This window comes from Siniperca chuatsi, linkage group LG14, assembly GCF_020085105.1.
Source record: "Siniperca chuatsi isolate FFG_IHB_CAS linkage group LG14, ASM2008510v1, whole genome shotgun sequence".
Classification (NCBI taxonomy): domain Eukaryota; kingdom Metazoa; phylum Chordata; class Actinopteri; order Centrarchiformes; family Sinipercidae; genus Siniperca; species Siniperca chuatsi.
Genome location: NC_058055.1, coordinates 18,674,663 through 18,746,751, shown reverse-complemented (window position 1 = coordinate 18,746,751; position 72,089 = coordinate 18,674,663). Strand labels below are relative to the sequence as shown.

At 39.6% G+C, this 72,089-nt stretch overlaps 1 long non-coding RNA gene across 1 annotated transcript; it reads right to left on the bottom strand.

The window, feature by feature from the left end:
- Nucleotides 1-54,705: 54,705 nt before the first annotated feature.
- LOC122888070 lies at nt 54,706-67,652 on the bottom strand. The gene is made up of 3 exons (XR_006380649.1): nt 67,579-67,652; nt 67,232-67,332; nt 54,706-54,832 (listed from the first exon to the last, which is right to left on the bottom strand). It is a non-coding gene; the product is annotated as an uncharacterized LOC122888070 (long non-coding RNA).
- Nucleotides 67,653-72,089: the final 4,437 nt, after the last annotated feature.

Below are 72,089 nucleotides of genomic sequence, written 5' to 3'. Positions count from 1 at the left end.
CTCATGTTTTATTTTGTAGTGTTCTCCTCTCCTCGTGTGTCTTGTCGATTTACTTCCTGTCTTTGTTTGCTTTCCCTCAAATTTAGAGTGTTGGCCCCACCTTGATTGTTTGCACCTGTGTCTCGTTGTCTCCCTTACCTCAGTATATTTAGTCCGGGGTTTTTCCTTTGTTCATTGTTGGGTTGTTGTCCTTGTCATGTATATTTTGGTTGTCCGTTGTTCCTGTGTCACACATCCTGGCAGTTGGTTACGTGTAAATTCTGTTGGACTGATTCTTTGTTTCCTTGGACCTTGCCTGTACTGTGGACTTTTGTAGTTTTTGCCTGCTCCCTGTTGGATTTGTTTGCTTGTTGAACTTGTTCTCTGTTTTGGACTGCTGCCTGCCTGAGGCCTGTGGTCGTTCCCTGCCGGTGGTCGCGGCCTCCGTGTTCTCTCCCATGTCTGCAAAGCTGCCTTCCCCGCTACACATGCTAGCTGCCTCTCCTGTTCTGCCTGCCACGCTACACAAGCCAAGCTAGAACCTACACCCACCGTCTCTGTCCTGAGTCTAGTCAGCTCTCCACAGACTGTGACTACAAGCGGCGCTACTGGTTACCACAAACTATACCGGACTCGCCCACTCTGGAAGAGCGCTTATCAACCTGTCATTTTAGCAGTGTTATAATAAAGAACTGTCACAACTACTATCCAGTTTCCCCCTTCTGTGTTCTGCATTTGGGTCCTTTTAAACTGTGCACTATTTACAAAATTAAATTTGCAAGTAAGATTTGCAGCTGTTTAATGTGGTTCAGCTGACTAGTTAATTAGCTATTAAGCATGCAAACTGACCAGTAACTCACCAGTGGCTGTTTTTCTGGTTACTGTTCAACAAGTGAGGTATCAGATGTAGATATCAACTTATTTTAAATATCTAGAATGAACACTACAGAAACAGTATAGGCATAGCTGACAGAAAACGCTAGGCTTCTGTTCAGTTCACACACCATACATTTAAGTGATATCTTCAGGTTCATCTAGCATGTAACATGATTGGTTTAAAGAATGACCAAAGCTAATATGAAGGATGGTGAGAGATAACAGAGGCGTGGAACAAGCTGTTGTGCACTGTAGAGAGACAAGGGTACACTGACACAATCTTGTCTTCTCCATACATCTACCGCACCTGCTCTTTTTTTTTTCTCCCCCCATGAGCTATATTTGTATCTCCACCAAAGTGTTTGTGCAGAATTTATTCCTAGCTAGATTGAATTTTGCTAAATCAAGAAGTAGTGGGATGCTACGTTCTAACATTTTAGGATTGCTTCTTTAACATAAGAAATCCTGCATTTTCAAACAGAACAGCAACCAGGACTGTTCTGTACTGAAGTAAGCAATGCTGAAAATGTAGGCCTGTTCAATAAACATAGTGGAATAAAAAAATGTTGTTTTTTTTAGTCTTTTAAAGCTCATTGTAACTAATGCAAAGGTTTTTTTTGTGTGTCAAGCAATAGACAAAGACCATTTTCATTTAAAAAAATAAAATTTATAATGGCTGAAATCCCTTTAGCTGCTTCAGTTTCAGGGTCCTGTTATTGCGCATGCTGGCTCACTGTCACACTATCATGGCTTACTGGGACACTTGAAAAGAACAGAGTGATTATTAATGTTATTCAGCTGTGCTTTTCCTGTATAGTCAAAATGTCTGCTGTGAAAACATGTATCTTTACTTGACTTCTCTGGGTGCTCATGGGCAGGAAGTCATTCTTAACTACTGATTGATGTTGATTATTTGTGCAATATGTGCAAAAACTGTGGACAATGTGGACTCAACCAGGTCAGTTTTTTGCCACTGGTTTGGGTTGTCACTACGAGCGCCACCTTACAGTACATATAGCCATTTCATACATTATTAATATAAAGATATTGATTGGAGCAACTTTTAGCTCTCAGCCATATCAGAGCTGTACTGTTTTACTTTTAATACAAACCAAATATTTCCTGCTGTTGCTGTTTCTCATTAAAAACAATTAATTCTCAACCCACTTGTCATTAGTTGCATACTGTAGGTGCTCACTTTGAGTAATACCAACAATAATAATAATAAACATGGACGATTTCCATGTTTATTTTCCCTCCATGTAATTGGTCAGATAACCAGCAGACAGAACAGAAACATTTACTTTCCATCACAGAGGAAACCTCACCTGATCTCTGCTGTTAACAACTGTAAACTGGAAAAAGCAGTGCTCACACACACACACAGAGATGGACATGCACTCTCTGCATGTAAAGGAAAACACATGCTCATGCACATGCATATTTTCTCACAAACAAACACAGAGGACTGCATTCAAATGTCCACCTAATGGGTCAGTGAGTTTTGATGGAGAGTCAGGTCATGGTGACCTGGAGGGGGGGCCACAGATTAAGGAATGAGGTGGCATCTCACTGTGGGTGGCTCGGAAGCAGCCTCCAGTTATTTTATTAGCCAGACAGAAACACTACGGGATGCTCTCTAATGCCACTGGTGATTTACACGTACAGGGACACACAGAAACAGCCTCCTTCTCTCAAGCAGACACAGACCAGTGAGAACACACACACACACACACAACGCAGACTGAGCCTTCCTGACAGCCCTCCCTGGGTGTGTTTCTTGCAGGGCTACACAGAGATTAGCCATTATTTCACATCAGCAAGGCTGGCAAAGTTTAAAGAGAGTTGTTGCTGTTATCTTGACACGTAGAAAACTAACTCCCCCCTGCCCTGCACTGTGAATGAGTGTGTGTGCTTCTTTTATTATGTATGTTGTTTACTTTGTCTGCATGCGTGTGGTTGTCTGTATATGTGTGTGTGTGTGTGTGTGTGTGTGTGTGTGTGTATAGCTTCAGACAGGAGAGTCAGTAAAACAATGTCCTGTGGGCAAAATTAATCACAATTAGTGCCATCCTGTCACCTGCAAGGGTTGATTGTTGACTTGACTCGACTGTTCAACCTTAACAGTTATGTAACAATAAAGAGCGTATGCATTTGGTAAAAATTCAATCTTGATTGTTTATTTTAGAATATGTTCTGCAAGCACGTTACATTTGTATTTTGACCAACAGGGGAACAGTAGTGCACAGAATTTGTGAACTGCAACATTTTCATTTACATAAATCAATGTTCATTTTGCTACTTTAAATAAGAATAATAAGCTTTATTTTGGTGCTAAATTATAATCAACTAATCGAAAAACATATTGATGGCTAAAATGATCATGAAAATGACTGGCACCTTTCCTACAAGAAAGGCAGTTTAATGTGTCTTTGAAAGTGAGAGGATATAACTACTCTACAACAAAAGCGCAGACATTTTATTAATCGCCAAACACAACAGTTGTCCAACCTATACGCAGTTTATGATATGAGTTTAAAATTTCTTGTCCTCAACCCTTGAGGGACGTTTTTTACAAGGAAATATTCACAGTGCCATTTTCATTTCAGAGAGGAACTTGGTGGCTCAAACAAGGGAAAGCCAGGGAAAATAACACTGTATACACAAACTCTGAAATTATTATTGCATCTATTACAAAGAATGAACTTTAGGATTTACTAAAAACAGACCACTAAACAGCAGTTTGAAAGATGGACTATTTTGAATGATCTGTAGTGTTGAAATGGGCTTAGTCAACTTCTTCTTCTTCTATCATCACTTTTTAATGGTCCACATTAATCTTTCAAGTCTACCTAAGCGGATCCAACAGGAGTTATCATAAGCCCAGAGATTTCAAAATACTTCTTCTGAGCAGAGTGACTTATCTGATGCCAGAGGCTGGGAGACGTGTCAAATGTAGTGAGACGCACCAGCCTTTCCTTCGCACCTCTTATCCTCACATGCAGACACTTTCTAAAAGAACCTCACACCCCACCCAGATTTATCTCTGTTTTATTTTCGTCTGTATATTTATTGCCTTGCTGTGACCCAGTTGCAAAGGTTATCTCAGTGAAAGATCCTCTCCCTGCTCAACTCTCTGTCCCACATATCAAGTCTGCCAGTTTCAAAACATTTCAACCATGATATCTTATGCTACAGTGAAAATATAGAGCTGTTGATATATAGTCAGGCTTCATTCACATGTCATGACTGGATGGTTTAATCCTTATCTCACTCAATTACTATTAGCACCAAGCACCAAGAGCCAGTAAATTGACCCTGTAATGGAACCCTTAAAATGAATTTCTCATGCATGAGTCTTATTCCATATCAATTCCATTCAATATCGATAACTCATTAAAAGCTCATTGTCTTCAATAAATGATTGAATAATTTGAACGAGCTCACTTTCTTCCAATTGTTCATGCATGACACACAGGTTCAATACAATCAATAACTCATTCTCCTGAAATCTTCAACAGACTTTCACCACTTGAAAATGACCTTCAAAACATCTCTACATTCCTGATTGGGTGTTTGATTGTTTCCATCATCCGACTTATTTCTGATGCCAATAGAAGTGACGTGGGTCGCTTCCTGTGATTAGTGTCAACCTCTCATTGGAAGAGTATAGACTTTTCAAAAATTTGAGAGTGAATAACATGTAAAATGTAGTGGGGGGGAAAGGAGCTTCCAGACTGGCAAAGGGAGAAATGACAAAGAGCCTATTAAAAGCTCCTTGATTGCTATAAGTGAAATTATTCATTAACACTTTCTGATGGGCAGTAATGGGCACTTTCTTACTGCACTGTAATACAGTGACCAGGGTCACTGTTGTTTGCTGTTAATGCAGACTTAACACTTTCTCCATATTTATCTGTTGTGTTAAATTCAGGAAAAAGTCCTCCAAATTAAATGACAAAATACATAGTTTGTCCATGCCCTCCAGAACGACACATAGGCATGTTTTCTGATCCGATGTCCCTATCGGTAGGACGACATCAATTGTTAGTGCCTTCCAAAACTGTTAGAAATCACTGTTGTAAAATAAACATGTTTTATAATGTGACAGTGATATGGTTAAGGTTTGGTCATGTTCAGGCAAAAAAACAACTTGGTTAGGTTTAGGGAAATATCATGGTTTGGGGTCTGTGGCTGAAGTGACTAATGCTGTCTCCTTCCTGTAGACTTTTCACATTAAAAGCCTACCAGGAAAGGGAACCACTGGATTATGCTGAATTTACAGGTACAGGTAAGTCCACCTCCCATCAACAGCCGTAAGTAAGGACGAGCCTTTTTTTGGTTTGTTCTGAACACATGAAGACAGGCTTTTATTTGAGAATTTACAGTACATAAACTAAACCACAAATACAGCAAAAGCCAGACATCAGAGTGGCCATACCAAACATGCAGCTAGGTGGGCAATGCTTTTTGAGCTCTTCCTATCCACTGAGAGAAGTCTGATGTTTGTCTTTTGCTGCATGTACACTTATGTTTATGTATGAGCATCAGAAAATGTCCGTAAATTTCACTTTTTTGCAAGGAAGGAGCTTCTGATTGTCTTTTTGGTGAGGCAGAATAGCAGAAAGAAAAACAGACACAGGGAAAGCCACTACCCCAGACGAAAATTTTAACCTGTATGGTTTGAGACATACCAAACAGGAAGCCAGAATGGGTGTATTTAAAGTGTGGCCCCAGTGCAGATGTCTAAATCTGCCTCTGTTACAGTGGAAGGCCATGTTATCCAGAGCCTCTATAATATACAGCCAGAAAGCTTTAGTGACTAAGTGCACCTCCACCCAAGGGAATTAGGGAGGGAAGAAGGCCTCTAAGAAAAAACTTGGCAGGTTCTGAATTATTGTCTTTTCCCAGCTGGCTCCCTTTGCTTTTCTCTCTCCTCCCCCTGTGGCAGTGAATACAGCCAAATCCCCCTTGCTTTGCCTGACTGGCTGGTATATTTTGACCATGTAGAAAAGCCCCATAGAGGTTTAACGATTTGGTTTTGACTGACTCAGAGAAACTAAGCATAAGGCTAGTGCCAGGCAAAGAGGATGTGATAGTAATAACAGTAATAAGAAAAGTCGCCGCCAGATAAACATCAATCTTAGTACCTGCTGGTTTGTGTTCCACTTTATCATATGGGGGGATGCTGTGTTCTAAATTAAAGTTTACAGAGAGAGAGAAACAGACAGACAAACCAGCAGAGAAAAAGAGGGGGAGGTTTGCTTTCTACATCTCCAATCAGCATGATCTGTAATTTCCAGCAACATTTTGAAGCTTCAGCACCGCTTCCATCAGTTCCCACCAGAGGAAACAAACCTGCATTGGCTCTCACAATCAAAATCTTTACATAAAGTGTATGGATTCTACTGTACCTGAAAAAAATATTTCATCTCACCTCAGGCCTCTAAGTATCTGCTTTACAGGAGGCACTCTCCAAGATAAACTTTTTAATTTGCACTCTAGCACAGGCACTAAGGATAGCCTATATCTGGAAAAGCTCCTTTAATGTTTTATTCCTTCTCCGTTGCAAATGATACAGAGATTTCATATTCCAATAGCCTTGGAGGTGAACAGAAATTGGTTAAGGAGACTTTTCAGGGATGTGCATGCATGTGTGTCTCTGTGTATTGTATGTGCGTCCCCGCTTGCATGCATGAAAGTGTGCAAATGCAAGAACATGCATGTAGTCTGAGTACCGTCTCAGCTCACCTCCTCCTTATTCATGCATTCTCTCCCTTTTTATATGCAGTGCGGTGCCTCAACATGAAAAGAGCTATCCTAATTGGAGACTGCTTTCTATGCAGGTTCTGTTCTGCATTGCTACATCGAGAATTTGCAGAAAAATAATAATAATAGCGCTGAACAGTAAAGGGAGAAGGGCGTGTGTGTTTGCGTGCATACCGCAGAGTGGGGGAAAGAAAATGAGAGGCTGAGATAGAGGGAGGCAGACAGAGAGAAAAACTAAGACAGAAGACGTGATTATGTCCTCTTCCATTTTCGATCTGAATGATTCCATTATCTTGACATAATCCATTTGAGATCTGCTTATTCTCCATTCCAGCTCTGAAAATTTCACAGTGAAAGAACCAGTTTCTGTCACTGCATCTCAATCAGGTCATTGTCTTTCTTTTCAAGGGCGAGCGTGCTCAGCTGACACTCGATAAAAGCCAACTACAGGGCCCTGAACAGCTTGACTTTAGGTCATTGATTATACAACTAATTTGTACACATACATGTAGGCCTACATGTATTCTTTTCTTCCTTCTCTCTGCACAAACACATACCACCATCCCCACCCTCCTTTCCCTTCCATCTTGCACACCTTTAGGAAGTTGGCTGTCAGTGGGATTGCTTGGAGCTGTGGTCATACTGAGCCTCTGAATAGGAATTGAGCTTAAGGACCAGCTAAGGTAATGGATTGGTCCCTACAGCTTAGCATGGGCCAGGTGCTTGGTCAGATATTGGAAGAGATTTTAATGTGGTTTGTATGCATGAGAACAGCAACCCATCCACCCAGAAGATGACTTTGGCTGGCGTGGAGAAAAGGGCAGAAAAACAAGAATGGGTTGAGGGGAAGAAAGGGTGAATAGTGGGTGAAGAAGGAAGCATACAAAAACAGAAAAGGGAATTTGCAAATGACTGGAGAGAAATAAGAAAAAAATGGAGACCCTGGCAATGTTTTAAAATAAAACAGAGAGACAGGGAAGAGGGGCAAAAGAGGGAGAGGGCCTGGAATGAAGCATAGAAGAAAAGGAGAAGAATGTGAATAAGGCAGCGGAAAAGGAAGAAAGCATAAGAAGAGGAAGATTGGAAGAGTGTCTGGTTTAAAAATGAAACACAATGAAAGAATTTCACCAGAGGCATGGATTGTCTATCCAGAACATTTTCTTTTCAGCACCATCAAAGACGGCAAAACTTGCCGATGCTGCGCTTTTTATCTGTCCATTCTCTAATGCTCTCTCTCCACTTCTGTTTTGTTTCTCTCCAAAAGACCTATGAAATGACTGACATTCAAGGGCGACCTCATTGTTGCTTTCTTATTCTATTATTTTTCCTTCTATAAAGCGAGCTTTGCTGTCTCACGCCAGCAATTTCCAGCAAGCTCTGTTGTGAAATTGCACTGATCTGGGACAAAGATTAATCTCCTTATCTCTTTTAACGAACCCAGGCCTAAGGGTGTGCATATTATTAGCTTTTAGACCTCTATGGTTTAATATTGCTCCACCAGATATGACTTCTCATCACAGACAAAGACTGTGATATATCTTTGGTTCCATGTGACAAAGAGATGGTGGTCTTTTCTGTGAAGCCCATCAATCATACATGAACAATTAGGCAGCAGGAAAAAAAAGGTCAAAATTTAAAGATTATTAGATAAGGGGTTTCTTTCAAATGGCAATTTCGGCGTAAGAAGGCAGAGTTTGATGAGGTTCATTTGGTAATAATTTGTGTGCCTTCTATGTGCGTGGCTACAGACAAATCTACCAACTAATTTATGTGTTGCGCTCTCCAGCAACGGCACCATTACTGCAGTGGCATACTCAAACTGAAAGCAGTTTCACTAAGTGTGTATGAAAGCACAGATGGTTTGATTGATCACAGACAGCAATCATCCCTTCTGACAGATGAAGGTATGTGAATGTTATTCAGTCGCCAAACACAAGTCTGAAATTTTTTTAGTTCTCCACAAGATGGATGTGAAAGTGTTGTGTAGTAATTAAGCCAACATCACTTTTTAGATTTCAGCTTTGTTGTGATTTTAAATCAACAAACTTGCAAGTTATCATTTCTTGCATTGCAATCAGGTGAAACAAGTATTTTCATTATCAACAAATCGGTTAAAAATCTATTGTTTGGTCTATAAAATATCAGGAAATAGTCAAACATGCACACAACAGCCCAAGGTGATGTCTTCAGATCGCTTGTTTTGTCCGACCAGCAGTTCAAAACCCAGAAGTAGGAAGTGTGCTTTCATAGTAGACAAGGGAAATCAGCAAATTTTTACATTTGAGAAACTGGCAATAGGAAATGACTGAAAAGATCAATAGATTACCAATATTGTTGCAGATTAATTATCTGTTGATCAACTCATCTGCTGATCTGCAAATTCTTTCAGTTACATAATAAAATATAAAACTGCAACATATGAAACTGTGTATGGTTGTGTTTCCTAGTGACAAAGAAGAGGAATCTCCTCAGAGTGCACAGTTTTAAACAGAGCATGAGGATTCTGAGATGAATTAAAATCAAAGTGACTTCATGGAGCAGAGACTTATGCATTTTACATTAAGGTTTGTTTATAACAGCTCAGCCCCGTAAGCTGGTCTTGGTGATTTGCAGGTGAAAAGCCATCCACAAATGTGGTTAAACTGGGCACATTTTTACACATCTAGATTAACTGTTGTTGCAAAGGAATTTCAATGGGTATATTCTAACATTGGTCAGGTTCTACAGTATACTCTAGACATATTTCTTGGCAAACGCTGTGCAAAAGCAGTTTAATACCACAGCTTTAATGTGGTTCACAAGTGAGATTTCACTGTTTCTTTCCACCTACAGCCTGAAGTATACTTGGAATACAGCAGGTGAAGGATCTGAAACTTGGGATGCAGACAGCATGTTAATCCCTACCATACAATCCCTTTACAACTTTTACCACATTTTACCTTTTACTGTGAAATGTATTGTCAGTTGTACCTTCATAATCTCAAATTCATATAGTTCTTCCAACCCAAGACCTGTCAAACAGCTTGATGTGCTGTCTACCATGAAAAGGCATCTAACCTGCAGCTGAGGTAAGAAACATCCATAAAGCCACCAAAGTTGTTGCAGATGGTGAACAGAAGCAATCGGCAATAAAAACAGGAATGTAAAAGTTGACTAGTGTTATTTTAACTTTCAGTGTAGCTGCATCTATATAATACACACCTACCCAGCAACTTGTATACACCCAGAAATGTTCTAAACATTAGAGAAAAGAGGTAATTTTGGTCTGAGGAGTACAGCACAGACATGCATCGTGTGGTGCACTCATCTGGTATAATGTGAAAAACGTACACAATTCAAATGGTAGAAGTTCTCCTGCACAAGCCATAAAAATAAATCATTAGGCACCAAACTGCAGTACCAGAAGACTTAATCTAATGACTCTATACTGTGTTTACACGTAATTGTATTTTCCAGCGAGATTAATGGAGCAACGATATCATTTTTGCATCTCAGAATTTTTCTTGTCCTTCTCTCTTTCTTCTAATAATGTTCTCACAGCGCCTCTGTAGTCACAGAGGCAGAGAACTCTATAGGCTCACAGATAGCAAACCACCATCTCTGTTCAAAAGAAAGTGTTCCTTCATTACTCAGAAAACCCTCAAAACCCAGAGGCACCTGCGAACATTTTCTTTTCAAAAAATTAAACCGACTGCACAGAGAATATAAGCCATCTTTCACTCGTTCTCCATTTCTCTCTCCTCCTATTTTCTTTACTCTTCCAATTCTAAACTCTCATATTTATATATAATGTGTGTTCCTGTAAGATTTACACTGTAAACCAGAGTTAAATAGATCTTTTCCCCCTTTTTTTCAAATCAGAGAATGAAATTAAAACCGGTAACAACACATATAGTACATTTTAAAGTCCTCAAAACTGTGTTTTGCTTATTGTTATCTCACTTGCATGTTTGACCTTCAATGTGCACAATTATGTATGTGCAGAGTTTGACACTAGAAGGCTTTCATCTGCTGAAGGGGGAACGTTTTCCTGTGCTCACTTCAAAACTGAGTTTAAGATGTGTAAGTACAGGAATCATTTTGTGACGTCACAGCTGGTTTGGAAGCCAGTCATGGTCCAATATGCAACTTACACAAGTGTGATGTGGAGACTTGAAGCCTACAGTAGACACTGAGAATGGACTTCTCAGTGAAGAAAAAGATCTTGTGTACAGTAGTTAAACTTTGGAAATGAAAAATATTTGCATATTCATAGATTCTGGATTTTTCAAGGAGGAAGTAGAGAATATATGTCATTTTAAGAGTTTAAGTCTTTGTTGGGGAAAAAAGTCACACATTATTATTCAAAGCAGAGTATTTTTGTATATCTTAAAATATGTCTGGAGGGGATCTTTAAAGGATAAATTAAAAAGAGAAAATAGAATAAAGGGCAGGCCTATGAGTAGTCACCTACAGTAAAGTCTGAAGAAGTGCTAATTTTTCCAGTGGCAGATTCAAACAGTTAACAGTGTACAATAGTTCACCTCAGGGAAGAAACTAGTACTGTAAACAAAATATAATGCTGCTTTTGTAAAGCTGCTTATGTGGCACAACCGACTTGATTGTTATTGTGATATCAGGTGGATGTCTGGAAAGTTGTGAAATAAAGGAATTGTACACTCAAAACCGTCTATTAAAATGTTCTGTATATGAGATTCTGAACATTAGATTCTGAACATTAATTATAGCAGCAAACAACTATTTGCTATGTAAAGATATAGTGGAGTAATGGTGTACTGAGCAGAGAATGACTTCACACTCCCTCTGCCTGTGTTGTTATCAGAGCTTCTCTGTGCTTTGTTTATACAGCCGGTCTGGCTGGGTGTGCATGTTAGTGCATGTGAGATTTACGATGTAAAATTATTGTTTTTCTCAATGGATTCTGGTGCACTGTAGCGCCCATTTGTTTTGGTTTGAGATGCTGGTGCTCTAGTGAGACATTTAGTGGCAGTGAATGTCGTTTACAGCTCCTTTAAGATCATTTTCATTAATCATTTCCAACATTAGGTTCTTTTTACAATAAGAGACAAAACTAGGGTTAACTTTTTTTTCCATTCGTACTTATAATTAAGCTGAGCTGGTGCAGTGTTAGAGGTGAAGGTAATACAGATGTGAATACTGAGAGAGAGGTGGGAACATTAAAAAAGAAGACTTACAAATCCCAGCCCTCACGCTCCATTCCCGCAGAGCCCTGGAATAAAACTTGATTTGTCAACCCAAATTACATTGGCTTCTTACAAGAGACTTTTCCCTACTGACAGAGGAGGAAGCACATTTGCGATAATGGGCAAAGGAAATAGATTGACATTTAAATAATCCTAATCGCTTTCTCAGGGAGCCCAGTGGTGAGCATCTCAGGGGCAAGGCAGTATGAAGATAACCCAGCCTGCCATCACTGTTAAAAGTGTGGGGAACATTCCTACTGTATTGCCCATCAAATATGTGCCAGCTGTAACCCCACTGAGCCCTCTCAATTTGATGCAAATGAGAGAAGAGATTTGAAGGCGCAGGCATGAGAAAGAGAGGAATAAAATAGTGAGAGATGGGAAATAAATATCCAAAGAGACAAAGGAAGAGAAATAGGGTAAAATGAATAAGGTTGCCTCAATGAATTCTTTGTGTGCCACAGACAGGGTGAAAAGTTTGGCAAGATTTGTTTTGGAAGTTATAATAATCACTCCCTCAAAAAGCTTTTAGGGATAATGCTATTGCAGCTTTAAAATGCATGCAACTTGTCAAAGTATATCAGTGTAGTCAAAGTGGCTCAATGTCCGCTGCTTACTGTGAATACATGCATTTTAGAGTAGGCACACCAAATTGTTTCCATTACACCATGATTGCTTATGGGTATTGCCATTCAAAAAGCAAGCAAGAACACACTCACTGGTATATGGTGTCAAACTGTGGCTACCAGGAAAGTAAATGAGTAGACAGTCTGACAGAAGCAACTGCAGAGGCAGTTGTTGTGACAGGAAATGCACTTCCACTCTATTCTCCCACATCACACAGTGCCACAACAGACATCTAAGACTTCAGAGATTCATCAGATTACTCAAATTAAAATTCTCTACGAGACTGCTGTCCTAGCCAAATGTTCAAGGTCAAGAAAAGCCTATAATGGAGGCCAGCTCGCAGTTTTTTCTTTAAGTTGAAGGAGGAGCATGGTTGGTGCAGAGGACTCACTGAGGTGTCACAGCGGTGGCTCTTGTCAATTACCAGCCAAATCAAAGAATCAGATAGGTTGCCTACATTAGGGCTGCAACTAATGATTATTTTCATTATCAATTTGTCTGCTGATTATTATCTCAATCGATTAGTCTATAAACCGTTGCTCATTATAATTTCCCAGAGCCCAATTTCTTGTTTTATCCCACCAACAGTACAAAACCCAAATATAATCACTTTAATACCATACATGACCAGAGAATGTTTTTCTTTTTTGCTTGAAAAATGACTGAACTGATTAAATCGATAAGCAAAGTAGTTACTGATTCATTTTCTTATGCACAACTAATTGACTAAATGTTTCAGCTCTAGCCTACATACAGTATTTGCCTACATTATAGCCTTCATTATCTTTACGTACACTTCTTAGCTTTGTGACTTTTAAACCAAATGAACAGTCAAACAATCTCTGCTGGTGTTATTTCATGACTGATCTTGCCGCCACCCAAGTGTGTCCCAAATGTGTCTGAAAACATGCTTTGGAAATCCCTGGAAATCATTGTTTTGGATAAAGCTGTTATGCTCAGCTGTGTCACTTTTTCATCCAATGTGGTATACTGATGCTGAAGCTCAATTAAGGAACAGTAAAGAGAAAAAATTTACTCTTTTATTTTTTTGGTACCCCTAGCTAAAATGAATGCAGTCTAATACAACAGTCCTCCAATAACTCCTGCTTTTATGAAGGTTAAACATTTCTGTTTTTGTTGAAACTGTTTTAGAGAGGGGTTAATTCAACTCTTTGGTCATGTAGAGGCTGCAGTTTGTGGTGCTGTTGAATTGTATTGCATTATACTGAGAGGTGTTTCTAAATATAAAGTTTCAACAAAAACTGAAAACTATAACCTTCATGAAGGTAGGATTTATTGTAGGACTCTTGTATTAGATCGCATTAGTTTTAGCTCAGTGAACATATTAAACTGGTAAAGGAGAATATTATCTTCCATATAGGCAAGAATGACACTCAAACACAAGTCATACCTTGTGGAAATTTTTCCCTCTAGAATTACAAACTTGACCTTCTATGTTTCAATTCAGCAACAAAGTAGGAAATGTCATGATATTATTAAATGAAGAGTAAAGAAAGTGAAAAGCAAGCATGGAGGACAGGCTGGCAGATGTATGTAACTTTGTTGAAGTCCTGGCACCTATAGGCTAACAGTAAATGTTTTCTTATAAACGGCGGCTGCAGTCTTTCCTTAACGCTAACCAAGTAGTGTTAGTTGACTTAACCATACCTAACCACTGGGGTAGCATAGTTTATGTGTAATTTCCAATGGCCTATTTTGTCATTCAGGTATGAGGACTTGGTTTGGTGAGAAAATTGTGATGTGTGATTCTGTTTCTAAAGCCTGAGACTTTAAGAGCTCAGTAATGAGCTCCATCTCTAGCAACATGACTCTTGACCTTCTCTTCTACTGAGAAGAAAAACCATAGATGTCGTGTAATAAGATTCATTACTTTTCACTCTCTTTCACTTTCACTCTTTTTCTCTCTTCCTGTCTCGACGACAATGTTTCCTTATCCCACCCAGCCACCCAGTGTCCATCCCTCCTCCCTCCCTCCATGTGGAGCCAGAGGTCCCTGTCTCTCTTCCTCTCAGGAGTACCATCCTCATGCACCTCGCCATTCCTCTTTTCACTATCAGAAGCTGAATCCACTGACAGCTCCCCATAAAAGAGAAATCCTATCAGTCTACCCACCTGCACAATGGGAGATATGAACCTGGCCTTTTACAAAGAGATATACAGACACAGTGAGAAAGACAGACGGAGGTCTTGGAATATATTTTTATATTTCAATGGCTACACAAAAAAGAGAAAAGGGTAAAGTGAGCTTAAAGTTATAATGATTTTCATTATATCAAACCGACAAACTATCAACTACAATATAAAGATGGTTTGATGGATTATTATTTGAGTCCACCTTTTCCACGCATTCAACCTGCTCTCTCTCTCTCACACACACACACACAGTTCAGTAAATACACATATTCACTTTGTTCAGAAAGTTACGTGAGAGATATCACTCTCATGTCAGTGTGCTGAGCTGGGAGTGCATTAGCTCAGCATAAAGACTGGAAGCAGGGGAAAACAGCTAGCCTGGCCCTCTCTGAAAGTTAAAAAATATTACAAGTTACAGCATCATAGAAAAGGTTTCAATCGTAGTCATCTGGACACTGTCTTCAGATTCAAGACGTTTCAGCTCCCATCCGGAAGTCATTCTCAATTGTGAAAAATGGTCTGAGAACTCAGAAATTCTGCTGTTTACCCTGCCTAGTTCCACCTGAAACTGATCTTCTTTTGTTTCCATGATGGCCCAGTAATCAGTAATCAGGCCTATTGTTTTCTGGCTGCACCTCCCTCATCACTGTTAAGTACCTGATTAGCATATGATTGGCTTGACCATGGTGATAAAACAGCATGTAACTACTCGTAAAACTTGTTATTTCTACATTTTCGTTTGTGTACAGATTTAAGAAACAAGATAAAATCTTTTAATTAGTGAGCTTTCGAGGTGCTTGTAGGTATATTTTTTAACTTTGGACAGGGCCAAGCTAGCGGTTTCCCCTTGCTACAAGTCTTGCTAATGCTAAGCTAAGCTAATCAACTCCTGGCTCTAGCTCCATACTCAATACAATACTTACTCTTGGAAAAAAAGCAAATAACCTTGTTTCCCAAAATGTCAAACTATTCTTTTAAGTGTTATTGTTCATATTATCTAATTGATAGAAGCCTCTCTGTTTGCTGATTGCTCTCTACAGCCATATCAAAGATGCTTCACAAAAGCATTTGACCTGGGGCTTTTTCTTGTGAAGCAGCAACTGGAAATGCAGCGTTACTTTTACCAGTGGTGCAGCTGCTCACTAAAAATGGGTCTTCACAACAAGATATCGACATCTGTGCTTTTTGTCAGTGGATACGTTTTACATATTGCAGTGAGGACTAGAAGAAGAAGAAACAGCCACAGTGAGCTGCAGATGAAGACCTGCAGGCGACAGGCTCTTACTGCGGTTTGTGCAATCCAGCATAACATAAAGATGGAGAAATACTGTAAGCGCAAACATCCTCTTTGCAACAGGAAGCAGTGGGGTTTTTGAAATGATCTTAATTTTGCGAAACACAAAATACATCAGGCGTTCAGTATTTAACTCAACCCATGGGTGTCAACTAACTAGTTGGCTGACATCTTTCAGTTAGATTTTGGTCTTTCCTTACAATAAGTCTGCCTGATACGTTTAGAGACAGATGAGAGAAAGGAATGGGTGCTCTCAGATATTGGAAGGGAGCCGAACTGATTTCTCCGGGACCAAAATGAAATGAGACCAGGATGAGAGTAATTTTCTTCAAGAGGCAACGCAACTGATTCTGCAGGACAAATCTAGAAATGTTCTTGAAACAAGGAAAGAAGCACCTCTGTGCCTTTCAAAAATGATAATAAATGGTTAGGGGGTTGATTAGATTAAGGATAAAGATCAGGCAAGATTTTGATGTAGTTAAGGATCGGGTAAGAATCAATCAATTCTTTCTCTTTTCTTGTTTCTGTTAATGAACGGAGGAACAAAAGATACACAGACTCAAACTCTACTCCACTGAATCAGGACAATTTTAAGGACCTTATCCAGCCATTCTCTATGAACCTCCAGCTGTATGAGGCATAATGACTGCCACCACTCATTACTCATTCCACTCTGACTTGCCTATTTTTGATTATTATTCTCCAATAGTCTCATCCTAATTTGAACCACTTGCTTGGCTCTCGAGCTAATTAAACCGAGTACCACAGTTCTTGCTTAATGCTTACAAAGGGCTTTGGCACACTGTACTGTACAACTCTCCCTCCCACCTCCCACCTGTTTGTATTCAAATCTGTACTTGTCTTGGTTTCAGTGCTCACAAGTCAGCACTTTGCCTCATCTTTTAAAAGTTTTAGACCTCGTTTTCTGTCCTCTCATCCTCTTATTTTTTTTCACCCCCCACACAGATGAATAATAAATGGAGCATCATGGGGATTGCTCTTTCAGATGAGCAGCTGCGTTTTGTGAGTCAAATGCCCTAAATTTCACTAGACATGTATAGAGTCAGTGGCAAAAGTTTTGAGGAAGATTAGTTCTGGATGGTTTGTTAAAATCCTCAGCATTTCGGGCCTGGAAGAATATCTCTAGGGAAAAGATATTCATCAAGAATTGAGGAATGCAAAGTAACATGCAGCTGTATTAACTGCAGCTACAACATGATTTTAAATTACTTTACTTAAATATTTAGTTATATATGTTCACCAAGCTGTTTAAACCAGTCAGATTTAAGTGCAGTGACAGTAACCCTTAATCCTCTGATCTCAAACATAAATTTAATCAGCAAATTTATATAATCATTGTATCCAACACATTTAACAAATATACAGGTATGTGGCATCATTACATCTATAACTCACATACTCACAACTGGCATAAACATACAAAACAACATCACCTTATATTTAGCGCAAGGGAACAGTAGATTGCACATACAGTACAAGGCTGAGTGACACTTCAGTATTATTGCCTTTCAGTGGAATTTTATTGTGACGATATGGTCATGTTGTGTCATCGTTTTATAAAATGTTTAATAAATCAAAGTAAATTGTAATTTAAATCTGAGAAAATGAGTTGTTAAATGTTTTGTTTCACATGTGTAAACTGTGGGTTTGATATGTAGTGGTTGGATCAGCAGGATGAAGACGAATATCTTTCTTTTACGGTTCCTCACACTTAATGAGATTTGCTAGCTGGTTGCCAAAAATAGTTATCACAGTTAACGTGAAATAAATAACATATACCGTCCATAACACCCACCCCTATCTCATTTAATGCAAAACAGTATAACCCAATTGAATTTTTTTATATGTGATATTGCATTCATTTGCTATATCATGATATATACTAATATTGGGGAAAAAAATCTTAATATAATGATGTTATCAGACATAATACAATATTACTTCACAGGGCACCGTGACAGCGATATTTGATCACGATCACAGCAGCAATAACAGCAAGAATAACTAATGTACAAAGCACCACTGTATCCATATTTGTGTATTACATTCCATCAAACCGCTCTCTCTGATAATGTCAATGCTCAGTTTGCTACTTACATTCGGAGGAAATTGAAAAGAGTGATGGACAATTTCACAATATACAGATAAAAAGCTTCATTATATGATATAACACTAGTCATCATCACTCTTTGACTCCTTCAACCTCTGTCTCTCTCCTCTCTCTCACTCTCGTCTTCTGAAGGAACAGATAACGCCACAATAGCTCCATCGATAAAGTGGACTCTGTTAGTGCTCGTTGCTGAGGCTGTTTGAGGAGATCTAATCGCTGAATAGATCCGGTCATTACAGCTAAGGATTACGGTGGGTCTTGTTCTCACAATAATTAGCTGAGGGAAAAGCTATACATTTCACTGAAGTCTTCAAGATGCAAATTTGTTATCCTAGTGACTGAAGTTAATTTGTATTTATTAGCAGGTGTTTTGGCTTTGTGCATTGTTGGTGTTTTAAAAAATCTGTTCATTGTTACTGCATGGCTGTGTGTGTGTGTGTGTATGTTCTACATAATGAACAATGTGGCTCCATCTGTCATACCGAGTGCTTTGTAAAATCATAACTAATAGAACCACATTTTAAGTTTAATTGAGTAAACTCAAATAAACTTAATTCAAACATTCCACATGGATTATAGAAATAGTTGCAAATAGTCCAACACAACAAGGGCAGCTGTTAAGCATTTTGCTTTCCTTGTGCAACAACTGCCTTGAAGATTCATAGAAGCTGTGGATCCTATATTTCCCATAATGCAACATACATAATGCAATGCAACCAAAAGCACTGATTACATTGCTATGGTGTTTTCTCAGACTTTAGAATGTCCCTATAGTACGATTGACGTTTGAGAGCATTTTATTGAATCTAGATCCATTCACATTCCTTATCAAATCTAATTAAGTTCAGCTTTCAATATTTGCACATGACCAAAGTTAAAAATAACAAAGTTAGTTGGCTGTAAAGGCAGAAATAGTTTTTAGTGGCAGCCTAATTAATGTTGACAAACCGTCGCTCCAACATGAGAAGGTATTAAATATGTATCTGACACTGAAAAGCAACTGTCGCGTAGTGACCTGTACACCTTATTTTTCACAAGCCACTTGCTCCAAATTCTGGATGTCCTGATTCAGAACTTTTAAAATGATAAGCTTGCAAGATTGATATGATGTTGTGCTGTTGCAGAATTAACATTAATTAGCTACAATTAGCTGCAGGTGATGTTTGTCCTTTTTACTGCCAAAAGCAACCATCAGCGCCAGCTAAAAGTTTGAAAACTGAGGCTAAATAAATGTTTTCTACATTGCTTCTTGCTAATCAAAAAACAGTGACGACAGATACAAGGTTTTGTAAGAGATTTGTTAGCATCTGAGCTTCATGAGTCCAGGTATTTTGCTATCTTGGAATCAGATCCAAAATGGAACCTGCTATCAGAAACCAACCCTATCCTCCAGAGCCAGAGACAAAGACATCATACAACTGTTTACACGGGCTGAGAAATACTCTGTATGAAAATGTATGTAAACTGGTCTTGATGTGAAAAATCGAAGGAGTTCCTCTTTAAGTGATGTTGAAACATGAAGCTCCTACTCCTCACAGCTTCACCAACTTTCTGCATCATTCGGACAAGCCTATCTGATGTCTAGGGAGTGGGCAAAGGTTGGTGAAGTTGAATGAAGCTCTGAAAACAACAAATTTTGGTGGGGGAAAAAAATCTATAATGTTTCACACACATGCAGTTGCAGTGCTTAGGAAGATATAGATATTGACCAATTTTAGTTTTAAAAATCCATGTATTGACTTGAATAGCAAGGTAGAATGGGTGTGATGCCCTGAATGAATAATTGCCTATTTAACAAACTGACCTGGTGAGATCATAGTGATTCATCTTGTATAAAATGTTAACTTTTTTCTCCATGGCTGGGGCTTTCCAACGACATGCTATTTTGATTTTGATTTTGATTCTGAAAAAAAAAGAAAGAAAGAGTTTCCCCTTGGGGATCGATAAAGTATTTCTGATTCTGATATTTCTGATATTTTCAACAAAACACACATGTAAAGTCTGTGATTCTTTTTCACACTTGTGTTCTCCAGCCAACGTACTTTGTCTCTGTTTTGGATAGGAGAAAAAAAATCCATCAATAGGAAACAGGCCAAAAAAAAAAACATGTACAATATGTGAATATGTGTTGCTCAACAATGAATGAATCATACTCCAATCTGGTGTCTGAATGGAGTGAACTACTCATACATTTTGTATGGCAATGCCGCAGTGGACGAAATGGCTTGGTACTGTGGGGCTTATATGAAGTCAGTGTGAATAATGACTAATACAAATGTCACCGTAAGGCTTGCACTAACACACACACACACACACACACACACACACACCACACCACAGATACACACAACCCTACACAAACACACCCCATTACCTGCGTTTTCAAGATGGATGTCCTTTTAATACAATTGTATATCATAAACATGTTGAAAGGACAGTAAACAAGAAACAGGATAATGCAAGAAATTGATTTCTTTAGAGCTGCAAATGATTATTTTTAATTATTGATTAATCTATCAATTATTTTCTTGATTAATCATTGGTTTATAGGATGTCTGCAAATAGTGAAAAATATCCATCACAGTTTCCCAGAGCCCAAGGTGACAGCTTAAAATGTTTTGCTTTGTCCGACCAACAGTACAAAACGCAAAGATTTTTAGTTTATTTTCATAAAAGTGTAAGAAAACAAGAAACTATTTATATTTGAGAAGCTGGGACCAGTGAATCTTAGCCATTTTTGCCCAAACAAAATTACTCAAACTATGAAGCGATTATCAAAATTGCCGATTAATCAACTAATCGTTTCAGCTCTGGATTCCTTTACAGCCTAGAAAAGGGCACCACTCCTCCAGTCGCTAAAGCCTAGAATTTCTCACAACTGGCTGATGATAGAAAGAGTAAAGATCAATGGAAAAAACACTTCCAACATTTTTATCTGTCAGTACAGCAAAACATAAAAGCTTCAACCAAGGAAAGATCCCCAAGAAGGAATAAGGTTTTATGTAACGTGGTCTTCATTTCAAAAACCTGTAGTGCAAAAATATCCCTGAAGTGAGGCAGGGCTCTGACATTTTTCTACAAGATCTCAGTTGTTACTGGTAGTTTTGCCTCATGATTTGACAATGATAACTTGAAGTTTAAAAATTTTTTGAATGGCTTAAAACGCTCTAAACTCAAAATCTGTAAAAGGCTCTACACAAAGAGAACAACAGCCAAGAAATGTGCACACTAAACGCTGCTAGTCTCATTGAAAATTCATAACATGTTCATCTCCATGTGAACTCTCTGAAACATGTATATTCTTATTTAGGTCATCACCCTTGCGTGGGTAAAGATTCTAATGCTCGCCATCGTGCACGGCAGAACAGATCATCCATGCGCAATACGGGTTGAGAAGCGTGTCTACCAGTGCATACATTCAATCTCAATGCACTGAAAATAGCTATCATTATGGATATGTTCACTGAGGTGCAAATCCATGGCCACAATAAGCCGCAGCTCCCGGATATCTTCTCAGAGTTTTCAAGGCATGAAGGGGTGAACAGAGGAGGGAGCCCTGAGTGAATCTATAACTCTCAATTTACAAAAAAAACAGGGACTCGTCACCTATCTGATGAAACAAACTCTTTGAGGTTTCTTTCCCAGTTGATCAACTCAAAAGAAGAGAAATATCTCCATACTTGTCATGTCATGTCTCATGTCACATACACACACACACACACACACACACATGCACATCTGTCCTCTGTCACTATATAACTCTCACGTTGTATTTCATTTCATGCACAGCATGAGGGGTCCTTTTCACTTTATAGTTTTTAGGTGTTTGCTTAACTTTCAAAATGTTTTCCAAGTTTCTGTCTACATTCTGTCATTGTTATTTTTCTTACTAATTAATTTATTTTATATGATGACTACTTTAGTTACTGCAATTAATTACTTACACATTTGCTTTTTTATTTACTTCCTTGAAGGCGCAATGGTTTAATAAGGGTTATCTTTATCGTTATTTTTTCTCCTGCACGCTGCATAATTATTGTTTAAAATTGTTTCTGTGTTTTATTAAGGTATACAAGGGTTAGTTCACACAAATTACAAAAAACAACACATTTTCTCACATGCAGCTAGTGCTGTCTAGCCATGTAGTTTTGGTTTTATGTGCAGAGGTTCGGAGATATTTGCCGTTGAAACTTCTGCCATCCATTAAAACGAAGGTGAATGTAATTTTAATTGTTCTGCTCAAAGCATTAAAAATTTACATTTGATGTACATGTATCAACATTAATGTGTCTTTAAAAAAGACTTTGGATAATCTACAACAACATTGGTCAACATTGTTCGTAGGGAAAATTTCTTCAGTAAAAATTCAGTAAAGTTCCAATAAAAACCTTCATTGTGTGGTGTTTGTGCAAAAACAGACCAAAGGAAAAAAATTCATTGAGTACAAATAAGCCCTTCGCAGTTTTCAGCCACTGACTTCCCCAAAACCACATTGTGGAGTGCAGTATTCTGCTTGCATCGTGTTTACAATCCCTGTTCATCTCAATGAAAGGGCAGACCAAGCTCGCATCGATCAAACACTCCTCTGGGTGTTTTGTACAGATAAACAAGAATCAAGGTGACTTCAAGCAGTAATGAAAGATTTTGTGCTTTTTGTTTCTACAAATGAAATGCAGTTGCTTAATTCCAATACCTTCCCCTCTGCATCATCTCAGGAAAATTTTTGTTGGCTATACATGCCAGTGGCTATCTATAATCATATCCGGAATCATTTGTGTGGAGAAATGATCAGATTTGGCAGAGTGGACAGGATGTGAGGAAGAGGGATGCTGATAAAGCACCTGACACTTAAGTTTGCAGCCCTGCATCACTGCAGAGACAGAGGCATGAATATTAGTATAGACAGATAAGTTATGCGTGTACAGACACACACAACAGACAGGATCGATAGAATTGAATCTGCTTGACTTTGAAGCTTTTGATTTTGCAGTGGTTCCCAAACCAGGGGTGGGGAACCGTCTAAGAGTCGTAAGAGAAATCTGAGAGGTCAAGAGATAATTAACGGGATGAGGAAGATGAAAACAACATGTTCTGCAACAGATATTTTTTGTTCCCTAATCTTTGAAATTTTTATTATAATAACTGTTATATAATCGTTTGTAATATTATTAATACAAGACAATTAAAAATTACTTAAGCTTCTGACAGGGGGTCACAATCCATTTAGGTTTAGACAACAACAACAATTTAATTTAAGAAGTAAAACTTAAAGATACATAAAGAACTAAAACTAAGGACTTGCCAAATAAATAATGTATTTATTTATTTAAATTTATATTCAAATTAATATTTTAATTATTTATTTTTTTTACAAATAATTAATTAATTAAAACAAGAGAAAGGAGATGTAAGATTCTAAAAGCTCCACTTGTGGAGTTACTTTACCAACTTGGAAGCAAATCCAAAACTTACTGTAACTGTCAGAATCCAATCTGTACTGCAGACACTGGGGCAGATTAAGACACAAAATTATGCACAGTGTCATATATAATTCTGCATACACACACATCTGCAGGCAAAAAAAAACACAACACACACTGTCCTGACACTGCAGACACATGTAGACATATGCACACACAAACACATAAACACAGTGACCCTGTGTGTCTCCCGAAGCCCAAACATACACTCATACAGATTGACTGACTTCTGTGTGACTGCAGAAGTACACACACACACAGACATTCAGGCGTACAAAGTACTCCCATGCCACTTCGGGGGGGAGACAGCACTCCAGGCCAAACTCCTCCACTAGCGGTGCTGATGGGGAGAGTTATTGGAGAAACATTTTGTACAGATCCAGGCCTCGGGGCAGCACCACGACAGATTCCACCTGACCGAGTTTCACCTTAGCTCTGCATTTTGTCTTGGATTTCCCTCCCTCCTGCCTTCTCTTCATCACAAGTAATTGAGGTTTTAGCCTTGAAGCATTGTACCAGGGGACCTGGGATACACACACACATGCACACACAAACTTTGGCTTCAGGTTATAACATTTCCACCTTTCAGCTTTTTTTTGTATTACAGTCTTAACCGTAACTTGGGTCAATTTTTTCCAGTATGCTGAGCTTTCACCAATGCGGAAAAACTTTATGTCCAACTTTTAAAAAACACTTCTCAGAAACTGGAGAGAAACTAAGTGTGCTGTGTGCCAACACATCATGTTTGTACTAGATATTGATCCTGTAATAACAAACTTCTGACTCAAAAGATCTGTAATGGCTTAAGTGTTAGTTTAAAGATGCACAGCTAATTACGGCTTCAACAACACGGTCATCATCTCTTCTATATCTGTATTTGTCTTAGAGTCTTTAGAGAAAAAGACATGTTAGAATGCAGTATGCTGCTGTAAACTATCCTTATTTTATCCCCTGTGGCCAAAGATATTTAGACATTGCTCTGATGCCAAAGTCTCTTCATAGTGCTCTGGGTACTTCTGTCAATGCCACACTCTCCAGGGAGCCCACTCTGCGTAGTGCCATTGGCTCTCAGACCCAAGTGCCCACATTAACACTGACTTGGAAGACTTCACACTTTTTGTAGCGATTCAAGACATCTTTCTACTGAACCATGAAGAAAATCATCCCCGCAAACAGGATTTTGAGGCTGCAGCAGTGATTGTATTCATTATTCTATTCCCTAGCGGGTGTGGCATTGTTGGGGGGAGTAGAGGAGGAGATGGGAGCTGACAGAGAAGGAGAATGCATGACTGTCCATATTCTGCGACACTTCCCCCTCCCCAAGGATGACTTCAAATGTCTTTATCTCATTCTCACATGCACAGACGCATGTGCATGTAAAGACAGGGAGACACAAAGCATTCAACGTGTAATTACTGTACATCCAAATATATGAAGACAAACACACTTCAGTTAAAGTGCAAATAGTGCATGTGTACAGTATGTCTGTATCCACACAATACATTTGTGTTTTTGTCTGCATGTATAGTATGAATGGGTTTTTCTGTGTGTCTGAGTACATTCGCGATTTTCATGATAAAACTGAGTAGGCGCCAGACGGCATTTGTTTGCATTCAAGTGACAAAGCCCTCTAGCAGCCGCAGTAATTATGATTCTTGTCCGTCAGGAGCAAAGGAGGAAGTAGTGTGACGTTGTGATGGAGCCACAAAGTCTGCAGAGGTACAGCAAGGTCAGGGTGGTTTAATGGGTCAGCAAAGCATCAGACTTCCTTTCCTGTTTCCTACCAAAAGTCAACGTAGGTTTCTTTTAACCATGACCGCAGCCGTTTCCTAACCTTGACCAAGTGGTTATTGTAACCATGACAACAAAGGCCCACTAACCTTAACCTTAACGAAGTAGTAATTTTGTTTTTATGTTTCCGTAACCTTAACCAAGTAGTCATTTTGACCCAAACCACGATCTTTCCCTAAACCTAACCAAGTTGTTTGTCTGCCTAAACCTAACCAAACCTACGGTGGCCGACAAGGACAAACGCACTGCAACTTAAGAAAACACATGCAAATAGACAAAACACAAGCAAATTAAGAAAACATCTTCATTAATTTGACAGCACATGCACAGCATTTAGAAAACATGCTGCAAATACACACAACACAACCAAATACTGAAACGCACTGCAAATACACAAAACGACAACAGAAGTGTTTCCAGAGGACACTAAAAAGTGCTGAACATGGCTTGTCGTTGCCACGGTTTGAGACTCATTAAGTTAGTGAAGTCGGGTCCGTGTATCATCCGTTCATGTTCATGTTGTGGGTTTCTGACTTCTGCTACTGCTCTACTCTGTGTATGTGCTGAAAGTGACTGCTGCATGTAACCTACACCGCAAGACCTACCGAAAAGGTAGAATTCTATCAGTAATTTTGATCATTTTTGAGGAGATTTAGTGTTTATGACATATATTAACCTTTACTATCATACCACCAGTGTTGACAGATGGCATGTAGCCTGCATGATAATCATATAGTCATTATTAGCCCAGAAATACACACATTAGACAGTCCATCTCTCATCACTGATGAACCCGGTTATTAGGCTGTGGGTTAACAGCAGTTTTCCAACATTTTCTTTTCAAATTCAACATAATTTTCAGTATCAAAAATGTGCACACTGCAGATCAGACTGTGCATGCGCAAAGTGGATAGAAAATAGAAAAATAATGAGGGGATGAAAAGGATCCGACTTCATGAGTCACAAATGTTTTTAGTGTCCTGTGGAAACACTTCCGTTGTCGTTTTGTGTATTTCTGTATTTTATTGTGCTGTGTGCATTTGCAGCGTGTTTTCGAAATGCTGGGAATGTGTTGTCAAATTAATGAAGATGTTTTCTTAATTTGCTTGTGTTTTGTCTGCATGTGTTTTCTTCAGTTGCAGTGCGTTTGCCCTTGGCAGCCACCGTACAAAATCCATAGCATTGTCAGATCAGAAAACATTTTTGTTTTTTTTAAACCAAAATGTCATCCTGACAATAGTGGCATCGGATCAGATAAAGCTTATATGTGTCTTTCTGGGGGGCTGGAACGATGCGAGCTATGTACTTTGTTGTTTCATTTGGAGGACTTGCTGCAAAAATGACAGCAAGAAGCAATGCCCATCTGTGACCTGGAAATACTGTCTTTTACAAAAATTGTTAAAAAGCAACCTATATCCAGTATAACCCTTGAATGAAAATCCATGTGCGTAAATATATATTGAAGAGCATTCAAGCATGTGTTGTAATCAAATTACTAAAACTCTACAAAATACAAACATGAAATGAATATGCTTTGATCCCTGTCGAGTCTGTTCACAATGTTTCCAGCTAATGATCACAATTTGAAATTGGTTATTTGAAAGATTAGAGATGTGATTAACAGTGTGTTTGCCGATTCACTTATGACAATATTAAAGGAAGGACAATCTTCAGAAGCTGCTGCAGCGAAGAATGGTGGCAAGACATGTGAAGGATGAGAGGCTCTTTTAATTAGTTACTACTGTGGACAAACACAAAGGGCAGGGGTTAAATTGGAATTACACACAGTAGAGTATAGCCCTTTCAAGCTGCATATTCCTACTGTAAGCCAACCCAGTCACTAAAAATTACATTTATATACAACTAAATAGTTTTGCCATACATGTTTTGGAGGAAAGTTTGATTTCACTGGCAATGTTTTTGTAGTCCGTGAAGTGTTCTGTTCTTGTACCACACAAAAATCCTATAGGGAGGTGGTCAGGGTGGAATGCAAAGAGCAGGACTTGCACACCAGAGACAGGGATTTAAATCCTGTGTCATGCATGTGGTAAGGTTTAGGCTGCAAAAAAACATTGGTTAAGGTTATGAAAAAAACAAGTTTGGTTAAATATTGAAAAAAGTAAAAACATGTCTTGTGCTTCAAGTCAGTTTTGTAGGTATGTTCAGTATGAGCATTTTGTGTTTTTGCAAATACATTATACAGACTTAAAAAAAACTTGGGCATGCATTACATTTCTTTCAAAACATATTTGCTGTCTGTTGCAAACTAGTAGTAAACATAATTTTTGAGAGATGTGGTTGATGAAACACCTAAATGATTCTTCTCCTTTTTATCCAAACCAGATCTCTGCTTAAACTAAAGACGTATGAATGTCTCAAATTTAAACTTTAATACTAACTAGAATCAATGTTAGCAAACTAAGTCAGAGACTGTGTTTGTGGAAAATTTAGCGCAAGTCAAAGTCCCATTGTTCAGGAGAAATCTGGATTTTGATGGTGTGATTTGTTTTTTGAATTGGTTGCCTATAATATCCATCCATCCATCCATCTTCTTCCGCTTATCCGGGGCCGGGTCGCGGGGGCAGCAGTCTAAGCAGGGACTCCCAGACTTCCTTCGCCCCAGACACTTCCTCCAGCTCCTCCGGGGGGATCCCGAGGCGTTCCCAGGCCAGCCGAGAGACATAGTCCCTCCAGCGTGTCCTGGGTCTTCCCCGGGGCCGCCTCCCGGTGGGACATGCCCAGAACACCTCCCGAGGGAGGCGTCCAGGAGGCATCCGGATCAGATGCCCTAGCCACCTCAGCTGGCTCCTCTCGACGTGGAGGAGCAGCGGCTCTACTCTGAGCTCCCCGTGTGACTGAGCTCCTCACCCTATCTCTAAGGGAGCGCCCAGCCACTCGGCGGAGGAAGCCCATTTCGGCCGCTTGTATCCGCGATCTTGTCCTTTCGGTCACTACCCAAAGCTCATGACCATAGGTGAGGGCAGGAGCGTGAGATTGACCGGTAAATCGAGAGCTTTGTCTTTCGACTCAGCTCCTTCTTTACCACAACGGTCCGATACAGCGCCCGCATCACTGCAGACGCTGCACCGATCCGCCTGTCAATCTCACGCTCCATCCGTCCCTCACTCGTGAACAAGACCCCAAGATACTTAAACTCCTCCACTTGGGGCAGGGACTCCCCACCCACGCCGAAGAGAGCAAACCACCTTTTTCCGGTCAAGAACCATGGCCTCAGATTTGGAAGAGCTGATTCTCATCCCAGCTGCTTCACACTCGGCCGCAAACCGTCCCAGTGCATGCTGCAGGTCCTGGTTTGAAGAAGCCATCAGAACGACATCATCTGCAAACAGCAGAGATGAGATCCTGTGGTTCCCAAACCGGACACCCTCCGGCCCCTGACTGCGCCTAGAAATTCTGTCCATATAAATTATGAACAGAACCGGTGACAAAGGGCAGCCCTGGCGGAGTCCAACATGTACCGGGAACAGGTCTGACTTACTGCCGGCAATGCGAACACAGCTCCTGCTCCGTTATACAGGGACCGGACAGCCCTTAGCAAAGGGCCCCGGACCCCATACTCCCAGAGCACTCCCCACAAAGCGCCCGGGGCACACGGTCGAATGCCTTCTCCAGATCCACAAAGCACATGTGGACTGGTTGGGCAAACTCCCATGAACCCTCGAGCACCCAATGGAGAGTATAGAGCTGGTCCAGTGTTCCACGACCGGGACGAAAACCACTCTGCTCCTCCTGAATCCGAGGTTCGACTATCGGACGAATTCTCTCTCTCTCCAGTACCCTGGAATAGACCTTACCGGGAGGCTGAGAAGTGTGATCCTCTCTGTGATTGGAACACACCCTCCGGTCCCCTTCTTATACAGAGGGACCACCACCCCGGTCTGCCAGTCCAGAGGCACTGTCCCAGACCGCCACGCGATGTTGCAGAGATGTGTCAGCCAAGACAGTCCCACAACATCCAGAGACTTAAGATACTCAGGACGGATCTCATCCACCCCCGAAGCCTTGCCACCAAGGAGCTTGCCAACAACCTCAGTGACTTCGGCCAGGGTGATGGATGAGTCCGCCTCCGGGTCCCCAGCCTCCGCTTCCTCTTCGGAAGACGTGACAGCGGGATTGAGGAGATCCTCAAAGTATTCCTTCCACCGTCCGACAACATCCCCAGTCGAGGTCAACAGCTCTCCACCCGCACCGTACAAGGTGTTGGTGAAGCACTGCTTCCCCCTCCTGAGCCGTCCGGACGGTTTGCCAGAATTTCTTTGAGGCCGACCGATAGTCCTCCTCCATGGCCTCTCCGAACCTCTCCCAGTCCTGAGTTTTTGCCTCTGTGACCGCACGGGCTGCAGCACGCTTAGCCTGCCGGTACCTGTCAGCTGCCTCGGGAGTCCCACGAGCCAACAAGGCCCGATAGGACTCCTTCTTCAGCCTGACGGCATCCCTTACTTCCGGCGCCCACCACCGTGTTCGGGGATTGCCGCCGCGCGACAGGCACCAGAAACCTTGCGACCACAGCTACGAGCCGCCGCGATCGACAATGGAGGTGGAAAACATGGTCCACTCGGACTCAATGTCCCCAACCTCCCGGGATCTGGGAGAAGCTCTCCCGGAGGTGTGAGTTGTAGACCCTGCTGACAGAGGGCTCCGCGAGACGTTCCCAGCAGACCCTCACGATACGCTTGGGCCTGCCAAGTCTGTCCGGCTTCCTCCCCGCCAGCGGATCCAACTCACCACCAGGTGGTGATCGGTTGACAGCTCCGCCCCTCTTTCACCCGAGTGTCCAAGACACGCGCCGGAGGTCAGATGATACGACAACAAAGTCGATCATCGACCTCCGCCTAGGTGTCCTGGTGCCACGTGCACTGATGGACACCCTTGTGCTTGAACATGGTGTTAGTTATGGACAAACTGTAACTAGCACAGAAGTCCAACAACTGAACACCGCTCGGGTTCAGATCAGGGGCCGTTCCTTCCGATTACCCCTCTCCAGGTGTCACTGTCGTTGCCCACGTGGGCGTTGAAGTCCCCCAGTAGAACAACGGAGTCCCCGGGTGGTGCACTGTCTAGTACCCCTCCCAGGGACTCCAAGAAGGCCTGGTACTCTGCACTGCTGTTCGGCCCGTAGGCCGCCACAACAGTGAGAGACCTGTCCCCCACCCGGAGGCGGAGGGGACGCGACCCTCTCGCTCACTGGGGTAAACTCCAACACGTGACGGCTGAGCTGTGGGGCTATGAGCAGGCCCACACCAGCCCGCCGCCTCTCCCCGCCGGCAACGCCAGAGAAATGGAGCGTCCAGCCCCTCTCGAGGAGACGGGTTCCAGAGCCCAGGCTGTGCGTGGAGGCGAGGCCGACTATATCTAGCCGGTAACGCTCAACCTCCCGCACAAGCTCAGGCTCCTTCCCCAGCGAAGTGACATTCCATGTCCCTAGAGCCAGTTTCTGTGTCCGGAGATCTGGTCGCCGGCCCCTGCCTTCGACTGCCGCCCAGATCTCTCTGCACCGCCCCTTACGGATCCTCCTGCGGGTGGTGGGTCCACGGGAGGACGGCCCCACGCCGCTCCTTCGGGCTGTGCCCGGCCGGGCCCCGTGGGGAAAGGCCCGCCACCAGGCGCTGCCGTCGGGCACCCACCCCAGGCCTGGCTCCAGGGTGGGGCCCGGTAGCGCCAATCCGGGCGACGTAACTGGCCTTGATTTTAAATAGTCCATAAGGGTCTTCTGAACCGCTCTTGGTCTGACCCGTCACCCTGGACCTGTTTGCCATGGGTGACCCTACCAGGGGCATACAGCCCCAGGCAACATAGCTCCCAGGGTCATTCGGGTACTCAAACCCCTCCACCACGTTAAGGTGGCGGTTCAAGGAGGGGTATATATATGCCTATAATATTTACCAACTAAAAATTAAGCCTTTTCTATTAATATTTGAAACTAACTGCCTATTATTTCACGCCTGCCCAAAGGTTTAGCAGTAGCTAAACTGTAATATATTCCCTGACTGAAGGCCAGTTCATCATTGAAGGACAGACGCAGAACTGTCCGCTGTCACAAGAAAATATACAGACTACATAACTGTAAGAATCCTACTGGTGATTCTCATTAAGATGAATGATGCTAAGTGAACATTTTGAGTCTGCAGGACAGAGAAACACACACACACACACACACACACACACGCTAGATCCAACACTGCAGCGCTAATGGGTACATAAAAGTTTGTGTAAATCAGTCATGGTGTTAGCGGGAGTGGAGCTGAATTACAAGCTCAAAATCTCAGGCTGAGACAACAACAAGCACCACATCAGTAACTAACTCTCTTTCCTTGTCTGTCAATAATGAGGCCTGACAGCAGCTGAGAGGAAGGCGTGCAGACAAAGCATACACAAATGCATGTACACATGGACTCATACATTATCATTTGGTAGATCAGTGGGATAAGCAAACACTAACACAACCTTACACATGCATTTAACATTTAATTGTGTGTGTATTCTTATGACATACACTGGGTTCATATCATTTCTTGGCAGTATAATACCAATAAATAAAACAAATTCAATGCCTGAAATTAGTTTTGGTAACTATTAACAACAAAATTGCCAAAATACATTTGAGACATGTCCAGAGTGGATCCTGCTCAGGTGTCGCTGCTTTCCCAGATGTCTTTTATTCCCGTCATGTCTTCCACTCATCTGTTTCAGCTCTCTCTCTCCTTCCCGTCTCTCTTGCGGTATCTAAATCTGTCCTCCCCGCTCCCTCTCCCTAATCGGTCTGAAATATTGTTCTTCCTCCCTGTCTCCAAGCACCCACCCTCTCTTTTCACATTGGTGTCTGTAAGCAGATTATCAGTCTAAAGTCCTCCTTGATAGGTGTAAACCTGACGCTGGTTTTAATATCCATTTGCCACAGCATGCAAACAGTCGTGGTCTTTTGATTCATGAGCAACACACAGGCACTTAGACACACAGTTAAACACATACCATACATAGAATTATTATAAAGGCACACACAATCTCAAAAAACAGGTACACTGACACAGTCACACACAATCTACCGAGCTGTTACTGCTGATTCACAAACCGGCAGGCTGAGCTCAGGCTGAGCTCTTTCAAGCTTTGCTTGAAATATATAATCAGTGTATATCATAATTGCACAGTCAATTCCAAAAACAATATGAGCAGTGGTGATATTGTTTTGTCAATTACTGTTTCCAAAGCCAAGAATTAACTTTTAATCACTTTTAACACTTTTAAGCCAACATAGATGAGAAGTCCTTTAAAATACAGAGGAAATTAGAAATTTGTTTTCAGCACATCAACTGAATGTTACATGCTTGTTTACTTTGTCTGTCTCCCATACTGGGCAGTGCAGTTGTGTTGAAAGCCGTAAGACCAAACAGATTTGGACTTAGAAATGTTCTCTTTGTTTTAGGAGTTAACCTAATATTATAAAGAGTACGGTCTAGACCTGTTCTATAGGAAAAGTGCAATGAGATAACTTCTGTTATGAATTGGTGCTACATAAATAAAATTTAATTGAACATACTGTGCTGTTCACTTTGCTAAATTGGTGCCAAATAACCAATGTTAGGCCACTGTGGTGTAAGAAATAAGGCGGTCCGTATAAATAAGAAAATCAAAGCCCTGATGTGAAGTTTTGGGACCAACAATACTTATTACTTGTTATTACCAACTTATTACGTGCCTTATGTGAGGAAATATCTAATTGCGATTTTTCTGACCATTACTGTAATTGCAATTTAAATTTTGATAATTTTCTATAAATTTGACTACAGGCCTGTATTTTATCAAGCACAATTTTAAATTGATCGGGGTTTTTTTTTCCATGAAAAGAATCAGATAAAATGCAGTTGCTTGTTGTTGAGGGCCACAAACCAGTCAGTCAGGGAAAAGTCTTCTAAGTAATCTTTTTCTAAAGAATTTGGCTAATATTACTTATTATTATTAAAATGTTACATTATTGGTTTACCTGCTAGCTACATTTCCACATGAGGTATTCATCTTGATTGTTTATGTAGAAAAATACTTGCCACTCGGTTGGTCTTTTTTGAACAGCAAAAAGATACATGCTGTCTCTTCATCAACAAAACCATATTGTGTAAATAGTACAGATATAGCACACAGATATCATATCAACAAACAGCCTCCTTTTTGTTATTTGGACAACTCACAAAATGAACGTTATCTGAGTACATTTTCTGTCCAAAACTGACATTATAGCTATCTGAAAGAGTGCACTTTTTCAAGTCACAATATCGATTTAACAATGATTAATCATTTAGCCATACATTAACAAAATATCTGACCAAAATATTGGCTACCACGGACACTTTAGAAACCACATTAGTGTGTCAGTAACATAAACAAACAACTAAAAAAAACAAATAATGTACATAATGTGTGAACATGCACAGTAATCACTATATTACTCCATTATGTCTGCAGGCCTATGTGGTAATTTGTTTGTTGTTGTGAGTAATTACATGGACCAATAATAAACAAAGGTCAATGTGTGAGCCAATATAATTGGTATTGTTACTGTCGTAAGGCGAGGTGCTATATGGAGGTATGTGGACCCAAAAGCAGATGACGAGGAAGCGGTCTCAGGGTGAAGTAGCCGGATGGCTACCGTGTTTATTGTTGGGTGGAATGCAGGCAAGAACAGGCAGAGGTGAGCAGACAGGTAATGAGCAGACAAAAGCCAAAATCCAAAAATCCAAAATCCAAGATAAACTCACAATACGCTTGGCCACAACAGCACCATGTGTACAACGATGATCCGACCCAGAACAAAGAAAAGACCCAGACTAAATACCCAAGGGGAGGTGAGACAACGAGACACAGGTGCAAACAATCAAGGGAGGACCAACAATCAAAACTGGAGGGAAAACACAGATAGGAAGTAAAAACACAAGACACACAAGGGAAGGAGACTACTACAAAATAAAACAGGAAGTGATAACATCAAAACCACCACAGTTACGGGAGTTTCATTATGTGGCACATGGCTATGTACTGGAAAGGTTTGTTTGATTCAGAGACACCTGCTGTCAGGTTTTTAACACTTATGAGGCTGAACACATGCAGTATAGTATACCTATTAGCATAATGCCTGCTGATCAGATTTTAAAGTTTGGTGTTTAGCTGGCTGGTTTACTAGAGTGTCATTTTAATGGATCATTTTTACACCTGCTACATGCTCAAGAAATATTTGCACCTACAGCAAGGATCTGGGATTTTACTGTATACTGTACAGTGCTTCAGTGGATGAATTACAGCACAAATGGTTGCACTATAAGTTCATTTAGGATATTAACCTGAGAGGCACATATGTCTTCTGGTTTGTAAGTGATAGGACTGCCATAACTGAAAAGTTCAAACATCCTGCAAGTCATTATTTTGAACTAACTTTTTTGCCTTTCCAGCAAAGCTACTGCTGAAGAAATGATGATGAAACAAATCTCTACAGTCTGTACTTGTGAATTACTGTAAGTTATTTTTGATATCCCGAGAGCAGAGGTTTTGATTGGACTCTGATTGGCTGCTTCCTGCTGCAGAATCAGGGTGACGACTGATTGCTCTCTTTCTCTCTCTTCCTTTCTCTCTCTTCCCCAAGATAATCCGCTGAAAGTTTGTCCAACACTGCTGCAAGTCTGCGACTCGCTGGGTTTCAAAGTAAATTCCACAGTCTTCTCCTGCATGTCGTAGCCTCAGAGCACAGGCCGTCCCTGAGCACCAACTCCCTGTAGATCAACAGCAGGTTGCTGTCACTGCGCTTAATGAAGACCTTGCATTCTATTTCATCAACCCTTTCTCCTTCCTCTGCTATTCCTCTACTTGCATATGGCAATTTCATTATTAATAAGTGTTCATCTCTTCACTAATGAGTACACTGATTTCAGAGTTGTTGTCATGCTCTTTTGACCAAAAAATAAAATATTTTCTAGCTTTGATAGAGCTTTGATAGTTTTTTTTACAAGTGTAAATGTAGTTTTTGTCTGATGGTTTGAGATTAAACTTGAAAATATATAAACAAATTGTATATTTTCTGTTGTTGTTCAGATAAACCTCAGAATCTGGGGAGTCAACATGCATCTTATAAAAAATGAGAAGAAAGAAAAAGATCATGAAAGAGGGAGAGATTCAAATGAGCAGGCTTATTAATGCTGCTTGCAGTCTAGAATCTGATGGTGACCTTTCAAGCTCAAACATTTATTTTTGCAAGTAACATTTCATGCCAATTACACCTAGGACGGAATAATTTCCTCTCCTCTATTTTGCTTCACACTCCTTTCTTCTAATCCAATCTTTGTTTCCCACATTTCTCTCCCTCTCTTCATTTATCTGATCTCATCTGCTCCTCTTTCCTTCCCTCCGTTCTCTCCTTTTCTGCTCTCTGCATTTCCTCTCCTCTCTTTTTGCTCATTCTACCTTTCACCATTTCACCTGTTAGTTCCGGCACAGCGTAGCCTGAGAGCTGTCAGTGCGTAGATACACTCTCTCCCCCTGTGGTCGCAGAACCAACCTAATCAGACCCCCAGCAACAGCTCTTAGCTCCTCATCCTCCTGCAAGACACTGATAGAAGTGCTGTGGTTTGTTTTCCTGCTAGTGTTAATTATGTAACCCAATTATACCATCACAGAGCTGACGCGGGGAAGCTAAATTAAAAGTGATTGGCTTCATTACAGTCGCCTGAATGCTGCACAGGGTGCTTTCAGGAAGCCCTATTTAAAGTTACTTCTCTGGTGAAAAACATGCAGATCTGTGGGATGTCATTATGTTGGATTTTTCGGAATTGTTGCAGCATAGGTGCTGCATATGTTTAGCGCAAATTAGATTTTCGTTAATTTCCACAAGGATGCATATAGACTGATGTTTAAAACCACCATGTGGTCTACAGGCCTCCTTTGCTTGCAGTCATGTTGCTTTGCTTGTTTGTATTGTTGTGCTGCCAGACGGGTCATTTGCAGCGTGATAGAGCCAAAAGGTCTTCATTCTGCTGCATTAGAACAACCTGGGAGCTTTCAAATCATAAAGGTCATGATCTGCATAAATATCTCTATCTCCATATGTAACCTGTGATCCATCCTACACTCTGACTCAGTAACTGTAGGCATACCTTCCTTTGAATATGCTCCAATATTTTTCTTATTCCTAATGGTGATATTATGGAGTTAATGTAATGTAAAATCGTGACTCATACAATATACAATATATGACCCATTCATACATTTGTAACACTGAAAATGTGCAAATCTATTGTAATAGACAGTGGTACAGACTAAGCCTGAGAGAAGATTTTTGTCTAATGTAATGCTTAATAGTGGAACACAGTTCATTGCTTAAAATCCCTGAAAACATGGTTTCAAATAATTTGCAACAACAATCAATATTCATGACTGTAAAGGTGAGGGGGAAAGGGGTATTATTTATTAAGAGTTTAACACTCAACAAGACTAGAGTCATGCTAGCAGCTCTGCGAAGCTGTACTTAGGGTACCACAGGGTGCTTTGAGCTAAATGCTAACATCAGAATGCAAACATGTTCACAATGGCAATGTTAACATGCTCATTATTGGCAGGTTATGTTTATCATGTTCATTATTTACATTACATTATACATTATTATTCATTACAGTCTGATTTAAATATTTTTAATTTTGCAGTCATTTGGTCATAGTTGTTGGACTAGAATAAGTATTCAAAAAATTTGACCTGATGATGACGCTAGATGAAAAGTCAAAGAATCACCAAAGTTATTACACTTCATCCTGTGGGGAACATGAATGTCTACCAAATTTCATGGCATATATCAAATAGTTGCTGAAATATTTTACTTACAACCACAAATGTCAACCTCATGGTGGTGCTAGAGGAGAACACAGGGGATCACCAACATCATTAGGATTCATCCTCTGGGATCAATAAAAATCTGTACAAACTTTTGTGCCAATTCATGTAGTTGATGTTGAGATTTTCCACTTAAGCAAACACTTGACCTGCTGGTGGTGCTAGATAAAAAGTCAGAGGATCACCAAACTCATTAGCATTCATCCTCTGGGCATCATGGATATCTGTACCACATTTCATGGCAATCCAACCAACAATTGTCAAGACATTTCACTAAAAACCAAAACTGTCAGGGCACCCTGGTGACGCTGACCATGTAATCGTAATGTCCCCGGTTCAAGTTCAGCTGGGGACCTTTGTTGCATTTCATTCCCCATATCCTCTCATTTGCTCTCTGTCTCTACAGTTTATTCTCGAATAAAGGCACAATCAAATGTTAGAAATCACCAATGTCTTTAGGATTCATCCTCTGGGGACCATGAATGTCTGTAGAAAAGTTCAAAGCAATTCATCTAGTAGTTGCTGAGATATTTCAGCCTGGACCAAAGTGGTAGACAGACCGACCGACCAACTGACGACATTGCCATCCCTAGTGCCACAATGCTAGCTCGGCTAAAAACTCTAATCTGCTTCTTCAAACCAGTAAGAAGAGCACAGAAAAAAATAGCAAAGACAAAAATCTCTGATGTGAAGCAACCACAACTGCTCTAACTTAGAAAATGTTCATGTTCATGTAGGACTCCATGACTCATAGTAGGAAGTTGATTGAGAAAATATGTTTTCAGGGCCTTTAATGTTATTATTATCATTAATCATATATATTATTCTAGTAATTATTTAATGACATTGTGCCTATATCTGCCATTTCATAATACATGTCGATATAGGAAAATATGCATATCGACCTTGTGATATTGATTTTAGCAATATTAGCAAAGCCTTGCATAGACTGATGCTACCATGATGCTACTGTTCATATGCAATTTTTCCCCCATTCTCTGTCATTATATTCATGCGATTACCCAGAAAAGTAGGTCAGATTATGACAAAGTGAAAATGTGAGCCAGTCCCTCCCTCCTTGGGACTCAACATCAGAAAGAGGGGTTTGGGTGTAAGGCCCCGCGACAGTCGAACATCTTGTCCAGAGGATGTATTTGAACATCAATCTGCCTCAGGCTACAAAATAGAAGATTAGCTGCAGCTCTGTGAGCTGTTTTGAAATTAGGACTTACTTACACACTGACTGTAGTTACTTGCTTTCTTCTTTGCTTGCCCACTTATTTACTTGTTTTGATCCTTTTTGATTTTTAAGTTCTGTTACGTTACAGTACTGAACTAATTCTCTACATGTAAGAGATATTGGATATTGAGTACTCGCCTCTGAATTATTTTCAATGTATCCCCCTTGACCTACTTCTGAGGACAAAGCATTTTAAGGATGCCTCTGACAGTTTGTTTGGAGTGATTTAATTTCTCTGAGTAGCTTGATTTGACATAAATGCCTCCACTTGATCAAGGACCCCATCTACCTGGAGAGACAGCAGAGAAAGAGGAAGAGGCTGTGACAAGGGAAAGAGACGAGGAGGAGAGGGGCAGGAACAAAATGAGGGCTGAGGAAGGGAGGGATTGGGGAATAGGAGGGTTGAAGGGTGCGAAGGAAATGCATTCAGCTCAGTTAAGTGTGACTGCCACATTTTGCTGTATATTTAGCCTCCGTACACAGAGATAGCTATTTTTATGTACCAAACCGAAAAGGATCCTTCGCTCAACTCTCTGCTTTTCCACTCTGCTTGTCCCGTTTAGAATCCATGGTCACTGCTCATTTCTGCTTTCCATACATGAAACAGGGATGAAATTTAAGCTTGTTTTTTATGGTGTCATGATGCTTATTTTAAATTGGAGGAGAGGAGAGGAGTCATGCTTATCAAACACATCATAATTAAACTTTCTCATTGCTGTATCACACCTTAAGTTCATCACCGTCATACTCTAATGGTGATAATTTTGCAGCCTTTGAAACTTTGCACTCCTCCTGTTCTCCGCCCACATTTTTGTTTTCATCTGCACTCATCCTGCTTCTCTCACTTCCTTTCTTCTTCCCAACATTTCTTCTTTCTCCAAACTCCTACACTTCCCTGCCTCTTCTCCTTTGGCTCAGTCAGTCCCTCCTCCATGAAGTAGTTGTAAGCACTTTCAAAAAGTCTTCAACATGAGGTATGAACCAACACTGCCACCTAAAGGCTGAAGGAATTTGGGAAGAAGACGTTCATGAACCTGGAGAGGTTTCCACCCAAACCTCATTAATAACATTTTATTGTTCTAACATTTAAAATGCTTTGAGTCCCAAATGGTTCAACTGATCACAAAATAAGCTAGACAAGATTTTCTCTTTTGAATTTATGAATCTTTTTTAAATGTATTGGCCTTGTAAGTAAAAAGCATATAACTTTGGAAATGTCAACAGCATATATACATATATATAGTATATAGTATAGTATATATGAAATTTTGTGGTGGATTTACTTGAATAAATGTGTCCTGTTTCTTCCTGTATCAGCAACGTGCTGCAGTGGCTGATTTGTTATGCTTTACATGTATACACTTGCTCAAATTCTTGCTCTGAATTTCCTCTCAGTAACAGTCAGAATATAGATTTGTAAATTAGTGGGGATACAAGACAAACCAAGTGTATAACAGAATCAAGACAGATTTATCATATGAAGCAAAGAAAACACTTGTTGGATGGTGCTGCCTTTTTACCATTTTTGAATTAAATTATGTTGAGAATCCTTAAATAACTGTCCAGGTATAAATACAATTGCAGGTGTATGTCAAAATGTGAGTCAACATTATCAATGGTAGCACAGAACATTAATGTATGTCCAATAATGAAAATACAACTGATAACTGAAAATCTTAAATTCCTCATTCAGTATTTTCAAGGATGAGTAGCCACAAAAGGACTAAAGTCTTGCCATTAGCTTAAAGTTTAGTCTTGATAAAGTCTCTTTATTTTGTCATAAAATTTGCACTACAAAGTACATCCAATTTTCTGGCATTAATATGTGTTGATTTTGCAGTGACTGTCATTTGTTTTGTTTATTTAGTCAACAAGCTGATATGGCTCTGGGATGGCTTTTCAGAACTATAATCTAAAAAGAGTTAAATTAACTCTGATGGCACAGCATTTACTTTTTACACTCTGACTTTAATTAAAAGTGACTATTTTGCTGCGTACCAATCACTTTGTAAAAGCACTTGTCACTTTTTCCTCACATGTTGGCTACATCCTTTTGTGCGCCAAAGTGTTTACATCACCCACAGTAAAACAGGATGGGTGCTGAAAAGAGAAGAAACATTGGTGTCGCAGATAATAAGGCACTGTAATAACTTTGAATATCAGAATCTGCAAAGTGGTGTCCTACCTTGTGATGTACACAATTTTCAGAATTATAATCTTTAGTTATGTTGGTAGACATGTATAAAAACATATTTTAGAAGTGTCAGACAGATGTTTCATTGAAGCTCTGAGGTGGTTAGATATTTTTTTGCAAAGTAGTGTTTTGCAGTGCTGCAGTGCAATCACAAATATCACCATTTCCATTACTACTGCATGAAAATTACCATTCGCCCCTCTGTGCGAGTATACTTTACGCAGAACCTCGATCACCTACAAGTCATTAATATTCAGTATTCAGGGTGGTTTCTGAGCTGCACACAGAGTTAGTACACTCCTTCACTCCCCACAGTAGCCATCAGCATTACCACACACTCTCAGCCATGTGATTTTAGTAGAATCTGTTGTGATGGGATGGGATGTCCCTATTCATTTTTTTCCTTTCATTTTGTCACATTTTTTAAGAATAGAAATTACAAATGATATTTTTAACAAGAGCCCCAACATTTTAGCTCCCCTAGATTTATGTAGCAGGCAGTGGCCCTGTGTTTGTGTTTGTTTAAGTAACAGTTGCTTCCTTCAATATGTGTATTTCCTCAACAATTTGCCAGTGTAACCATGAAGACATTAAGCTTTAGTTTAAATTAAGAAAAAAAACAATGTGTACAGCAACAAGAGGCTTTCAAAAAGTGCAGTGAAAGTTTGATTTTGTTTAAAAGGCAGAAGATGTTACGTACAGTTTCCTGATCTTTGTTGTACTTCACCTTACTGGCATAAGTTTTCACAGAATGTTTATTTGTCTGTTGTAAGCCTAATAGCTGTGACTGATAGTGTGAGAAAAGATGAGAATGTCAAATGACTCGTGATCATAAAGATGCAATGCTATGTGCATCATATAACAGTGAATAAGACTACCAATTAGTAATCCAAATGAATCTTGCTACTGGCAGTGGGTATTAAGTATCCCAGATCAAGTCCCATGAATTACTAATTTACATTTCTACTTGTGCTTGCTTGTAAATCACAAGAACATTTGAATTTTACAATTCAATGGGTTTGGCAGCGTTTTGTGTTCTGAGTAGGCAGTTCAAGCAAGCAGCAGATCCCTGATTGGACTTGCAAATTTAAAGGCTGGATGACATTAGTCTCTGTGTTTAAAACGACTGTGAATTAACGATTGGTTGTGAAAAACAATGAAACAAACACATGGTTGTAAATAAATATATCTTACATAATCCAGATCATCAGTCCATCAAAGACAGTAACATACCAGTGAGCAGAGACTCACTATCCAGATATTCTGGATGATAGTAGATTGATGTGCTAAATTACCCATGAACAGTGAGAGGAAACCTAGATGAGCCAGGCTATGTCTCTCTTGCTGTGAGGCAACTGTGAAAATAACTTTACTACCATGACACTTCAGCACACCACTTAACTAGCTTCAGTTAGCTTTCCCCACTCGTCCTATAGTTAGCAACCTTACCATTAGTACTAGAGCCTGACTGATACATCCCCCAATTTGAGCCTATCACAGATATATTGGTATCCATGCAAATACTGATCGATAATTCACTAGCCTATATATTTGAGGTAATTTAGAAACAGTGTTACTATTACGTAGTTTATCCACCATAAAATGTTCCACTCAGTACATATCTTGAAAGGGATCCTTACCAAAAATGTTTTGTTTGTGTTTTTTTTTTTAATCTTATGTGATTAAGTTAAAAAGCAAATAACTGACAATGTAACATTATCAGATTCTAAAACCGCAAATATCCATTTCTCAATCAATCAATCTATTTCTAACAATACAGCTGTCTAGACAGGCTGTGTAACTGTCACACGAAGCATCTTTATAGGGTGCAATAATGATTATTTTCATTGCCAATTAATGTATCATTATGAATTATTATTATTATTATTATGAATAATAATGTAAAGGAATAATATGTAATACTAAAAACCTACTGTAACAGTAGCACAAGTTGAGAAGTGTGTGAACTGACTCAGTGATGTCAACTACACAGCAATATCTTTACAGAAAGTTATTAGCTAACATTAGCTACCATAAGCTACTGGTCATACCAGACCAAATAAGGTTGTAGCCGCAAAACCTTTGAGTGTATTGTATTGAGCAACGGTGTGTTTTTACTTTTTTCATTTTTTCTCATGAATTCATTCATTTGTAAGAGGAAGAATGTGTTATTTCTTCTTTTGAAAGTTACATAGTCCCACATTTAAAAACCCAAATTATGAGACAGTGAAAAAACTGCTAGTCATCACACTGTGGGAACCTACCATTTTTATTTGATGAATTACTTAAAGTAGTTGAGTGATTATTAAAAATATTGAGTGATTCTGTTGAATTGACTTTATTAAAGCTTATTTTAGAATTATGTTGTGTTGTTTATGATGTAGCACACTTACTACCCTGTGCTTTTGTGACCAAACATGATTTCTATATGCATTCTGGTTGACTATGTCTCAACAAAATGAGTATAAACACCATATATCCAAATGTCAAGAACAGTTCAAGCGTCTGATACAGCAAATGAAGCACTAGAGGAATGTTACAGTACAAACAAATCCTGTCAGCAATGTGGCTTTACACTGTCGCCAGTGTATTTTTCACCTCTTGAATGAGTGGACTGAGAACTGAAGCCATCAATGGAGAAGTAGACTTTTTTTCTGAAAGGCTGCTAGAAATAATTTCATGTAATCTCATCTCAAAATCATCTTTTCTGTCACACCTGAGGGCAGCTACCTACTTTCCTTTCTTTCCCTGAGAATCACTGTACACCTCCAATAGTGTTACAGTGTTTGGCTGTTAAACACTGATAGTAACCCTAATTACCTTCTCTCTCTAGACAACATGAACCTGTGTGCTGTGTCATCTGTTCTCTTTGTACATCTGCATGACCCCTAGAGGATTAGGAAGTGACCCCTGCCTCAACACTGTCACTGGAACACTGCCTAATGAGACACACACACACACGCACACACACACATATACAGTACGCTGTCACACAGAAAAAGAAATGGGGAGTAATGAATATCATACCAGCTGCACTGTAGACCCAACTACCCAATTACTGTCCGTGTGGTGAAGCTCTGTGTTGTAAACAATGCAGCTCTGGTAAGACCTGAGAAATCACTCAGTGGCTTTAAATAGTTAAAAAAATCCTGTATCATCTATTGTTTTTGCAGAATGTATGTGCAACTTTTGAATTCAAAAATGAATTAACTAACATTAGTCGTTGTCCATTAAGAGTAGCTATATGAGTAGCTATTTCATGTGTGCACTGACGTGATTGAGCTGCTGTAACAAAAGAGTTTCCCCTCGGGGATCAATACAGTATTTCTGATTCTGATTTCTGATTTCTATAATAAGACCATGAACCAATGTTCAAGGTCAAATGCTATTAACTTTCTATATTATGAAACAAGTCTACAGCCATGCTAGCAGGACTTAGGAACAGGGCTGTTCTGAGCTGAGTGCTAACATCAGCATGCTAACATGTTCACAATGACCACCAGTACAGCTGATGCTGACGGGAATGTCATTAGTTTTGCAGATATTTGGTCATAAACCAAAGTATTGGACGAATAAAATTTTGATTTCTTGATGGTGCTAAAGTCAGGGCATCACCAAAGTTATTACAATTCATCCTCAGGGGAACATGAATGTGCATACCAATAGTTGTCGAGACATTTCACTCATAGTCACAAAAGTCCACCTCATGGTTGTGCCAGGGGAAAAGTCAGTTGATTACCAAAGTCAGTAGGATTCATCGTCTCGGAACCATAATGAGTGTATAAAATGTTGTGCCAATCCATCCAGTAGATGTTGAAATATTTCACATGATAAGTGAAAACTTTGACCTGCTGGCGGTATATCTGCACTACATTTCAAGGTAATCCATCCAATAGTTGTCAAGACACTGCAGTAAGAAACAAAAATGTCCGCCTGCTGGTGACGCTAGAAGAAAAGTCAGGGGACCACCAAAGTCAGCATGCCTTATCCTCTGGGGACCATGAATGTTGGTACAAAATATCATGGCAATCCATCCAAAAGTTGTTGAGATATTTCAGTCTGCACCACAGTGTGGGACCAACCGATCGACAGAGAAACCGTCATTTCCATCCCTAGAGCCAATGTATCCCAATCTTAAATTACTGAATTGCTTACTGAACTGCTCTGCATTCATATGAGTTGCACTCTAAGACCTCAATCTAAAGTCTCAACTGAAACATTTATAAAAGTGCGCCAGACAGTCATGATCTCTGGCAGCTAAAAAGTGACACGTACAGCACGGCACAATGCCAGGTCTGAAGTCCTTGATTCGGCGTCAACACGATAGAACCAATGAAACAGTCATCTAAAGGACAGTGGAGAGTGGTGAAGAGGGAGTCTGCTGGGCTAGATACAAGTTCTTTTGTGTCACCAAAAAGACATTTCTGTTTTATTTGATAGAGATGGTTTGTGTCAGAGATGATAAGCAGAGGGAAGAGGGGCATGGCAAAGTTCACAAACTTAAAATGTGATTAAACTTCCATAATGGAAGCTTTGGGTTGTTGAAGCAGAAGACAATGTGGTATGGAAACAGAACAAATAGAGAATATAAAAATAAGATGAGCAATTGCAGCAAAGATTGGAAGAATAGTATAAAAAAAGGATAAGTACAGCATCTTCAAAGACCAATTCATGGTTTAAGAGTGGAATTCAAAGTGTGTATTGCTGGATAATCACATAATCAGACACAATATGATTAAACATGATTCAATTCAGTTCACTTCAGTTCAATATTTCTGCCCACAAGGGAAGACACTCCTTATAGCCAGAGGCATAAAAAAGTACACATATGTGAATATAGACTTAACACCCTGAGCTCTTATGCCAACTCATTACTTTATGTTAGACAGTGGACTCAATGTAGCATGAACCTGAGCTTCAGTGTAGGTGTTCTGCATAGTGATACAAATGCCGAATATGGTACAAAATAACTGTAGTGGCCCAACTCCCCTTTGAAAGCTAGAAACAAAAGAAACAAAAGGTGCAAACAAAAAAACTAACTCCCATTAATTAAAAATACAGTAAATAGAGTATAGAGAAACGGTTATGCTCTCTGCTAGTGGGAACAAACTCCCATCCTCAAAAAGGATATTGGGGTAACTCTTTTTACTGTATGGCTTACATGCGGAGTATGTTCAGCTGTCAGTGCAGGCAGAAAATGTGCATGTGCAAATGTGTGTAAACTATTGACATCATTAAATATACAAATGCAGCACGAATATCCTCATTTTTCATTTGTCTCTTGAATTCTGCCCATTTTTTCTCAAAGATCCAAGTACAGGGAGGTTTTTTACCCTTTTAACAAGGAAAGGCTGCTAAAGTCACATTCCTATTTGCAGACGAAACCTTGGGGAGCAGCAGCATGTGAAGGCATAGATACACTAATTCACACACTCACACCTGGGAGCTGCCCAGTGTTATCACAGCATTATACTACAGTTCCCCTGAAGAACTGAGGGATCCAAATGCACCTTCACAGTGAGACTGGCTCACCAGTCAAATATTGTTTGTTTGTTTGAGCAACAAGGTTTATTATAAGACTGCAACTAACAAAAGATTATCATGATTAATTAATCTGGAAATTTTCTCAATTAATCAATCAATCGTTGATTGGTGGTCTATAAAATGTAAGACATTTTTGAAAAACATCCATCGCAATTTTTTTAAGCCAAATGAACATATTTAAGTTATTTGTTTGTCCAACCAACAGTTCAAAACTTAAAAATATGTGGTTTACTATTATTGAAAAACAGCAAATATTCACAGTTGAGAAGCTAGAACCAGTGAATTTATGGCATCTTTCTATCAACTAACCAATTAATTGACTAATCATTTCAGGTCCAGTTTATTAACAAAGTCAGAAGTAGTGTGGTGGTTTTAACTTCTGCAAAAAATGTTTGTGAGGTAGTCAACCATGCAAAGTATCTGATGTGGACGCCAGAAACTGCAGTTTGTGTCCCATTGTCAACTTTGATTTCTTTTCACCATCATAGAGGTCATTCCCTACATTAACTATGTAGTTTTAGTTGCACAAACCTAACCATAAGAACAGGAGATGACAAACTACCTATTTTGTTGTTTAGGTATGAGGACACTGACACAAACCTTTGTTGCACTACATTTCTCCATATTTACTTGTTGGCAAACATACTGATTACATATTGAGACAATGTATGTAATACTGGGCTATATAAATAAACTTTACTTAACAATACAAAACATATTTAGCAAGGTTTGCAAAATATATCTGTTTCAGATCTCAGCCGAGCAAGGGCTTGTCTTGACAGTTCAAAATCAACCTGGCAAAATCCCGGTAACAGACCCCAAATCTGCATCTGTAATCAGGGATGTCACTGAAGTCATTAAGCAATTTATACATCAGTGATCCTCATTCAGAACCGCTATACACCCTTCACAGGATTGCAGTCCCATAGTTCCACCAATACCCACCACAATGAAATTATCTATGAGATTAATGATCTTGGTCAATGATCCTGAAATACAGTTAAGAGCCTTAACAAATATACTATGCTCTGTTGAATCCGAGCCTATCGTGTCCAGGAGCTGCTGTTACAGCCAACAGAGACAGTTACTTTGAAGGACATTCAGAAGTCACAAAAAGTCCTTTTTCCTATTATTTCCACCCTTTAAACTTAAAGTGATTTTCCTCCATTTATTTTGGAGCTCCTCTAGAGTGTGTCTTTGTTTTCATATTCATGCTTTTCCTTTCAATCCAATGACAATCTACTAGAAGGGCATCTCTGATGCATTACTTGTTTGGAATAAATCAAATCTGAAAAAAGCTAAAATATCTTTAAGGCTATCAACTTGATGGAGTCGGGGACTGTCAATAGTGCCACTGGCAAAGTTTCACTTGGTTCTTGACACTTTAGAGATTCAGTCACTATGAACTGCTCATTTATTCACAAAATAGTGAAAGACTGACCAATAAATGGGGTTACATAAAGGAGAAATGGATGGTTTTCATCAAAAGTAACCATCAGTTGAGTGATCACTCATGTACAGCAGTGGGTCTTAATGAGTTTGATTTTCATCCCCAATCTATATTTAAAATAAAAAGGGGTTTACTGTTTACAGTTGTACTTTTCAGTAGGCTATAATGTAAAAATCACTGGTCTAAATAAAAACAGCATTTCGGCAGAAACTGGTCATTTTCCAAATGTTTGGTCGGAACTCAATTGGTTGGACAAACAACAAATTCTCTACATGAAGCATACACTTAAATCTAAGTTATCAAAACAAAATGTTTCCAATATGCTACAGACCTTAAGTTCACAAGAATTTGTAGAGGCAAGAAGAAGCTTGGCAGGCTAATGACTCAGCTAAGCTAGAGCACAAAGAAAGACAGACTGCAAGAAACAGGCAGAACAGAGCAATAGCAGATCTCTGGGGAGAAGAAGCCACAGAAGAGGAGTGATGGTAACGATGGAGGGAGAACACAAAGACAGTAGAGCAAAGTGGAAGGAAATTATTCAGTAGACCAGGTTATGGGAGTAATAGTCCTATTAATTTTCTGCATACACAATGATACAGACAGGTGACGAGCAGCTACATTAGAAAAATATCTGGTTATCTGTTATAGAGTCAAAAAGTTACAAGACTGTGTGGATGAAAACCTCAGGAGAGAAGTCTACTACAACTCCCAAGGAGTAGCTTACTAGGGTAAAAACATTTAAAATTAATTCACCATTCTTAACATTCTTTTGTCCACATTAAGAGGAAGGTGAAGCTTAAGATTACATTTTGAAGAAAGATTATTCGTCCATTTGGACAATTTTAGCAACTAAAAAAGCAATGAAAAAGTGTTCTGAATTTGTTACTGACTGACTGACTCCATAGCAACGGTTGCTAAGGCTTGTAGTTGCCGTGGTATTTAGAGCTATATGCCTTACCAAACTGACAGAAATTAAGATGAAATATTTATTAATGATTATTATGAGACTCCTGAGTTTCTATGTTGAGGTAAAAGTTTCATATCCCAGTTTGCTCTACATGTAGAATCCGTGGCTTTCTGACTTTCTACTACCATCATCATTTTGTAAAGAGGTCATTATCAACTACATGACTACATGAAAAACTTTTGTTTCAGAATATTTAACCAACCAGACCTGTGGGATTGTGGGACAGATGTAATTTTCTTCCCAGATTCAATTTCAATAAAATCTCATTGCAGGCTTCCAAACGGGTCACTTTTTAAGACTGTGAGAAAGGTGTTTAGCCAAACTGTGCTTAACCTGCTATCCATCTATTGTAGATTAGAGAGAGCATTTGAAAATGGAAGTGGATAAAAGCTGATACCTTTCAGGAGAAAAGTAAGTCAACAAAAACAAACATAATAGTTTTGAAAAATGAGCTCTGACAGATCACTCAAAAGCACACTTTAAATGTTTTGTGTTGCTTCTTTTATAAAGTAGTTGATTCTCCTTTCTGCATTTGATCAGCCTCTCTGTATTCTGGTAGCTTTGAGAAAGGACCAACAAAAGGCATCAGTCCATCACAGAGATGAGAGGTGACCTTGCTAGGATAGGAAAGATCTGCTGTTCGTGTTAGTAAAAGTAACATTTCTCCCTACAACAAAACAATGTAAGAATGTAAATGCAGAGGTCCTTTTAATTAAGTGGTGATGAAAAACCAAACATGCGCAAAACATCTGAATAAAGAGGAATCTGCATTGCATCAGAATGAGACATGGAGAAAACAAGAAATTAACCTTTTTTCTCTATTTTAGCCTCCATATCTACTCATCTGTCAGTGATACTGTATCAAATGTGTACATTAGATTTTTTCTTAACAGTTAAATTTGTTATCGTACAGACTATACCTGTTTCTATGTTAGCCTTGTCCAACCAGCCCAGTATCGCAAGGAATTGCGTCCAGATTAGACGATTACACACCGCACCATTTACATCCAGTGCCAACATTCATTGCTAATAGTTTGGCTAACAAGGCAGAACGTAAAGATCTAGAGTCGAGGTCGAGGTGGTGAATGGGTGCGTAGTGCATATGACGTTCAGAATTCGCCTCCTGTTACAGAACTGCAATTAAAGTTTGCCTTTTTATTAACCGTAACCACAATCTTTCCCTAACCTCAACCAAGTGTTTTATTTACCTAATCTTAGCCATACCTTAACAAGTTGCATGAACCACAATCACACCATAGTTATCGTGTGCAAATACTGTAGAAAGTGGAAATTGAACTAAAACTGCAATGATTAGTCAATTCATTGATCATCAGAAGAAGAATTTCCAACTATTTTGATAATCAATTAATCGTTTAAGTTATTTAACAGGCAAAATTGCCGATTACTCACGTGCCAGGATTTGCTGCTTTTCTTTTTTCATATGATACTTAATTAAATATTTTGGCGTTTTGGACTGTTGGTCAGACAATGCAAGTCATTTGACCAAGTCAGCTTGGGAACTTGTGATGCTCATTCTTCACTATTTTCTGACTGGTTATAGACTAAACGATTAATCAAAAAAAATAATTGCTAGATTAATCAATAATCAAACTAAATTGTTAGTTGCCGCCCTACACTAAATGTTATCTTTTTAAGTATATTTGACAGCATCATTCTGTGGAGTTTTTATATTTACTGCAACAGACCCTTTCTACTGTATACTGTCCCCATATCAAGGTTGTTGTGTATGTTTAACATGTCAAGACTGCTAAAATATTTTTCTGGTGTCCCCGAAATCCAAGTAAATACATCCTGTTGAAGAAAGTTAATAGCTAATAGACAAATTATGTCTCTATCATGGTTTTGTCATATTATTATTCTCACTAAGTGTGAGCTGCAGGGAAACTCTGTTGTTTCAAACAAAGCAATTCAGAGTCTCTGTAATGGAGCTGTTCATTATTAAACAAAAGCCTAAATGGAACATGCATTAGGGAAAATGAAGACACACAGGCATTCACTGTGTCAGCGAATCACAGAGAAGAGGAGCTGAGACTTATTATGTGTCAGTCTGGTTGCATTCAATACCAAAGTCTTTTACCGAAATTGTCACTTAAGAGTGTCAGCGAAATGAAAACAAAAGTGCATTACAAAAGTTAGACTGGTTCTGTTGTTGCTTCACCAGTGTTATCGACAGTATTTCAGAGAGAGACAGCGAGTGAGAGACACTTGGACACTTGATTACGGATAGTTTTGGCCTTGAGGCCACTCACAGCTTTTGAAAACTTTCTAAACTAAACTGAATTTCTCAGAAAGTGGCCTAAACGTCTACACTGAAACTAGTTGAAAGCTGTCTCTCGAGTAATTTCATCCATGGTTGCTGGTTTAAAAAAAAACTTCAGTGATAGGCTCTCTAGAAAGTAGGCCAGCTTTAATTGAATCACAGAAACAGGAAAAAGGTTTTTAATTTGTTAATCTTGAGGCAAAGCATGAATGGTGCAAATTATTTAATTAGTGATGACTGCCCTGGTGAAGGATGCCTACATGACTGACTTAATAATTTTGATTTACCTCAACAGTAAGCCTGGAGTTAGCACTTTTTGCTTTTCTGTCTCTTCTGAAAATAGCACCCAGGCTGAGCTAATTTATTTTTGACTAGGCCTATGTGAGAGCCAGATGTAATGAGAAGGAGCTATAGTGACATGTAACATTGTTACCATGGCACTCTAGATAAGGGAGCAGGCAGGAAATTATTTATTTTCCATTTTCAGCTTTAAGGTTTACTTCTCAATCTAGATTTTATGAAACAGCATGACTGCAACAGTGACTTTAATTGAATTTGGAACTCTGTACTCCGACCTCTAGAAATTCTGGACACTTCATTTCAACTGCATATAGACGCATTTTCAGTTACACAGGAGGTCAGTCAATTTCAACTCACAGTTTATGGCAAGTCACTGGTTCAAAAATAAGTCGTAAAAGATTACATATAAAGCCATCAGCAGCGAATGAGGAGGTGAAATGGACTTAATAACTACTAATACTATCCTTTAATTCTGGAAACTACATCAAAGCAATGTGATTCTGAACAAATTAATGCACATCTCCTTAGCCAACCAGAATTAAATGTACACCCGGAGCACGGCTAGAACAGGGTTATGATATCAAAATCAGCATTCAAATGAATGTTTTTATCACTCTCTTCTAACCTCTGAGCAAGTGGCAAACTGCTCAGTTTAAAGGTTAAGCTTTAGAGTGTGTGCGCAGCATGCACGTGTATTCTTATATATATATATATATATGTACTTACTGTATATGTTAATGCAATGGTAAATATAAAGTCTGCAGTATATTCTTACAAAGTGACCTTTAGCCTCATATTAAAAAGGTCTGACCCACACACAGAGATATTTGCGCAAGACAGTAAATCCTGGTGCCCTTCTAATGTATGGCCATGAACTTTACTTTATGGATTTGATTTTACCCCCCTGTGCACAGTGAATCATGTCTTGCTCCACAGTCTTAGTCTGCATTAGCATATAGGTGATATGTCAACCAGGCAAATCACCTAAGGCAGTGAGAGATGAGGGCAATGTTAATGAGTACAAAAAAGTAGCCACTGCACTTTTGCTGGTAATGTTTCCCATCTGTATTGCCCTGAACATTATCACCCCCAGTTCATATCTCTCACACACAGTTATTCCCCAGGCTGTAGAAGATCAAATCCTGCTGTGGCAGTGATGGATTACATAGAAAATGCTTACAAATTTACTCAGCAATGACAAAAGAGATCTGAACTGAGATATGAATTATGAACTCATAACAAGGTATAAGCATGACACTGGCTCCAGTTGCTAAAAATAATGGCACTGCCCTTAAAATACCCCAAATCTCTGTTTTGAGCCATGTCACCAAGTGGACATTTGGCCTTATGGCACTCCTCGTCTTCCTCTGACTTCTGAGCTGTCCAGGCAGGCGGGACAAAAAGGAAGAAATCTGGGCATTACACAGCCAAACCAAACGGAAGAGAGCTGAGCCTAAGCTGGAAGCACAAGTACAACTCTGTTAAACAAATTAAGTATCAAGCATTGCTGATTCAGCCAAATTTCAAAACTCAGGGTTTGCCAACAAAGCTGCAGAGAAACACTTTGATGCAGGATTTTCACTTTACCCTTGTAAAACTCTGACAGTAAGAATAACTAAGGCTAAATCTGGTGAAAACAAAGTCATATCCTTCTAAAAGCAAAGAGCATGGGAGTCTTAAAAAGGGTAGGCTTTCACCAAAATTAAATAAGGTGGTTAGCGACAAGACTTTTAAATGTCAAGACCGATCCCCAAGGTGCGCTTTGGCTGCCGACTCCACCCTCAGCTGATCCGGTGCAGTTGCTCTGTGACCCCTAGTAAAGGACTGCAATGAATGAATGGGCTATGTTTGTGTATGTAACCCTCCCATTCCCTACAGGTATAACCCAGTTCATTTCACTAAATAAATAAAAGTACTTCCCTGGCTGAATAAGGATTACAAAACCTCAGAGTATGGGGCTCTTGGCTGGATGTTACTTCATACTACATCTTACATGTGATGCTTAATTGGTTCAAGGAAATATAGCATTCACACTAGCTTCAGTTGCCTATACGCTCACTGGTAAAGTAAAAGTTAAGTTAATCCAAGCAAATTTTTTACATCGAGTTCTACATTGGTGAACACACAAATTCACGCTGTTGACCAATAGCAACCTGTTTTGTCAGTGTTGACCTTTAAGAAGACAGAGAGCTTCAGAGTGCAAAATGTAGGAAGCTATCGTAACTGTGTTGCACCATTAACTTTTATATAACCCTTCTGTCTCTGAATATAAACTGCTCCAAAAGAGGTATGGTTTGCACACAGTTAAAAGACAATGATACAAATCATGAATACACTGTGTGAACTTATTGTCCCCCTAGCAACCTACCTCAGCTAACGAGCTTGCTAACAGGCAGTTAGCTCGAAGACCTTTTTTTCCCTCTTCAGTAACTTTTTATTGAATGAAATGATGTACAGTTCTGAGAACAAAATACCCGGGGGGAATAAACAGCCCAGTATAGAGAAAATAGCTCAGAGAACTATTGTGACTGACTAGTGCTAGCATGTCCCCAGCAGGCTAGCGTGTTAGCAGCCCTGCAAGTTGTCCCTACGTCACCAAGCATCTAGAACCAAATATTTTGCGAAGACTTTCAAGTGTGACCAGGCCTTAACACTGATAAACTAAATTAGTCAAACCCAAAACATGTGGAAAAGTTTATATTTTATGAATGGCAGTATTGTAGTCAATCAAGCTGTATGTGTAAATGTGAGCACTGCAAAAATGCCTTATAATGCACTGTATAGGCTTATATACAGTATATAGTATACGCAGAAGCCTTATAAAGTCACTGGAATGTAATTTTCAAAACATCCACAAAGTTGTGGATGGCACCTATTAGCTCAACACCTATTGACACAACATTTATTTTAATTAGTGATGCATCCTTTTAAAGAGTGTAGCAGACATTATCCTGAAGCCGTGAATCGAGTTCTCTCCCTCTCACAGTCAACAGTGTGTTTGTAATCCTGTTTGCAACACACATACACTGTCAAAGTCACTGCCAGGCAAAGCTAAGAAGACAGCAAGCCAGAGATTCACACATACACACACAGCTGCTTATGCAAGCTGCAAGGTAAGCAGTGTACTTTAAGCTAAAATTGCCTCCGTTATACACTTGCAAAAGTTGGCAAGAGCATGGTGTTCAAGAAAGGAAAAGGAGAGAGCATACAGAGAGATGTATGGACGAAAGGATCAAGGAGGGCGAAGGAGAAAGAGGGGGGAGGAAATGGGGTGTGGGTAACTCAACAAATTGGATATCAAATTAGATTATGAGGTTGGACATGTCTGTGCACTCAGGCCTTCTCGCTTTGTCTCATTCTCTATCTGTTTCTATCCCTGTCACACCTGACTAAGAGACCATAATGTGAAAGGATAGTGTGTGTTTGCCCACAGTGAAACACTTTATCCTTGGCCTCCTTCCACTTCCACAAATAGACATATACACAAAGACATACACATCCACACACATACAAAGAAGCACACACACTGCTGACGATGTGTCAGGTCCACTACGGGAAGACGACTGGAGATTGACTTGCAACACCATCTCTTACCGCCATTCTGTTATCTCTCACTTTCCATTTTTCACCACTGGGTAGTACAAGGTGTACAAGGTTGCAGTGTGCTTGACCTAACAAAAAAAATGAACATAGAAAGATATTTGCTACTCCAAAATACAAAATAACGTTTATAGACATAGACATAGACATTTCTGGATGCAAGGGTTCTGTAGCAAAAACTGAGTGGGTGGTAGATTTTGGGCTTCTGCTGCCAACAACAAACACAACACAACAGCCTTTTTTGTTGCCGTCATTCATGCTCTTTTGTCAAAGTGGATGGCAGTTGCTCTTCACAGAGGCAGCATTCAGTGGTAGGTTGTAGGTTTCATAAGCAGTTCTGAACACATGACAAGATCTCCTCACTGGGTGCAAAAAAACATTTGTGTGTGTTTTTGTGAAACTAGCAGCCTCTCTGTCAGATTTGGATCTGACAGAGAGATTGGAGATTGTACTGAACATGCCACAGCAAAAACTGCCCCAAAGCAGTCACACATACAATGTCAAACAAAACTTTGAATGTTAATACAGTGGCCACCAGAGTGAGACAGGGCAAAGAGAGATTGGGGCTACAGTGAAAACAGAGAAATGTGTGGAATAGTGAAATCAATCGAGCTGAACAGAGCAACGCTAAGGTCGATAGCTACGCATCTGTATTCTCAGAAGGAGCCCTCTCACAAGGCTCTATAGCAGGGATTATCAATCTTTACAAGACCATGACCCCAGTTTTAGTACCCATAACTGGCCTGATTGCAGCAATTAACTGTGAAATTGAGTATGGCATTATTTTATATTTTCAAGAATCTCTGCATTGCATAAGAATGACTATGCATTTCAAACTTATTTTTTATCATAGATTCTTTAAACAAATATAATTAATTATTAGAAACTCAACTCTCAAATCTGTATAACAAGCGACCATATTTGGGGTCCCAAAAGGCTATTTAAGTTTTGCCACTCTATCATCATGACCAAATCTCCAAATCTATTGCAATTAATGGGAACTCATTATACAACGACAGAAGCAACGCAGTTCCTCATCCACAAAGTCTTCAAAAACTAGTGGAATAGCAGGGTAACTCATTACACAACACCTGTGACCACAGAACTGGAGTTAAAACACTATTTTACACTTTGGTTCTATTTTATACAGAATTTGCCTTTTGACCCCTAACGTTACCCTTAAAATATCTAACCCTGAAACATTGAGCCAGTAAATAAATAGGAAGAGCGCTGACAATCACACAGCTGCAAAATCTTCTCCCCACATGTTCCAATGAAAAAGGCTGATAAAGTCTTTTCTTGTAAAATACATGTGATTAGCAGTGGTAGGGCCTGGGCTGCTACAAAAATATGCAATCACAAAGCCAATGGGCAAATCCCAGCTTAAATGTGGGTTAACCAACAACACTGTCCCTATAGCAAAGAGCTGCTTTGTGTCCCTCACCATGGCCTTGCATTCTATATCAGAAGCCAACCCACACATGGGGCCAAAACAATGCAACCTCCCCGCTGGGATGAGGGTAGAATGTTTCATACTCAATCACCCAAAACCATGACCTTCTAATGCATGAAGGATGGATTTTGAGTGTGTCGCTTGTCACAGATACCCTCTTATCATTATACCATTGGGATGAAGTGGCAAGGGATGCAGATCACTCATTGTTATAGTCAAAGTCAAAGCAAGTGTTGAAAGTGATGTCAAAGAGATCTGCCAGTAGAGGCTGAAAGGCTCTTTGGAAAAGAGCCTCAAGAACCAAACATGATTGCCACTGTGGGACCAAGGAACCACTGGACTTCAGGCTGAACACTGGCCAAAAACCAATCTCACTACAGACGCTTCATGTAATGGGGTGATGGCTGACACACACACACATAGTAATAGTGGGAATGCAACTGTCAATTCTCAAAGAGAAGCTGGAGCACAGAACTAATGGATCAACTCAACAAATCAATGCCTTTTTGCTTAACGCCACTTCTGAAAACCCAGTTCTTTGGCTTTAAATCTCAAAATGGTGGATTAAAGACACACATCCCAGGTAGTCTGCACAGCTCCTCCAGACAATCCTAGAAGCACAAGTGTGTCCCTCTCAGGGTTCAAGGCTAAATGTGCAACCTGTAAGAGATCTCCCTTGCACTCAGAAACTGTCGATAAATTATCTTTAATGCCTTGAGGACAGAAAGAAGACAGAAACACCAGAGGTAGTTAATGCTTGAGGGATAATAATGTTCAAAATAGCCCTTTTGGCAACTGTGGAGCAACGAGGAGACCTTCTGTACCCTTCAACCGAAGAGTAATCAAGCTTTAAAAAGCTTAAGCCATGATGCCTTCAAAGAGCCACAGATTTTGTCCACCAAAGGAGAAATGAGAAATGAAAACTGGCTTTGTTGCCATAGCCACACATTAGGTACCCTCCAGCAGATGGTGATGTGTGATGTGAATCACTTTGTGACCTTACTCTGTAAAAGGTGCTAAACTAAATAAACTTTACTTACTTTACTTTACTTTCTTACTACTACTAAGAAAAGCAGGGGCCACAATTTTGTAAGCATTCAACACTGTCTTGTTGCAGAGACATGTTGTCTTCAGTTTCACACCTCACACTTCATCTTCTTCCAGTAGGGAGGCAAGTAGCTGTGGTGGATATGTGGCAGGGGGTGCAGGCATCACTACACTCCACACTCCACCTCACTTTGAAAACAGCAAAACTCCACTCCAAACAATGCTGCCATTTTGCCAATGATAGAGCCTGGCATTCAGCGAACTACAGCTGGTCTTCAATCCCAGTGGTGCTGGAGTTAGCATGAAGTCAATTCAGATAGCAAGGGTGACTTTTAAGCATAAACACAGTTTGTTATTGCAAAACATTCCACACTGTAGCAAGTATAATATAAATGAGGTGCATCAAGCATTTTCAATCAAAATGCTTGACGCGAAGGTTGTAAGTTGCCTGAGGCAAAGACGCTTTTACAGCAGTATTTCAAAGCCAAGCATTTTGGCTTCCACAAAAGGGTTCACTTCTCAGCCAGGCAGACATGTTTACTCAACAAAAACATTGTTTAATATGGTAAAATTACAAATAGGTTGATGTATCTGTCATGCAAAAGTAGATAAGGGAATCTAAGAGAAGATGTTAAGTAGCAATGTACATTACACAAGGGTGTACATTGCAAAAATGTCCCGGGATCTGTCACACTGCTCTGCTGAAAGCATGCACTGTAGAAAGTCAGACTTTTGTGATGGCTACATTGTTGTTCACTCAGTTCATTCACCAGCTCTGCTTAATTAATATTTATACCAAAAAGGAATCTGATCTTCCTTTCTAACCTTAGATGCAGATCGACTATCCAGACAATTCAAAATGTTTTGTCAAATTTCACTCCTACTGACTTCCCTAACTGAGTAAGTAAGTAATGGCGAATCAAGTGATTTATAAAAGAAAAATAATCTCATGCTGATGTCTTCCTGTGATGCACCCTAGACCCCCATCTCCACAACAATCACTGTCTACCCTACCTGTTCTTTTTGATGTGGCTGCCAAGACAATCACAGTGCATGCAGTCACTAAGAGGAATAAAATGCTCTCTATGCCAAATAAGACACTCTCGCGGATGAAAGTAGCCTCACAGGTAGAAATGAAACCTCCATGACAGATATACACAGACAGACAAACACAGTTGTTCTCTTGATGACACACTCTCCCTCAGTCACACACACACACTTGCAAGCACACAGTCATTGAGCCAAAGAGACAGGAGGGATTTGGCCAAACGAGCTGCATGTGAAAGATGAGTGTTGAGTGTAATCCCTGCAGAAGGTAAAATAGACTGGGGAGGTTTTATATAGAAGCCGGGGAGCAGGGCTGAGAGTGTCACGTCCTGCTGTGGCTTTGAAGACTGGGGTTGGAGAGCACAGAGCCAGATAGGACGGGGAGAACAGGGAGCAAGCATCTGTTTTTTTGGTTTGGTCGGTTGGGCTGTTTTATGTGTGTCTGTCTGCCTGCCTGCTTCTCAGTCTGTACATTTCTTTCCCTTTTCTGTCTTGTCCTATTTTCCTCTGTGTCTTTGTCTGTATTGTTCTCTGTCTGACTGACTTTCTCTATGAACATAAGATGAATCTTTAATGATCCTCTGTAGAAACTTTTCCAGAAGCAAAAGTCATAGAATAAAGCAGGGGAGAAATACAAACATGAAAACACAGTAAAAGGAATTGGGATTATATAAAGTTATCTGAGCTGTCAAATAAAAACCTTGTAAATCAAAAATGTTTTTCCAAAACTTGTTAGGAACTAAGAAAAGCAACCACTTTCCTGCACAGTTAATTTATGATCCCATGCTATGGAAATCTGAAAGGGGTTAATAAGCCCAAGACATTGAAATGGTTTGTCAAAAGAAATAACAATCTTTAGCTAAAATGAAGATGACCAAAGCTGAAATGTTTTGGCTGTTGAAGAATAAAAATGGCAGCAAGAGGTAACTGTTTGATTTCTGTTCCCAGAAATTATGTAATATGCACAGCACACTCATGTTTACCAACCCCACCAAAGGATATCAAAGTGACAGAGGTCGAGTACCTAACATTGGTGAAGGCAGCTTTGGCTAGACAGAGTGCTCATGCATTACCATTTATAGGACACAGTTTTTATTTCACTGTCAGGTTTTGATTGATCACTTCCTCTGAACAGAGATGATTTCCTGTCAGTGACGTGACTGAATCTGCAGACAGAATTTAATTTGGGAAAATATGTTTAATATAGCTTCTCACTCACAGGTGGTGGGACACTCTTCTCTACTGCTGCTCCACTTCATGATTTAAGCCAATAAGACTTGTGTAAGCCAGTGGCTCAGCTCTAGAAATGGCAATTATGTTGGTGCTGAATGGATGGCAGACATTGGTGATCCCCTGAATTTTTATATGACATGAATTTCCACTTCCATTAATGCTTACATAGCATGCCAACAGGCTAAAGTGATGTTGCATGTTTACATGCTAACATTTTAGCTTTTTACCAATGAAAGTTGAGCCAAATTGAAAATGTAGAGCTGAGCCTGACACCCCTTTTGATTAAGTAACATGGCCTTTTGTCGGGTGCCACCCTCAGGCCAAATTTTGCATTTTTTTTTCCTAACAAGTGGTATGCATCTAAGAATAGTGTTGTGTGTTCAACACTTTTGTTTGCTGGTGTATAATGAGGATAACAGCCTTGCATGGCTACAGACATGTAGTCGTTTTACATGAAAAGCTTGCCTAGTGTAACTTGAACATGTGTAACTCTCCCTCTCATCTCTTCATCTGCATTGCAACACTTCCTCCCTCGAGCACTGTGTCTCTTCTAACTGCTTTCCCTCATATCAGCCTCCATATCTACCTCCCCCTTCTCCCTTCATCTTCCCTGGTTTCACCCACCACCCCACCCAACCATCTCTAACTGTCAGCAGTTAGATCAAAGTATCAGGACATGGGGTATTTAACCCATCACTGGTCCGGCGGATCAGCACCTTCTAAAGTCCTGCTGGCAGACTGACACACACACACATTTACATGTATGAGTCATAGAGTCATGAATCATGCTCAACCAGAGATATATGTGTAGCATGTTTAAACACCAATACATCGTTTTGATGAACATTTGAACATTTAGCTATGTTTGCATTTTTGCCATACAACAATCTGAAGAGCAGAGGCTATTACAATAAGGACTTAAATTTAACATGGCAATGGATTATTATTGCTAAATGCTATAATACACCTAGAACAATTAAATCCATAATTAAAAAGTTTCATAATTTATGAGTATTTTGTTTCCTTAATTTGATTTGAAAACGAGCGATATCAAAGATAGTGACGTTTTTACGTCTTAAATCTCAGAACAGAAAGATGGGATTATTAAAAAATCTGTAATGGTACATATTAAAATGTTTATGTATTCCTCCTGGTAGACATGATGCCACCATAAGAGATTTTCCATTTTCTAGATAATGTAAAAATGATCTTACTGCAATAAATATATTACATTGGAAAAGGCTAATAACTGGGGAAAGCCATTTTTTTTTCTTCTCTTCTTACTGAGACTTTAAATGCATTAAAATGTACTGGAATTGTTCCACACACACACACAGCATGGATGGCATTATGCAATCTAGTCAAAAAATAAATGGCAAAGATAAGACACAAACTTTACAACATTCATATTCTGCATATGTATGTGCATGCATTTGTACACCGAAAACCGAACAAAAAGGTGCGCACACACGCGTACACAACAAGAAGAACTCCTAAGCCTGCAAGGAGAGAGAGGAAAAGAGGACAGGTTATTGGCCTTTAAAAAGCAGAAAGTGCTGATGCCTGCCATCGATTGATATCTTTCATCTGTTCGATGGGGCGAATGCATGCATAATCGCAATTACAGATGGGTCTGATCTTTAATCTACAGCCGATTCATTTTTGTCGATGCCTTTCATTTATATTCATTAGCTCTTTGAACCTAAAAGGATAGGCTAGATTTCCTTTCACACTGTTGAGGTCAGATGCTGCTTGCTGTCACATAACTTTTGTACCACAGAGTTTCATTCTCTCTCTCTCTCTCTCTCTCTCTCTCTCTCTCTCTCTCTCTGTCTCTCTCTCTCTGCCTCTCTCCCTCTCTGTCTTTATCTCTCTATATCTATCCATCCATCCATACCATCAGCCATCAAATCCATCCACATCTCAGGAAAGTTACCTTGTCCTTTGATTGAGGATACATTGCTGAACATCTAAACTAAACTTTGTGGGAAAAAATAGCTGCCTCATCGGTTTTCACAAACTCTCAATGTGAATGCTCCTGCTAGAACATTACTTCAGTTTCAAAGTGGTTTCATCATAAAATGTGTTCCTTCATAATATCCAAAGAGAGCAGAGGAGAGGCCATAAATTAGCACATTTATCACTCTTTCATCAGAGTTGCCAAAGTAAGCTACTGTTTGAAAGTGAGGGGAAGCAGACGAGTAAGACAGAACATTCAAAGGTTTCCCAAAGGGAGAAAAAAAGCTAAATGTGAGCCCTCAAGGTCTCACCACTAATTGACCTGAGCCTTTGCAAATTGTTTGTGAAGATACTTCACATAAAATAATAATTGTCTCGACATATTTTTTTTAACTTTGCAATTTCAAGACACAAACACAAAAAGGAACATGCCTGTGTTGCTTCTACATTTTTTAATTATAATTTTTTAATAATTACAGCCTTTGGGATTTACAGTATGTGTCAAGCATGTGAAAGAAACCATTAATCAATCCATCAAGTGACACCATACAGAGACATGTCTTTTCATGCTGTCAAGTTGTGAAGGCTAGTATGGAGCACTGACAGCTTGAAGAAGCTTTCTCGAGCACCTGAGCTCTGACTTACAGGCCTGCCTTTTCTAGCCTTTCACCTCGACCTAACCTCAGAAGTGCCATATTTTTAAGTGCTGTGATAAAACATGACAGGCTAGCAAAGCGACTCCATAAAAAAAACGCAATTACTGTAATGGGTATGGCAGGACGTTCAGTTTATGTATAAATGGGGGACTATTTTTCTCCTGACCTCTACAACCCTGTCTCAAAGCCATCATGGCTAAAGTGCTATGTGCAGCTAATATTGACAGATCTGTTTGGCAGTGATGATTGGACTATTGATGAGATGGCATGGGGGTTAATATGAGGACAGACACCCAGCAATAAAATCTGTAAACAGCACTTCCCAACAACTTGTGAAGGCTTAGCAGAATTTTGACAGAGGGCTTGCTAACGTATGGTAAAAATGGAAGAGATTGAATTAAATCAAAAAATGTCTTTTGCCAAATGACATGTCTCCTGTTTTAAAAAAAATACAGTACCTGACACCTGCATTTGAGTAAATTGCCTGGTGAGGCAACATGCTGTTTTAGATAACTGAAAATGACTACATACAGCCAAATGCTCATTCACAATATTCTCCCAAGATGTCTTCTACCATGCAGAAAGTGCATATTTATATTTGAAATGCAAAAAAATGTACAATGCCCCTAGACATCTTAGTATGTCAAACTGGTGATGGTAAAAAAAAAAAAAAAAAAAATCCGGGAAGGAGAAACAGTCTAAATGAAGGAGTCCATGTGCATTTTTCTTACTTTACAACATTTTTCCGTCCATTACCACAGAGAAACAGACATAATGATGGAAACCATCCAATGATAAAAAACATCATCAGTTTGACAGCTGGAAAAATCATCTGTGATGGAGTAGCAGTGGTGAAATCATCTGAGACTTTGAGGATATTCTATTGTCACTGAGCCATGCATCATAGAGAGATAAAAATCCAGGGATGAAACAGACTGAATAAAGCACCGACATTTCCATCCTTTTAAACTACATTCATGGATGTCTGTCCTCTCATTTTTTTTATCCCATTCAAAACCAAGTTCTGTCTGAACACTCATGACTCACAGAGCAAGCGACAAACACGGACAGGAGCTTGTTAGCTCATAGCAAACAATTTGTTAGTGTCAGGTTTGCAAGTTGTCAAATCCTTCTTTATTAACAGATGTGAGAACAGACTCAGCACATCACCAATTAGACGACATCAGCAGGGGGCCGGGTGCAACTTGTTGTGGCAGTCGAAATTAATCACTACATCTAGCCAAGCTTAACAATAGTCTATAATTTGAATCATCTGCGTTCATGTCATCATGGTTCATTCACAAGTCATCCATTGTGAATGACTTGTCAGGATCTGCATTATGCAAATCCTGTTCCTGTGAGATGACAGCACCGGTCGCCAGATGCACCCTGTGAGGTTTGATTGCGAATGTAATTACTGTTTTTCAGATTAATTTGTCAGTAAATTTGCCCTGACTATGTGATGAAAACATTGGCGGATTTTAATCATTTTACAACATTAACCTTTTGGTTGTTAACAATCATGAATCTCTCCGGTTGAGCGATATAGAGGGGAAGAGTCAGTGACGTTTGCTCCCCAAGACTTAGTGGGTCTCAAGTCACACGTTTGCTTATGTCTGTCCCTTAAAGAGTGAGTTCACCCAAATCACACAAAAACCATATTTTTCTTCTTAGCTTCAAGCAGATAGTTTTGATTATATGTGCAAGGTTAAACTGAACACATTCATACTAACAGTGAAAGCACGGATGTTTGGGTAAATCACAGGTGGCAGTCGCCCCCTCCACCAGATGAACCTGTGTGAATGTGGAAGTTATTCAGTCTCAAAAGGCTAGTGTGAAATTGGTTTTGATGCATAACATTTAAGTTTTTGTCTAACCTCCACTGTCTGGATGTGAAACTGCCGTGTAACCCTTGCCGGCATCGGTTGCTAGCTTATGATTATAAATTCATGGTTCTTTGCATTGTAATCAGACTGAATACATCATTGAACAAAAATGACGAAAAGGGACATGAAACTGTAATAGTGGGATTTCAGCCAGGAAATTATGTATGTGTACCCAGCCCAGCCATCAAGAGATCAGCAGAACACCGCAGGCAACAATGGTGTTGAATAAAAAGTTACATTCATGGAGCAGAAGTTTGTGGATTTTACTTTAGCAGCTGATAACAGCCCAGTAAGTGCGGTTTTAGTGACTTGCAGGTGAAAAGATGTGTAGCCGTCTATTAAAAGAGGACTGAATTTCGAAATGTTTTAGTTCTTTAGATTATAACCTCTGAGGACTATATTTTCAACATGTAACAAGTTTTATGGGATCCTCTAGACATATTTCTTGGCTAAAGCATTTATAAAAGTCAAATCTTTTACATACATTGCAGCATTATTGCGCAGGTGTAAAAGTGAGATGCCTCAACCCAAATTTGTCTATTGGAATTGTATTTGTTCTGCTGAAAGTATCAAACTACATTTTAAAACCTCAATGGCCACATGAAGAAAAGACAATGTCACTCAGCAATTTTTGCCTGAGGGATCTGTTGGTCTTACTAAAAGAGAGAGAGACATTTTGCCTCACTTTCAGCCTGCAGGCATGAACTCCTTCATATCCAACCTCTTCCATTTCTTGGTCTTTTCAATGTTTGGAGAAATTTAAACAAGCTTAACTTTTGCAAGAGATTAAATTTTATGATTTCTTGTGGTGACATGCTTACCTCCCTGCACTCAGTTTAATCATTTTATAAGGCGGGTGGGGGCGGATATCTGTGATAAGTTCTGTTTACCGATGTGTTCTGGTTGAAGGGGAACAAACAGTGTTGCTTTCCAGCCAGCCTTGTTGCACTGTTTGCACACTTTTCCAATAAAAATGTTTTACAATCCTGCAAGTAACTGGAAAGAAAATAATCATGTACCTAAGCACAAAGTATTTAAACAGACAACCACCTGGGCAATAGATTCTGAATGGTGTGCATGTAGAAAGCTTATTGAATTAGACTTCTCTGCAAGTCACAAATGCACATTAGGGTATAGCTTTTGACTTTACACTTTGCTTTGATTTTACTTTGACTGGATTTTTTGCTTATTCACACTGCTGTTAGTCACTTACAGTATGTGGCTCTCCTGGCCAAGTGCAGAAGGAGGATTTTTAATCTCAATGAGACTTCTTTTCCGTGACCTTCTCTGACTTAATTAGATATTCCCACCAAATACAAAAGAAAGAGAGAGACAGAGAAAGAGACAAAGAGAGACTTAAGTTAGTTCAGCATAAGAGCACTCCAAGTCCTAGAAAGTTGATAGGGTTGCGTAACTCAATTTCCTCCAAGTCCAGGAACATCATGAAGATAATGGACTTCTTGTCAAAAGAACAGGGGCTTGCTGGTGTGAGATGCCAGCTGTGCACACACACACACACACACACACACACACATACTGTAGTACATGAATTTATGTAAAGAGAAGCATGACTAAAGATGTTGGAAAAGTAAAGGGATATAAATGTTTTTTGAAGAAAAGAGAGACACTGGGGGAGAGAGAGGGATGGAAGACAGAGATAAAATGAATTGGAAGGAGGAATGCATATTTTAGCTGGAGGATAAAGAGAGACCCTAAGGGAAATGCAGCAGGCAGAGGAAAAGCAAATTGACCAAAGAAAGAATAGAAAGAGGAGGGAGATAAAGTACTGAGAGGAAGAGAAAGACAGAGGAGGAGGTAAAGAAAGGACAAATAATTTGGCTGGTGGTTTAAATGACACCCTTAGGGAGAGAGCAAGAGGGGGAGAGATGAAGAGGCTGAGAAAATATTTCAAGAAAAGACAGTGACAAAAGAAAGAAAAGGAGAATTATATGAAAGCATTCAAAGGTTAAATAATTTTGCTTGACGATCCAGCAACACACAGGCACGCTGATAGAAAGAGAGAGAGAAACAAGCGGGGGGGAAACAACGGAAAGACAGAACAAAAATCGAAATACAGAGGGAAGGAAGGAAGGAAGCAGGGAAGCAACGATAGATAGTTTGACTGGAGGATTAAGAAGGACCCTGAGAGCCATCCCAAAGGAAGGGAGGATGATCAGAGAGAAGCACTGACAGTTGGTGGAGATTTAAATTCTCACAAGTTTTACATGAATTACCAAGGGGTTTTTATAGGAGCAAGGAGTTCACTTAGAAGTTTGTGCCCGCTGATGAAAAATATGTGAACCACCTGCAGCCTCAACAGGCTATATTTGCATTGTAGCCCCGGCTTGCGTCTTTGCCGATTTGTCATCAGTAAGTGATTTACGGAGAATGTCCTCTCAAGAAACACGACAGCATCAATCTTTTAAGCAAATGCCCAAAAACAACATACTGTATGTTTACTTTGAAGTGACACAGGAGATCACTGTTTCCTTCTCGTTTCAGCGTTGGTTTCTTTTAACCATGACCTGATCATTCCCCAGCCTCAATCAAGTGGTTATTGCTTTAACAATGACAACAAACGTCCCACAACCTTAATCAAATAGTTATTTTAACCCAAACCATAATCTTTCCCTAACCAAGTCATTTTGTTTGTGCCTAAATCTAGCCAAACTTTAACGATAGCTGTAGAAGATCAGAAAATGGTTTTCATTTTGAAACAGTGATTTGTAACAGAAATTATGTCCTGACAAGTCGGCCGTCAGATCATAAAGCACTTGTAAGTGCCATTCTGACAGGCAATTACAAACTATGTATTTTTTCATTTAATTTGAAGGACTTGTTGGAAAAACCTATTACATAAACATTGTGGATTTCCCCTTAATTTCCTCCACTCTTCCACTAGATTTTGGAGCCTGGCTGCAGGGATTTGCTACCACAAGATTATTAGTGAGGTCGTAAGGCAAGCGCTTAATTTGTGCCCATAAGACTTCCTGCAGGAGTTGAGAGTTTACCTCCAGACATTTAAGAGTTAATAAGGGCTAAGCTTAACATGTTGTTGCAGTAGTGAGAAATCAATTATCTCTTTCTATATACACACAAATACAGCACTACTGTTTTCCCAGACTTGTAGTGTTTCCCTCACACATATTTAACCTTCTGCTCAACAGTGAAAGTGCATTTTCTACTCACCATTTTTTGAATGTTACATTTCCCTGTTGCCCATTCATTGCCTCAGTTTACGACCTGAAGCGCTTAGTGAACAGCAAACTACAAAATGCTGTACAGTACATCTGTTGGACCATGTGTGTCATCCATGTGGGAATAAGTGAAGAGAGAGAGACAGAGCAGAACGAGACGAGTGTTCAAACATGACAGTTTGATATAGGAGTTGTTAGATGTTGCTCATTCATGTTTACCAATAAATGCATTAAATATTCAGAGGGCCATACAATATTACACATGCACTCGAGTCACACACAAACACATATGCTGTATATATAACAGTACTTATACAACAGAGATTCAGCTGCACTCACCCATTTAAAACGGCATAAATGCAAGAGAAACTCACATATGCCACCGCCTCCTTTAGATGTCTCCTTGGCTACCACTGAGATTGGTGTTGAAACGATTAGTCAGTTAATCAATTAGTTAACTGACAAAAAATTATCTAAAATCATTTAAGTAGTTCATCAGACAAAAAATGCACAACACTCACTGGTTCCAGGTTCTCAAATGTGTGGATTTTTCTCTATTTTTCTCGTCAATTGTAAATTGAATACCTTTCCGTTTAAAGCGGTGGTCACACCACAAAGTGACATTTGCAAATCACCTTCTCTGTTGTGGAACAGTTTTTACTCCGCCAGAGGAGGTTAAATAAAAGTGAACAACAGAGCTAATAAGCTAAGAATAGCTTCCTCTATTCTGTATTCTCCAGCTCTCCGTCCCCTCAAAGGTCAGTGCTGTCAAGACGGCTCGCTATTGGTCAATGATGCGAATTCAAGTGTCAAAGTTCACCAAAGTTGAACTCTACACAAAGCATTTGCACAGATTGATTTTGCCTCATCCTTGAGTCGCGGAGATTCCATTGGAATTAATTGATTTTACCATTTTAAATCCTGGAGTGTCCTGGCCTTTAAACTGTTGGTAAAGCAAAACAAACCATTTAAAAGATGTCACCTTGGGTCCTGGAAACTTATGATGTCCACTTTTCATGTTGTTTAACAACAATTAATCCAAAAAAATAATCAATAGGTTAATAAATAATAAAAATAATCATTAGTTGCAGCCCTAACTGAGAAGAAGTTACAAGTTGGATGAAAGCATCCCCCAATAACTTTCAGTCTTCTCTGGGATCAAAGCTGTCACCTTCCACATACCAAACAACCTCTCCGCTCAAAATGCAAGCTCACAATTTGAAAAGGTACGGAGTTTCAGGAGGTACATTGTTGAGAGTTCGGGGCCTAAAGAAATGGCTAAACTGAGTTGATCGTAAGAAAGAGTTCAAACCTGCAGGATCAGGTTGTAACTGCACTTTGACCTTCACTTGACAGTCTGTTGTTGTGTTGTGAATTTTGGCAGACTGGGCAAGAGTCTTGTCACTTGTGATGGAAAGGTCTTGTAGAGAGCGGGATTTTCCTAGGAAAAAAACAGCTCAGTCTTGTCAAGATTGAGGTTGTGATGGTGGGCAGATTTCCAACTGCAGATATTAAGGAGAGCAGAGACATGTGCTTGAATCTTGGTGTCAGAAGAAAGAAAAAGTACAGCATCACAGCCATGGCAGCAGCAGGAGATGTTGTGCAATGTGGTCATTGGAGCAAACTATTTGGTACAGATGGTAGAGCCTAGTTGAGAGGGTGTACTGTGAAAGAAAGTGGTAACTCAGAGCACAAACCGTTGGCAGATCCCCAGGTCAGCACAGGTGGCAAGGAGCATCTGGTGGTCAACATTTAAAGGGCAAGAATGATGGAGAGGGAAGAACGTGACATAAGACTGAGAGAGTTGGCCAGACGTTGCATGTTGCAGTATCACAAAACACTGGTCAGAGTCGTGTCTCTGTCGTAACACATCAGGAAAGCGTTTTTTTCTGGCTACCGAGATAAGAAGACTAAAACTCTACAAACACGCTTAGTGGCTCTATGAGGCTGTACTTTGAGCTAAATGCTAATATTAGCATGCTAACAGGCTTATGTTTAGCTGGTATGATGTTCACCATCTTAGTTCAGCATGTTAGCATGCGAACATTTGATAATTAGCACTAAACACAAATTACAGTTTAGGATGATGGGAAAGTCATGAGTTTTGCAGGTATTTGGTCATAAACTAAAGGTTTGGACAAATTAAAATTTGGAGCTGATGATGCCACTAGATGAAAGTTAAGGGATTCATTCATTCATCCTGAGAGGGACACAAATGTCTATACAGTCTCTACAGTACTTATTTTATTTTCTCTCCCTTTCCTTTTGTATCTTTCTCTCTTTCCTTTCTACTCTCCCACTCTTGTTACTTTTTTATCTCTTTCCTGTAAATCCAATTTCTCCTTCTGAGGTTCTCTGCCCTCTTTTCTAAATGATTATAGTCCAACCACACCCTTTCTCTGCTCCCTCTGTGGGCCCTTTACAGAATCATATTAGAAACATTACTGAGCAAGGCCACGTAGGGATGACGTTAGTGGAATGGGCTCGGAGTGAAAAAGGAACATGCGTATGTCTCTGCATGTTTAATAATTTCCATGAGAAGGCTAATAATCTGTAGACTAAATATAAACTAAAGATTAAAAGGCAGGCACCTCGACAAAAAGTAGCCATGTAAAAGAAAGGTGGATGGTTCAAACTCAGGGTTGGAAAAGTTCCACTTCGCAAAATGACTGCTGTGAAAGTACCACTACTGAAGTTAATTAACCTCAAACTGTTCCAATGGTGCTGCACAATGACACAAAAGACTTTGACTCTACTGGCCAGGTCCCAGGTGTCTGTGGTAAATGTGTGTGTATGAGAGAAAATAAGGGCAATATTGAAATAGAACAGTATGTACATTCAGCAAAATATCTCAAGATAGATAAATATAAATAAACATAGACATAAATACATCTAATGTGTAATGTTATTTGCAAGTATGAGCAAATCAAAGAGGCCATTGCAAATTGTCTGTTTCATTTATAGTCTTGCTGGGAATCCATATTAATCCTACTGAAGCTTTCGGTCTGTTTAATCCACACCAACTCTGACCTCCGTTCAGCAGCAGCTCCTGAGGTGCTGAAAGGCTCACTGATATCAGAAATTTACTGGAAAAAAATAGTTTTTATGTAGGCTACATGAGGATTTTACAGGAAGAAAAGCATTGTTTATATATCAGTCATTACAGACACCTTTAATAAGTCCACAGCATATGAACAGCAGGAGATTAGTCTGATTTAAACAGCTGTCTAGAGATTACGCTTCACTAAGCGTGCCAAAGGAAAGAAAAAATAGATGTTGAGCGTAAAGAAATGTGGGGGGTCCCACAGTGACGCATGTCTCGAAATCAGTGTGGATTGAAACATTTAATAAAATGGCAGCAAATCTGTTCAGTGACACGAGCGAGTGACGATCATAAAACACGCTTCTAAAAAACACTTTTCATGTGGATTGGCCAGTAGAAAGACAAATCCTTACTGAAAGAAAAGTTTGCACAAAGAGGATTCTTTTTTTCAGTCAATATCAGTCTTAGTAATTATCAACTCAATCCATATCAGTCTTTCACTGAGGTTTGTGCGATCACCAAACAAACAGAGTCTCCCATGACTCCATCTCAGCCTCATACCAACCAATTGCACTATTTGTCCAAAATAATAATTAACTTATTTGCTATATTGTCCTAATTTTCAGTGCTCTGATCACACAAGCGAGAGTGTCGTCTCAAGAAAAGTGATGGCACTGGTCGTTGCTTCAAACAATCTATAAAATGATCTAGGTTTGTTTATAAAAAAAAGCAGGAAGAAGCATCAACATAATTTTCCTACATAGCTAGCTAGCTACCTAGATAAATCCATAAAAAATAGTAGAGCTGGAACGACTACTCCATTAATCAATTAGTGGATCGACAGAAGATAAATTGGCACAATTTTAATAATTAATCGTTAAAAGTTTTCATGGAAAATGCCAAAAATTAACTGGTTCCAGTCTTCCTGATTTTCTGTTTTTCTTTGTCTTATATAAGAGTAAACGGAATATCTTTAAATTGTTCGGACAAAACAAGCATTTTAAAAGGAGTCATCTTTGGCTCTGGGAACTTGTGTTGGGCATTTTTAACTATTTTCTGACATTTTATAGACCAAACAATTTATCAACAAAGTATTCAGCAGAATAATTGATCATGAAAATAACTGTTAGTTGCAGCCCTAAAAAAATTGTGATGGTGAAGAGTGGTTTAACGTTTTTGGTTCGTGTAGCACCACATTTATATATTAACTTTGGAACAACAATTATTTGTGGCAGTACATGCTACAACAACACATTGCATTAACATGTGTTGCGAATGTGTCTTTAAAAATCAGCAACACCAATATCTGCTCTTGTGCAAGCACAAGCTGGATACATGGATGTACTGAAAATGACACATCATTGCAAGTGCACAACAGCCATAATCTATATGAATGTGAAAATGCACCTCACTCAGTGTTAGGCCAAATCATCTTGCCCACCCATCCAAACGTGGCCATAGAAAAATTACACGGCCCATAAGAGCTTATCATATAGCAGCCATGAGAGCAGGAACCATCAATCAGAGCCCGATGACAGCTGAGTAATTTAAGCTGCAGCAGGTCCCAGGCTCGCATGTGTGTATCTATTGTGTGTACGTACATGTGTGTATGACTGTACAGTATGTGAGAGCATGCTCCTCATCTGTGTGTCTTCTCTGCTGTGTGTGTCTGTGAGCGTACAAGTCTACTACCACTCAGCCCCACAGCTACTGGCAGGTAATGAGAGCTTTATGTGTTTTCATTACTTTGTGCCAGACAACAGAATCACACTGAGGGCTGTTGGCTGAGACAGAGGCTGGAGGAATG